Below are 72,089 nucleotides of genomic sequence, written 5' to 3'. Positions count from 1 at the left end.
GCCTATTTACCAAGTTATATTGATATTTTATAGTGTTTTAATGTAGCCACATTTTAAATTTTAAAGATTTAGGACACCATTTCATTTTTGCATTTTTTAAATAAAAGGTTTATTTAATATACACTTGTTAATAGAAGTACAATTTTTATTTTTAACTTTTCATCTTTGAAAAGTAAGATAAATATATGCCCTTCCAAATAATATTAAGACCAACCCTTCAAATTTGATCACTACTGGGAAACCCTTTCACTGGTTAAAACTTGCATAAATCGACTCATGAGTCTTATGGAAGGTCATAGAACCAATATTTGTGGGCAATGAAAGAATTTGAAACTGTTATCAAACTCCTCAAATAATTGAGGTGACTATTTTTGCGTTCTTAATACATATAATACATTGAATAACCTTGAGACATTTACTGAAGGCAAGAATCTAGCAGTATCCCATTTCTCACCTTTGAAAACAAAGCCAATAGAGGTACACTTTAATATGTGTTATGTAATTATATTGCTTTTGAAAACTATATAGCAGCATAACAAACTCTTACATTGTAGTTTATGATTTATCTCTTACAAATAAATAACGAGGTTATAAAATCTAAATTCCCTCTATAATTGCAACAACTACGTAATAAAAGTGGTTTTTAAACATTTGACAATAGATTTGTGTCTCAAAATTAATTTCTTTTGGGGAGTTTTGTATTTCTTTTTAAACTTATTCTTAAACTCTTTTGTTGCTAAGCGATTTTCTTCTAGTTATAGAATCCACGAGATAGAAAGTCTCATTTTTGTCCAAAGTTGTCATTTCTTCATCCATCTCCTTTCTCTAGAGTTTTTCATTTTTTGCATTCATCTCTTCCCTAACAATTATAGGGTCATCATTAGTAATAAACGAAACAAAATAAGAATGAAAATCAGGTGGATAATACCTTTCTCATTGAATTTTTGTCTCAACTAATCTCCTCAATACTAGAATGATTCATCATCTTTCAATTGAAACTCTATCTTTTTTGCTTCTTTCATTCTTGGTTGGACTTTCTCTTTGGAAACATTTTTCATTTCTTTAAAGACCACATCTCAACTATGCACAACCTTCTTAGATTTTGGGTTCCAAAGCTTATAACATTTAATATTATCATTATATGTAATAAAGACACACTATCAAGTTTATTATCTACCTTACTTCCTTTCAAACATGTACATAAGAACCAAGACTAAATATCCTTCCATGTTTAACGAAGTGTTTATTACCAATCTATGCCTCATGTGGACTCTCGTCATCTAATGTTGATGAGAGTGATCTATTTACCAAGTAATACATAGTTTCCACTACTTCTACTCGGAATTCCTATACTAACCTATTACCATTGAACATGCTCCATTCCTTTTCCATCAATTTCATGTTCATCCTTTCTATAATTACATTTTTTTAGGATGCATATGAAGTGATCTTCTTCTTTCCTATAGCACACATCTTATATACTTTTTTAGTTCATTCATGAATATTTTTCCACCATAATCTGTCCTTGCCACCTTAATTTCTTTTCTCTTCTTGATTTTCTATAACAGAGTTAAACTCTTCAAATTTGTTCAAGAATTTAGATTTCTACAAATGATACAAATGCCATACACTTTCTTGGTGATGAGGCTGACGCAATTCCAAATATATCATTATGCACTAGCTATAATATTCCCTCTACCAGCATAGCGTAAGAGGATAGTCTTACTTGAACATGTTTCCCATATAAGAAATGTTTATAGAAATCAAAATCCATAGAATAATTAAACATACCAGCTACCATAAAATTACCATCTAATTCTTGAATGCCTTTCTCCTTGATATCTTCCAATATTTGACACCACTGCATAGTATTTTATCCAGAGACAATAGGGGTTTGTTCTTCTAATTCCCTCTAAAGAAAAAAGGAATTGTTGCACCCATCACTAATATTTATTATAAAGAGGTTATATAGAGTTCCAGTTAGAATTATCCTCAATAATTCCATTTCTCCTTGAACCATCCCGTAGGTATCATTTTTAGACACGATTTCTACACCTGGATCAGTCACATTACTTATAAAAATCAAATTTACATCCAATCATGTGATGTTTAGATGACTATGGATTGCTTTAATCCTTCAATCCATGAACTTCAACATGAATTTTCCTAATTTCTTGATTCTTTATGTGAATTCATCTCCTAGGAAAACATCAACATCATTGTATCTTTGACACTTGTAAAACCACTTTGTATGAGGTGTCATATGAAAAGATGCACATGGGTCTATAAATATTGCCTCATGATCTATATGTGTGCTTGAAGAATCCAATGGTATGACCCTAAGGGGGGGATATATGGGGTTAGGTATATATGATATAACATCAAGAGGGTCATATGTACGGTTAAATGTAGTACATGTAAGATGTAAATTTATATGTAATACAATTAGCCTAATAATGAAGTGACCATAGGTGCAATGTGTGGGTGTGCATATATAAGGATCATGTAGTCATTATACAAAACATGTATTTCGTATATATGAATGTATTTGTGTATTTTTAGGGGTTTCTCCTATTGTGATCTATATTGGATTTTTATGGTGTGCGCCTCTGAATTTTATTTGCTTTGATCATCACATTTGATATCAGAGCATACAAAGATATGGTTTTGGTGCTTCAAACGGGTCATCATGACATTCTCAATGCAATATATTTTCTATGAAATTTCAGATAGTGAAGTTCTAGGCACAGGGAAATGCGATCTTAGGAAAATATCGTTAAAATTTGTGATTTATAAATAGATTTGGATATTTCACTAGACAGCTAATCAAGGTAAATATGATAAAATTATTGTTAAAATAAAAAATCTATACGAGAAGGGTATTTTTCTAGGACTTCACAATTTATTAAACTACCATTTTCATGCATGCAATATGTAAATTGTGGAAAACAAATGACAAGAAAAAATACAATCACTTACAACCATAATAAGAGAGGCTATGATCTAGGATAACCTTCTCGGAGAAAACCTATCTTTCTTTGAATGGAAATGAATCTAAATACAAAGGAGTGAGATATATGGCTTATGGGTTTCTATAGTGCATAATCACTATTTTTTCTCTCTCTCTCTTTATTATGCTCTTGGCTATTTTTCTCATCTATGGAGCAAAATACACTCGAATAAAATGGAACTACTTTTCCTCTGAGTAACCCTGTTATGACATATCATAATAGCCTACTAGTGGTTAAGTTTGAATCCTTCAACTCTTAACTAGAGTTACAATATTTTATTTTCTAGACTTTTCTTCATCACGATCAAATAGATATCCTATTTTTGATGAGTAATGGGGGTTGACATGACATCCTCACAAATCATGGTATAAAAAACATGGAGGTCAACTTTCAGGTGACATAAATTTTGCATATATAGACTGATTTAGATGATCCTTAAGTCATTGGAAAGATATATGTGTGTAGAATAGAGAGGGGGTGCAACACTTGAAAAAATTGGCCCACAAAAAATGTTATTTAATTCTCCGAATGACTTCTAGAGGGTTTCAAACCCAAATTTCACCAAACTAGGACCCACGAGTAAAAATTGTTATGTGAGATGATTCGTCCATTTTTTCCACTCTAATAGCATCAAGGTGGATGATAAAAAATATAATGATCAAATATAGATGATACATCCCCATTTGGGGAGGCTTTTTTCCCCAAAAAAATCTACTAAATGAGGTGAAAATATTTTTCCTCTACCTTCTCCTAGGTTTACCATTTAGCCCTCACCGTAAGCTATCCTTTCAACTTAATATACCAAAGGGCATGCTTCCCATGACTTATAATTTTGGACCTCTTCTCGAAAACTATATCCTCTATCAACTTTTCCTAAACATCTAATGACAAATTCCCCACACAAGAGAGGAATTGTTCCTCTTCCTTATCCAAAATGGAAGACTCAAAGTTTTGGATTCTCTACATTCACCATTGAGTAAATTTGCATGTAGAGGGGTATATTAAGTCTATATGCATTATCTCAAATCTTTCTGATTATTTCAAAGGGGCAATATCACATATCCTTGATTTCATTACCAGTACCTTGTATTTTCTCATTATTCAATTGTAACCATACTTTGTCTCCCACGCTAAATGACTTCTCTTCTCTATGTTGATCATGCTTAGATTTGTATCTTTCCTATTAGTTTTGTGACATATCCTTGATTTCAAAGGGGCAATATCACAGATCCTTGATTTCATTACCAGTACCTTGTATTTTCTCATTATTCAATTGTAACCATACTTTGTCTCCCACACTAAATGACTTCTCTTCTCTATGTTGATCATGCTTAGATTTGTATCTTTCCTATTAGTTTTGTAACATATCTTATACTTATAGATGGATCTGTCTACCCTTCTCAACATGTTTTTTCACCATTAAGGAATTTCCTATAGGATCCTCCCTCACTCCTCCTTGTTTTCATATTCAATATTTAAAAGTAAAGGTCAAAGATAATCCAAACAAAATAATGGAAATAGTGATCCAGCACAATACTCAAATTGAAAGGCTACCCATCACTCTCATATTCATCATACCAATGTTAGCTTACAACTAAAGGAATATAACACAGGTCAACAACTACTCATTTCTAAAATTTCACTATTATTCTGGTATATAACTAGACTATATATATTAAATTGGCTCTCTAGGTTAGATACCTGGAGAGTGTACAAACACTCATACACACACTCTATTGAATCAGGAGAAAAACCTAGTACATATAGGTTTTCACACTAACAAGGTGGTTTTAGCCACTCCCTAGATAGTAGGATCTGAGGTCTGGGATTAGAATCTCAATCTTATTCTTAAAACAACTAGTTGTATCTTTCTCCATTAATTCTAACACTCCCCCTTAATGGAGAAAGGGTAGTGAAAAAACAAAATACGCCTATTGGTCTAGTCTCAACTAGGCTTACAACTAAAACAAGAAAAATAATTGGTAACAAAGTTTTCATTTTGTCTTCTTGCAGCAGAGCCCATACTTTTGCATTTATGGATGAAGCTTCATCTTCACTTTTTTCCAATAAAAAAATGATGGGGCTTCACCTCCTTTTTATGTCCCCCCCCTCTGGAGGAACACATGAACTCTTTTCCTCCTCTTCGAGTATATACTAACATTCTTTGCATTTGATGTTGTAGGTTCTGGGATTCTTCAATTGCTTCTTCTTGTCTCCCATTATCTGCACAAAAAATAATGTTAGATTTATAAAGAGGACCACATTTGCTCTTATCTTCCTTCTCCTTCAGGAGAGCTTTCATTTCTCCATCTCTCCTTGCTTCATCCCTCTCTACTGACATAGTTATGCCTTCAACCTCTTCACTCAGTTCTGTTGCTGTAGGCATGTTCTGCATTTGATCTGTATGTGTGGATAGGCCTTCCTTCTCACCAAAAATTCATCAATAAGATGTTTTTAAATCATCAAATTGATCAACTCATCATGATGTATATAAGTCTCGTCAAACTTGATTTCTACATCTAGAAAAATTTCAGGTTCTACAATAATGGATGTGTTTTCATTAAAAAAAGTTTCAGTTACAGGCACACATTCATTACCCATCATTGCATCTTCAGTTTCACAATCAAATATGGGATCATTTTGAAGAGCAATATCTTCAACATCATTTCCCTCATTCAAACAATGTTTCACTTCTAAAACATCCCATAAGAATTTTGCACTAAGAACCTCTCTATATTCATATATTATGCTGAGTATGATGCTATCATCTAATGCAAATGTTACAAGACTTAATGCTGATGCATCTCCACTACCATTAATAACATCTTCAACATAATCCAGTAAATTTACCTTCCATAATAATGTTTTCATTTCATTTGCCCATATTTCATAATTCATACCTGAAAAAGACGGTAAATTTAACCATTTAATAATCTCACCAAATTCCAAATCTGCATCTTGATAGCTACTGGTCCATCAACGTCAACCTGAAACACATCACTCAATTCAACAAAACAATATTTTGCATTTCTCCTTTGATGCTTTCTCCTTAGTTTTCTACGAGACTCTTTCAGTTTACTTTGAAGACCCATTTTCTCCCCTATCAATTTCAGATCTGGAAATTGATCGAGTACAGTCAAATTCTCCACCAGCACTCGAATGTCTCCACCGGCTCTATGGCTCCACAGAGAGATCAAATGGTCTCCTCTTCAAGAAAATACGCCTCTCTAGTGGAAGTTTGAATGCAGACACCACTCCACACACACAAGGAGAGATTTCCTCACGCTGCTGGTAGCATCCCACAAATCTCACTAGACCCACGTAGATCACCTCACAAGCAGTTCCTCAATAGCGTCCATAGCTGCCTCCTCAACAACAGATCCTCACACAGATCTTCACGCAAATCTTTATGATCTGCTTCACGATCTGCTCAATTGTGCAGCAGATCTCGCTCTTCTCGTGTCTCCTCTTAACACAGCTGGCCACCAATTTGCATCATTCCACAGCATGCAAGGAAGATCTCAACACCAAGGGCTTCTCACCAATAATCCATGCAATGGCCTTTCCATGCCACGTTAAAAAACTAATCCACGCAACGGCCTCCACTATTCTACCCACTCCATAGGCCACCAACACTCACTCATCCCTTCTCAATCTGTGTGCACTTTCCACGCATCTTCGGGGTAGTTCTGCGGCCTCCAGCAAGAAAGCACGCTAATTACAATTCTCTATGGAAATTTTAATGCACAAATCTGTGTCGAATCATGTCAACATGAAATCTGTATCCAGGAATATCAACAAAAATCACACAAATTATAGATTTTCCACAAAATATGTTGCAAGCATGTCACTAAAAACAATTCAAAAAAATGCAGTTTTGCTTTTGCTGCGCCTCTCTCAACCCACTATGCACAAGTTTGTTCCACATTTGGACAACACTCAAAAGTCCACAACTCTCCTATTTGTGAGCCAAACAGATGTTCCTGACATGAAATCAAGCACCCTATTCAATGATACATGGCCTTGAAATAATGATGTTAAAAAAGGCAATGCTTCTCCAAGCTCATCGATTCAATCTTTCTGTCCCTGCTGTCAACGCCAAGGTCATGTGTATGCTACATTCAAATGGCATTCACCATGTGTACATAGCAGTAATCTCGCAACACCCAAAGAAATGTTTTGCATACAAAACACAATCCTTGTCCAATCAACGCGATCTATGCCCCTTTTTCCAAAAAAACACATCCACGTTCCATGCTACTTCTGATCTTCGTGCAGCCTCAATTAGTAGGACATTCACCATGGGCCTCGAGCCGGTTACTTGGCTGTCCTCAGTCTTCTATGCAGCAATCCACCAGGATAATACGCCACATACCTTGGGACTCCCTCTTCCGGCAGCACAACACTCTATGGTTTTTCCCTCCGATGCACGGCCTCAATCGATTCGTCTGAGGTTCGATGCTGCCACAACCACAAAACTCCTCGGTGATCCCAGTGCTGCACGCATCCATGACAGTCAATCCAGTGATCTACGTTTGGTTTCCTCCATGTTGGCTGACAGTTTTGGCTTCCTATACTATTCCAACCTTCTCGAGTTTCCTCAGCACCCAACACTGACGGCTTTCCAATCTTCTAGCTACGAATCTCCTCGCAGCCTGCATGCTTCACCTTATGTTAATGTGTAGAAACAGATCTCGTCAATCATGGAGATGGCACAATCTTCTCAATCATGCAACCCTTTTTTGTACTTGCAGTCTTTCAACAAGAAACATGCAGATCTTCTATCAGTAGCCACTGCCAAGGCGCAGCCTTCTCTCGGCCTCCACATAGCTTTCTATTGTTTTCACAGTCGTCACGATTAGCCACCTCGAATTCGCGAAGTTCTTCGCGGCTATACACCAGATATCCACGACGACCGATAAAACATAAAGACGTGGAAGTGCTACAGTGGGATTGATGCGATTAACTCTCCAATCCAAGCGATGATTTCACCTGAGTCGTGCCTTTCACTCAGCGTACAGGATCAACAATTCTAAATCTCTAATACCATGATAAAAATTGAATATAACTGAACTATATATATTAAATTGGCTCTCGAGGTGAGATACCTGGAGAGTGTACAAACACTCATACACACACTCTATTCAACCAGGAGAACAACCTAGTACATATAGGCTTTCACACTAACAAGGTGGCTTCAACCACTCCCTAGCTAGTAGGACATGAGGTCTAAGATTAGAATCTGAATCCTATCCTTAAAACAACTCACTGTATCTTTCTCCATTAATTCTAACATCATTGTTCAATTGTAACCATACTCTGTATCCCACCTAAATGACTTCTCTTCTCTATATTGATCATGCTTAGGTTTGTATCTTTCCTATGAATTTTGTAACATCTCTTATACTTATAGATGAATCTGTCTACTCTTCTCAACAAATTTTTCTACCATTAAGAAATTTCCTATAGGATCCTCCATCACTCCACCTTGTTTTCCATATTCAATATTAAAAGGTAAAGGTAAAAGATAATCCAAACGAAATAATGGAAATAGTGATCCAACACAATACCCAAATTGAAAAGCTATCCATCACTCTCAGGTTCATCATACCAACATTAGCTTACAATTAAAGGAATATAACACAGGTAAACAACTACTCATTTCTAAAATTTCTCTATTATTGTGGTAACCATACTTAATTTTAAATTTACATAAACAAAATAAATATGAACTTTAATATAACTTTTCACAATTATATATATGTGTATAAAATTATAATTTTAATACAAAATATTATGAAACATGGACGGATCTTGCATAGGATTTACGAAGGGAAATATAAGAAGCTTTCAGCATCTCCATGCCATACGAGAGCACTGCACATACCCAACTTTGTCTTTCTTGAAGTAGGCACTACACTCACACACGGAAAAGCAGATGTCGTTGGTAGGAGGACCTATGTTTCATAGGAGTGTGGCTCTCCATTTATAATGCTTCATGCTATGTGCCACCCGTGTATACCAACAAAGATGCAAACAAGTAACAAATTAAGATTATTATATTTTTTTTCTTTTGATTGGCTGGTTTCTATTTACCACTAAATAAGAGAGTAGTTGTTTTAACCAACAGGGATATTCAATACAGGTTGTATTGAATCCTTGAAGTAATTATTGAATTAATATAATCAATTAAATATTTAATCTAATCAGTTAGTTTCCGGAGAGGAGAAGGGTTATTAGTTCTACTCATGGCTATGTGTTCTATGGTGAAGGTGTGAGTCTATATTAGTGATTATGTGGCAGAAGGGAAAAGTGTTGATTTACTGTCCATTTCCTTGACGTGGGATACAATCCCTCGGCAACCTCAATAAAATTCATGGTGTTAGTATCACATTGTAGGTACTCAGCAGGGATATGGGGCATCTTGGAAACATAGGCATTGTCTGAAGTATTGAATTGTCTCATACAACTCCAATGGAGGAGGACGAATTATCATCCGAGGAAAAGATGAATCGACTACTGGAAAAATTGTTGGAGGTACTGAAGAGTATGCTGAATGCAATTAGACAGTGGAGTGAATTAGGCAACATGGAACGTCGGGCGCATGTGGGATTATTAGATACAAAACTTGAACTGACGCAGAGGAAATTGAAGAAGCTGTAGGTAGAAATGAGTCTAAATTCGATGTGCTTTAACACTAGATAGACCAAAGTAGAGGCAGACCTCCATAGGGTAACAAAGGGTAATCGAGAAGATTAAGACGTCAGTGAGGAGCCACGAATGAAAAATATTAGAAGATTTGCGGACCGCAAAATGCAGACCAAGGACGCCGAAAGTAAACAATTGAATGCAAATACTGAAGTTGGGCGTTCCATTCGCATAAAATTCACAATATTCTGACTTTGATTAATGTTCGACAAGATTAAACTGTTACAAGCAGTATTTTGTAGAGTATATACTATGCATTTGTGTGGAATAGTTAGTAAAAGTTGGTAGATACATAGAACTACTCTCTTTTGAGATAGACATAGTGTAGACAATGTTATATGAGAATATGCTGAATCTGATTATACATCAGAACATAATCCATTTCGCAAAATGACCAGAGTCCTCGTCCTCTTCCGCATTCTATGCCCCCCGTCACTGGTGGGTAGCATGATTGGCAAGGGCGGCAGTATCGTGAAGAACCTCTCGCAGGAAACCGACACCTGAATTACCATCAAAGACGCAATACCAGATTCGGAAGAAAGACTGGTTTGATCTCTTCGTACGATGGGGAAGACAAGGGAAGAAAAACTGGTTTGATCTTTTCAGATAATCGAACAGTTCAAACCACCTCAAATAGTCGTCAACCATATTCCATGCTTGGCGATTGCCATCCCCGAGGTCTAAGACGGTGGAATCTGGTTCGATTGCCATTCACATCCGACGGAACGAGTGAATTCAATGGTCAATTCAGAACATAAGATGCGCTGGAGCAAACGCTCACGAAATCTAAAACAATAACATAAAAAGTTGAAAATATAAGTGATTTATTTAATTTGTTAATTGCGTTATTGGTCACGTTCAATTTAATAAATTATTTTGATATTTATATTATATTATAGATCTTTTAAGAAAATTTTGTAAAGTCTATATTGGATTCTTATTTCTAATAAAATTTTATTATTTTTTAATGAGGATGATTATTATGATTAATATCTATTAAAATTTATATGGTTCGGTGGATTTTATTAGATTTGAAAATGTAAGAGATGAATGGGAAGTCATTAGTATTTTATTTTTATAATAATAATAAAAAGTGAGAGAAGTATTTTTATGTCATTTTAATTTCAGTGTGAAGTGCAAAAAGGCTTTAAATTAATATAAGATCCCATGGAATACAATACTTAAGAGTGCTTTACTGTAAATATTTCCAGAGTATTGGATGGAATAAATGTACATATTTTAATTTCAAGTAATATTAAATTATAATTTTTAAAGTGACAAGGCGCACATTTTTTACCATAGCATCAAATAGGCAGCATATCCAAATTCAATTAATAGGTAGCATATCCAAATTTGATTAATAGGTAGCATACTCACAAAGTGTGTTCATCCTCGAGACCCTATCATCATTTTCAATATCCACAGCATGCTCCAAGAAATACTAGAAATTAAAGAAGGAAATCTTTTGAAGCATTTCAAATTTCTACCCATCGATTTGGTCTGCAGAAAATGCTTCCAAAGATAGTTTATTTCCACCGGTAACCAAGCATGTCAAATACAAAATGAAGAAAAGAACACCAATCTCGGTAGTCGTTGCTTTGCTGCATATTCCAGTTTCAGAGTTGAGAAAGACACTGATAGCATCATCAAAAGTAATCCTTATGCAATAATTTATACAACATAATGGATCATCATCAAAGAGATTGCACAATGAGATAAAATACATACAAACTCTCAAGAATGTCTACATCTCTACCAAGAAATAAACTATTGAGACAACGACCGTTCAGTAACATTCACAGTAAGCATATGTTATGCAACCTCACAACTAAAATACAATCTATATCAAAATACTGCCATAAAGAAAAGGAAACAATGGACTCTGCATTTTCGACAACCCTCATATCTTCACTTCGTTGGTTCGATCCCCCTGCCAAATAAAATAGAACTTTCATAATTATCAATGGCTTGTCTGGTTCTAGCAGCCACCTTGTGCAAGCTGAGTATTTCTATGTGGGAATTGGGCGAGCTTGTAGGGGGAACGACGAACTAATTTGAAGGTAGCAGAATTTTAAACTGAGCCTCGAGCCCCTCCCGAATACAGATGAGCATTCTGTTGCAAAACTCGCACTGATGGTTTTGCCATTGAAGCCGTGAGAAGCCCTTAATACGACATTGCGAAGACTCAAATGGTTCTTGAAATTGGGCTGCTTATGGTACTTATTGGGAATATCAATTCCCTGTAATCATGTGTTGTAGATCATCATATGCTTTTCTCTTTTGGGAGCAGACAAAGTATCCTAAGCCTGATTTATCTCAGAAAAAGGTGAGTGGTTGTCTCAAGCTAGTGCAGACGCATGACATCAGTGTGGTATTTCAGTTCCGGTCTTCTATATGCAACCCTGATATCATTACAGGAGGCATGACAACGGACACCCAAACGAGCATACTGAACCTTTTTCCTCCTGAAAGAGATATCCCTCTTTTCTTTTGTTGCAAAACTGGCACTGATGGTTCTGGCATTGAAGCTGTGAGAAGCCGTTAATACCACATTGCCAACACTCAGCTGATTACATGAAATTGGACTAATTATTACCATGAATCTGGCACATTAAAAACACCCAAGAGAATGACCCAATGTGTCAGATCACGCCCAGCAAGGTCCAGTCTGAGTATGGCATGAGGCAAAGCGTATCCCTCATAAATTGTTATAGTGTGTGTGAGACCATCACTAGAATTAAGCACAATACCTAGGATGATAAGTGTAAAATAGTTAGTGACAGCCTAAAATAAGATCTTAACAAAATGCATGTGTTAGTGCAACCTATAACTCATAGAAGTATCAATTCAACACAATTATCTGTGGAAACGGACATAAAAGATCCAAAATTAATGGTTGAAAAGGGATGGAATAATAAAAAAGAGTACGAAACTAGCGTTCATTCCCATAGACCAATCTGATATGAATGAGACATAAATATTAGAAAAACAAAAACATAAATACCAACTTTAACCATTCTGGATCCATTGTCATATACAAGGGGCTGGATTTCTTCTGCATCACCCATTGTCAGAGGGGGAGAAATATAGCACTATTCAACACATATCTAATACCAAAGGACAAAAAAATGATGGATGAGTTTATATGGAAAGTCACTTCTTTTTATTTCAGGGAAAGGCGTTTTCAATATGGATTATGAAAGAATCACTTTTTTTTTCATTTCTTCATGGAAAGGTGTTTTCCCAGTATCACTTTGAATGGTTTTTGCCAGCTATCAATTCCTAAGCATTCAGTATGATGGATTACTATTACCTTAAAGGGAATATGGTTAAAGGAAAATATATATTTTAAGAATCGCAAAGAACTGATTATTTAAAAGATTTTATTCATTTTTTTAAATAAAAAAGAATCAAGTTAAAATAACGTTGATTTATATTATGTATAGGTACATATGTTCCAAATAAGAAACATGAGTACATCTGAACTCAACATAATCAGAAATATATATATCAAAATATACCGATGTAAAAGAATAACCAAATCAAATTCTTTGAGATGGTAACCACTGTAGATCCTGTGATACAGTGAACTCATTCAATGAATTGAATGATCATATCTATTCAATGGGTAACATATGTAACATAGATGTATTGTCAATAAATAAAAAGTTACAAAAAATTGATAGAATTTGTTTTCTAATTCCGTGTTGTCGAAGGCTAGAAGCTTTAGATTAAGCCTTTTCGCTTCAAAGAAATACAAAAACTTGCTAGAATTTCTGTGTTAATTTTCTGTTGTCCAAGGCCAGAAGTTTTAAATGAAGTGTTTTCATTTCAAATTTAGAAACTTGATTTTTTTTTAAGAGAATTTATATGGTAGTGAACCAACACTCGCCCCATTTGGAAGTAGAGGAGCTTAGTCTCATAAGGGTTTTTCACCCTCAGAAACTTTTGGGAGAGTGGTATCTGAGATGGCTGGAACAACACTTTTGGACATCTGAACCATTCAACACGAATAGTGATTACCTGGCCATCACAAAGTTCATAGCTCTTTTCCAATGAAGAGTTAGATTTTGAAGTCTCCATCTCCTGTTCAAAATCCAGAGATACATAGGCTAATTTCTCCTTCATATCTCAGACAATCTCATGCTCTGCGGTGGTGGTGAAGGTGTACCCACCGTTCTGTAAGAATGTAAGAATATTCATCAATGCATCCATCAGATCACGCCCAACAAGGTCTAGTCTGAGTATGACATGAGGCAAAGCATATCTCTCATAAATTTGGACAATGTGTGTGTGACACCATCACTAAAATAATGCACAAGACAATAGTTAAATATTTTTCGTCTGATACAATACGCTCCATAGGGCCAAGGCCTGCATAGTGGATAGCAGATTCAAGCAAGATACTGGACGATACAAGTCCACTCCCATGTGACATCTTAGAGAGGACATGGATCATAGAACAATGTTTCAGAAAACCAAGGGAAGAACATTGTTTCAGAAAACCTACTGAAGAGGTAAGATAGGTATAGTTTCAAGAAAGATATAGTTTGAGTTATAACGAGAATTTTAATCTAATGGTGGCAAACATTTTAAGTGGCTAACATCAAATCAAACAAATCATAACAAGACACATAATGTAAGAGAGGAGTTGATTTCAAAGGGGAACGCCTTACGGTGTAATTAATTAAATCTTGCCTTTATTTAATTACTATTTTTATTTTTTTAATTAATTATTTTTTTATTTTTTTTCTATTTAGGTATTGTTTTTTATTTTAATTAATTATTAATGCTTAGTAAATAAATGATAAAGATTTAACTTATAAAATATTTTATAATATTTTTAATAATATACATAATCAATGATTAAAATTTATTTTGAAAATGTTACTCTAATTAAATTTATTAATTAGAAAAAAATGTCATGTATAATATGAAATGAGTTAAGCGTTATTATAATTATATTTATTAATTAAAAAAATGTTATGTATGATACCGACTAATTTATGATTTTTTGGACATGTAGTATGGTCTACGATATTGTAACAACTTCTATTTAAAGATTAGGCATCTCCAGTGTAAAGTGGAGATGAACTTTAAAGTGAAAGATCATGTTTTTTCTTCTAAATTAGTTATTTTTATCATTAATAATAATCATTATTATTTTAAATAAAGCTATAATTTAGTAAATTTTATGATTTTTTTTTTTTAACAACTTGAGATGTATGATTAAGTGAGCGTTTTGAGGCTTATTATGGATTGATCATTTACCATCTATTTAATTTATATGGCTGAGTTAGTAATATCTTAGAGAACTTTATTGTATTCAAAAGATATGGGTTGATTCTAATAGATACCACTGTAATTCTTAATTGGTCTAGGGCATTTGAACATGAAACTTTATATTCACATTTACTTCACATTTTCACAGTTTTATCAAATAAACTCTATAACTAGCTTTTAATCATTGATCAGTCTAATAGAAAAAATATTTAAGATTGTTGAAAAGATTGAAAAAAACACTTTTATATACTCTATGAAATATATATATATATTTTATTTATTTTTATCCTGAATTTAAGTGAAAATAAAGAATAATTATTCCTCTCCCAATTATTGCAAATAAACTAATTTTATATTAAAAATATTTGTATTTTTGAAATCATTTAAATTTATTTTAAGTGTAAAATCGATCATTTCTTTAGATTTATCATTCATTTATAAACATCAAATTAATGTAAGTCAAACTTGCTTTTATATTTTTTCATTAATTTTTTTTTTATCCAAAAACATTTTAATCCTTCTCGTGGAAAAATTGAACAGATCTACATTGATTCTTACACACACACACACACACACACACACATATATATAATAATTCATGTAACTATTAAAATATTATACATATTTTTTATTAGTCATGACTCACCAAGGGACTATAGTAATCTTAGGCATGGTCAAAGTTTTTTTAAACTGTGCATTAGTTTCTCGATTGACTTTATTGTAGTTAAACCAAAGTTTAAGATCTTTATTTTTATTTTTGTTTTTTTATTAAATTATAAAAAAAAATTATAATTTTTGAAATATATATATATATATATATATATATATATATTAGTTTAGATCATTTTGATAGATATAATAATTTTAGCGGAGTGCAATTTTTTTGGTCAATATTTCTCGAATCGTTTTAAAAATAAAATAAATGTAACACTATTTTATTAATGATTATTGTGACACTGACATTTGACATTGTTATACTTAACATTGTTAGTGTTCTTCCTAACACTCACAGTGCTAGTGTTCTCGAGAAAGAGGGAGATATGGTTCTGTACTAGTGGTAAAAGAGAGTGTGGTTTTGTAGTGGTAGTGAGCTATCTAAATTAGATATAAAATTAATTGTGCAAAACCACAACCTTTCTCCTCCACTTCTTGCACACCCGTTCTCTATACACCAAAATAAATCATGACTTTTTTATAAAAAAGTATGAACTCTAAACTTAAGACATTACCTCATGCCCATTAACTATATCCACAATCCAAAATGGTTTTCTACAGTTTTGGAAGGTTTCAAAAGAAAATTTGAATAAGTACACAGGAAAACAAAACATTACTTCGACAGTGTAGTAGAGGAACTTATTGCGTGGAATAGACCTAGTGACATGCCATGTCTTTTTGACATTTTTCTTACAATCTATGCAGAAAGAGATATGGAGTTCTAAACTAAATGAAAACATATTGAAGGCATCATTGTTTTCACAAAGACCCTAATTTGTTAGAACGATATAATTTACCAATAGACATATCAGAGCAAGCTTTTGTGCCACCCCACGAGAATAAAAATCCATGCATATATTGTGTGTAACCCCACGATAATTAATAATTAGTAAGTGACACAAATGAGTGAATATCTCTAGCGTCATAGATGGAAATTTGAAGGTTTGTGGAATACACAAATCACGATAATATTTCTTGAAGTGTGGAGGTACATAAGGGCAGAGGTGCGGAATTTGTTGTTCCACACAATTATTTGTGTACTTGATTTAGATAAGTGGGAAAATGACTATTTTATTAAATTAATAAAGCAAAATGTGTATTCTAAATTGACTGGAAAAAAGTATATTCTATTTTTCATAAACTTATATTATATTCTATTTTCAATTCATCAGTAGTTGTACACAAATAATTTCTAATGGGTAGAAAAATGTCTTGAACCTCCAACTTTGTGATTAATAGCTAGATGTTTTAAGCTACACAAACTACCCAGAGAGATGTCTAGCATGGCCCATATTCCTTCTAAATCTTGTTTATAATATCTCACGAAGTAAAATTCTCTAGTAGGCACTAGTGGAAACTATACTTGTAATTTTGCATACATCCATTCAATTCCTAGACATATTGTAATCATTAATCACCACTATAGGAGGAAAATGAACTAAATGGACTAGTAGGTACTGTCCAGAACAACATGGTCTCCAACAATATTTTGATAAACCACTGTGTTTTGAAATAGTTATTTATGGATAGTTATTGACCATATGATATATATGTACAAAAATAGAAGAAATAAGGTCGTATTACCAATGAATTCTGTATAAAAGATATGGAACTCAAATCTTAAGACAATACCTTGAGCCTGTTAACTATATTAGAATGGTTTGCCATAGTTTTGCAAATATTCCAATGGAAATTCGAATAAATACACTAGACAATAGAGCATTACTTCGACAATGTAATAGACACAAAATTTCAAATAAAAAAATATAATATAATTGAAGTAGGTATGTGAATAATTAAGTATAGACTTTTACATGACATTGTTTCTATAATTACTTCTGAAATCTAGGAACTCTGTTAGTTTTATTCATGAAATGGTTTGCATTCAACTTCAAGATCACTAGTTATGTGCCTTCGTTCACTTATGAGGATGGTGAGTAGAAATAGAGAGAAACTCGTATTTTAACGACATTCAAATCAACTATATTTTTAAAGGTAATTAGGCATGGAATACACTAGGTTGAGTGCGTTAGGCCAGAAGGTAACTCCTCAAATGTAATTGTATTATTCATTTAGGTTGTTCGCTATTACATACAAGAGGGACTGATTGTTCAGTTCATCTCCCGATGACTCTCCATTTACACTAAATACAGTTGTTCACCTAATCCCTATGATTAAGTGTCAACATTCCCCCCTTAATCTGAAGCGATGTTGGTGAGTCCAAGCATCGTTCTGAATCTTTCAATTTTTTCTCTTCCAAGCACTTTGGTCAAGATGTCTACAATATGTTCATTAGTGGAACAATGGCGAAGATGGATTGTTTTGGCCTCAACATGATGTCAAATCAGATGATATTCTGTATAGATGTGCTTTGTTCGATCATGGAACTTTGGGTTCTTGGCCAACTTTATTATCGAGGTATTGTCAATCATGAGTGGAGTTGATTGTACTTGTTTTACCTGCAAATCTTCAAGAATTTTCCTGAGCCACACAATTTCTTTTGTCGCCTCAGCTGCTGCCACATATTCTGCTTCTGTTGTGGAATCTTCTGGAACTGATTGTTTGTGTGATCTCCAGGAGACAACTCTTGATCCAAGACTCATAGCATAACCCGAAGTAGATACCCCAGTTTCTTTGTCTCCATCGAAGTCTGAATCAGAGTATCAAATCAAGTTAAAGTCACCCACCAGTGTATACTTGATTCCAAAGTCTTGAATTCCCTTCAATTACTTTAGAACTCTTTTTGCAGCAGACCAATGTCCCTCACAAGGTTTTTGCATAAACCGGTAGAGGATTCCAACAACAAATGAAATGTCTGGTATGATATTAGTTAGGTAGTTGAGACTTCCTAAAAGCTGTCTATACTTTGTTTCATCCTCAAATTATTTTCCTTTAATGGATGTGAGCTTTAAGTTTTGTTCCATTGGAGTAGCCAGAGGATTGCATTTAGTCATGCCTAGTCTGTTCAACATATCTCTAATGTACTTCTTTTGATAAAGGAATATGGACTTTCGATGTTGAGTTACTTTAATACGAAGATTGTAATGAACATAGCCCAAATCAGTCATTTCAAAAAATTTCCTTAATTCCTTCTTTATGGATGCAATGTAGCTCTCATTGTTCCCTGTCATCAAAATATCATCTACATATACCACAAGATATACAACTATTTTTCCAACCTTCTTGAAAAACAAAGTTGCATCATCAAGATCATAATGTTTGAAATTGACGTTCAAAAGATGCTTATTTATTTTTTCATACCAAGCTCACGGTGCGGATTTCACAAGTTTTCATACTTTATGTTCATGTCCTCCTACAAAAAATCCTTCAGGCTGGGACATGAAATCATTCTCTTTTAGATCTCCATTCAAGAAAGCATTTTTTACATCCATTTGATGGTCTTTCCAACTGTTCTGAGTTGCTTCGGATGGTATCCCATTTTGCTGTGGGGAAAAAGTCTCCTCATAATCAACCCCTTCCTTCTGTGCAAATCCTTTTGCTACAATCCTGGCTTTCTGCTTGTCAAGTGAACGATCCACTTTATACTTGTTCTTATAGACCCACTTGCAGCCAATTGGTTTGGTTCCCAATGGAGGATCAACTAGCTTCCAAGTACCATTTTTTATCAAGGTATCATACTCCTTTTGCATTACTTCTTTCCATTCATCATGGGAAGCAACTTCTTTGAAGGAAGTTGGTTCAAAATGTGTAGACAAATTCAATTCACAATTGTAAGAAAAATCCATATCAATAGGTGAATGAGAATCATCTACGTCACCTGCATTTTGTCAAGTTGAATTTCTACTTCCTGTGTTCACAACCTCATCGAGATGAACACTTTCAAATGTCTTTGTCAGCCACTGTGGGGGACCTTTTTGAGATGGTCCAGGCTACTCCATTGATTGAGTTGGGACTGAATCAAGATTGAGTCTCCCAATTCTATCAATCACATCATTCAAAGTATCGTCTGTTGTTAGAGTTTGATGCAGGGGAGAGAGTGCTTCAGAAGAAGATTCCACAGGTTGATCTAGTATAGGAATCCCCCCTTCAAGATGTGGAATATGATTATCGAATTCTTGAAATGATTTTGCAATTGCGATTCTATTCAAGAGGTCAAGTTGTAGCTCAACAACATTGTCTATTTTGGATGATTCAAGAAGGATTACAACTCTAGATACAACAAAATTTTTATTGACTTGATCATAAAGATGGTATGCTTTGGAGGTGTTTGAATACCCCAGGAAGATACACTTACGACTTCTTGCACCAAGTTTGTTCCTATGAACCTTTGGTATCAAGGCATAACTTGTGGAACTAAAGACCCTGAGATGCTTTACGGAAGGAATGTGACCATACCACATTTCATAAAGAGTCTTGTTTCTAATAGCATTAGATGGACATCTATTCTTTACATATACAGCACATAGAACTGCATCAGCCCAAAACATCAATTTTACATTTTTGAAAAACATCATCGAGTGCACCATATTTAAGATTGTCGTATTCATTCTTTCAACTACTCTATTTTTTGGGGATTATAAGGCACAATTGTTTGATGTTTGATCCCATGTTGGCGAAGATAGTTTTCAAATTCATTTGAAGTGTATTCTTTTCCATTATCAGTGCGAATAGAGCTAGTATGACATTGTGCATCATTTTCAATCCATGTATGAAAGTTCTTGAATGTTTGACAAACATCAGATTTGTTCCTCAATAAATAATCCGAACACATTCTCGTGTAGTCATCAATAAATGTCATCATATATTTATTTCCATTTACAGAAGGAACAAGCATTGGACCACATAAATCTAAATGAATGAGTTCATGTTTTCTATGTGGTTTGGAATGTGAATCATGAAAAGGATGTTTGTTATGCCTTCCTAGAATGTAAGCATCACATTGCTTAAGTTTCCTAGGAATTGTCAGCAAACAAGTAGAGGCTGTCATAGTTCAAGTGTCCAAATCTAGCATGTCGTAATAAACTTGATGGAAATGTACCTTCTTCATAATGAGAATTGTTTGAGAGATTTTTTTCACGAACAAAGGTACCCTGCAACTTGAGAAGAATTTCTTCTTCTATCCTCGTCATGACAAGTGATTGGTTTGATGATTTTCTCACCTCAAGATTGCCATCAAACATATGAATGGAGTGTCCTTGTTGGTGGATGTGGACCAAGGACAACAAATTTCTCCTCAGCTGTGGGAGATATAGAACATGATGCAGAAGAAAGTCTGGAAGACTAGGGAATTTAAGCCTGATTGTGCCAAGCCCAGATGGCTTGAGTTTTTATTTGTCTGCAAAGTATACTGCTCCATCAACATTGTGAGTATTTATTTAGAAAAATCTCTTATAAAAGTCATGTGGCAAGTTTCTCCTGAATCAAGAAACCAATCATTTTTCCAAGAAGAAAGTGAAGCATTAAATAAGTCTTCATTGACTCCAATATTACAGTGTGCCACAACATAGTGAGCAGATTCAGGTGCTTCACCTTTCTCTTTGTCATTAGTTTTACCTTCTGGTTGGTTTCTTTCCTACTCAATTCTGTCCCAAGGAAACTTGCATGTTGATGCATCATGTGATCCATCTCTTTTGCCGCGTATGCAGTTCAAAACTGACTTTTCTCCTTGAGAGTGTCTGCCCCCCCTGCCTCTGAAATTTCTTCCTCTTCCTCTGGAATAATCTTGGGCAAGATTCTTCTCTCTATGTGCAAGGCACATAGCCTCTTTAGAACACTCAGGAGCTGTCTTCTTCCCAAAAGCTTTCTCTCTTTCAACAAATTTTTTCACAAGGGAGTGAAAGGTAATATCTTTGAGGTTTCCATTTGCTTGCAATCGCTGAAGATAATTTGAGTAAGTGGGAAAAAGTTCCTTGAGAAAACCTATAAGAGGAATGTCGAGTTCAACATTACTGAATTTGATAACATGCATAATAGATTTTACTTCTAATGCAAGAGTAAGAGGATCATCATTTTGTAATTCAAGGGTGAACAATTTTATCATGAGTTGAACAACTTGAAGTCCAGGGTGTGAGTCATAGAGTTCCTTCAGTTTTTGTAAGGTTTCAAAAGCATTTGAAAATCGACAAATACGGCGAATCACCTCTTCATTTACTGATGCTGCAATCAATGCACAAGCCTTCTTGTTCTTATTTTCCCAAATGACGAATTCCTTCTCTGAGGTAGGCTGTCCTGGCTCTTTGTCTCAGTCTCCAACACACACTCTTTTCCACAGCTCATTAAAAATGAGAATGTGTTTGATTTTCACGACCATTTTGGATAGTTCTCCTTGCCAATGAGAACCACTCCCACAATAGATATCAATGATTTTTTTCTTCTTTTTTTAAATTTACCTGCAACTAATATATAAAAGATGCACTTTTGGTGGTTAAAAATTGCACTTCTGATATATTTAGAAGAGAGAGGTAGTATGGTTATACCGGAAAATGTTATATATTATATATTAATATAAATATAATATATACCAGGTAGTATGGAGGAGCATTGTATATATATATATATCGGAGTAGTATGGAGGAGCTTTTGGGACAGTGTCCAACCAAATAGCGTTATATACCAAATAGCCACGCAACGTTATATACCATGGGATATTAAAAAAACATATATATGGGATATGAGAGCCAAATAGCATGGATACAACATGCCAAAAATGTACCTAGAAGCAATGCACAACAATTATATATATGAAAATAGTGCATAGAGGTCAGCGTCATATATGAAAACGACGTGGGAGACAAAAGAAGAAGCAGATGGCATCGTGAAGAACGAGCCCCTCAAGTTCATGTCATCTAACACAAACAATCTTTTACTGCGACTCAAGAAGAATCGAACCGAGATCGCCGATTTCATTCAGCGTCTTGACCCTGACGTTATTTCGATTCAGAAGTGCGGATGCCTACTAGAAATTTGCTGAGCTCCTCGTCGTTTCTGATAGTTAGCTGAATGTGTTATAGTTAAATTGGTGGAAGGTGTAAAAATAGTTGCTCCACTGAGTTACTGATTGATTCGCTTGATTTAGACAACTTGCCACTACACACGCCAATTACGTAATCGACTAGAAAAATGTATTATTTGTATTTTATTAAATTAATTGAAATTTATGTGTATATAAAATAAATTATTTAACCAAAATATACACTGTATTTTGATTAAATCTATTAAAAATATATATATTCTATTTTTCATAAACATATATTATATTCAATTTTTGGTTCATCTGTTTCCCTAAACAAATAATAGCTAATTACTGCAAGGAAAGCTTCAACCTCCAACTTTGTGGTTAACAACCACATCCTTTAAAGCACGCAATTTGTCCAGAGAGATGTCCACCATGCCCCATATTCGATCTGAATGTTGTTAAGAATATCTCACAAACTAATTTTCTCCAGTAAGCACTCGCAGAGACTATATTTATAATTCTCTGTACATCAGTTCCCAAACATATCGGAATAATTAGTTGCCACTAATGGAGGAAAATGAATTGGATGGTGGTGTCTGGGAGAACATGGTCTTCCGTAATGTTTCAATAAATAATTGTCTTTTGAAAAAATGATGGATGCATAATTGTTAACCATATGATATAATTGTATAAATAATTGTTTTTGAAATAGTGATAGATGAATAATTGTTAACCACACGATATAATTGTATAAAAGTGATATTAATATAGAAGAAAATACCATATAAGGTTTGATTAGCTATAACTCATATATAAAAAGATATGAACCCTAAACTAAAGACAATATCTTGACCTTGCTCATTATATACATAATGGTTTGCTATAGTTTTGTATAGTTTTAAATGGAAATTTGAATAAATACACAAGACAATAGATTACTTCTACAATGTAATAGAGGAGCACATTGCGTGGAATGAAACTAACCACACACCGTGTCTTATTGATATTTTGCTTAAAATCTATGCAAATAAAAATATAGAGTACAGTTTTCAACTAAATAAAAACGTATTAAAGGTCTCATTGTTTTCAGAAAAGCCCTATTTTGAGGGAAAGGTACAATTTACCAATAAACATAGTGGTACAATTTACCAATAGAAATAGTGGAGTAGGCTTTTGTGCCATTCCATGACAATAAAAGTCCATGCATAGATTATGCGTCACCTCAAAAGATATAAAATATAATAAATTGGAAACCAAACCAAATGTATATTAATTGATATAAAAGAATTATGTACATGATGTATATATAAGTGTATATAGGAAAAAATTGAATTAGTTCCCGGGTCTTGTTGGACTCCAATAACTACCCAAAATAACCATATCATTAACCTTAAGGATTAGTTATCTCACATTCCTCCTTTCATCCGAAGGGATGTACCAAAATCCAAGAATTAGAGCTCAAAATGCAAAAATGCATTTCAGCCAAGAGCTGAATGTCTCTCAAGAAATGGTATTTAAGAATGACCACAAACCAACATGGGAGAAATCAAGCTCTGAATGAACACCAACTCTTGAACCTTCATAGTAGTTCTTAGAGCAACGAAAAATGTGGTCTTGTGACCACAAACTCTGGAACTATCACAATAGTTCCTCGAACAATTCCATATATGGAATTGCTCAATCAACTCAACCAACTCAACTTAGGCTTAGGCTCGCTAGATATTTCAAACTCGAACTTGTAACAAACCATCAACAATTCCCCTTTAGTCAGATTAGTATGAGAAATAACTATGTTCACACGATAGTGCAACAACTACACTCTCACAATGCAGTGTATTTACACACTCGCACAATGAAACACATAATCACATAGTTAATCACTTCTATATAGCTTCGTAAACTCCACTTGGATATAGAACTTGACATCAACAAGTAAATAGATAAGCATGAGCTCACACAAACACTATTTCTCCTTTGATCACCAGTTAAGGGATTCGGAGGTGTAGATCTTCGTCTAATGAGGAAAACACCTTGTACAATATTCAAAATGTTGAGGGTAGTGTTGGGTTGTGTTATATTCTTTCCATGACTAACCCACGTAGTTAATCGAGGGGTTAGAGGGGGGCTGGAGCCCCCCTTCATTGCGTCGATTGTGTAGTGGGGGGGCAGGTCAGAGGAGGTTTGAGGCATACCCGTAACCCCACTTTATGGGGTCGAAGGCATCGCCCTAGAAAATTTTGGTTTTGGACACTATGTTAGGATGGGGAGACCCACCTATGGTTTTGTGCATGATTTTCGCACATGTTTTTGGATGTGATGGTTTTCGGTCCATGGTATTGGACGTAATGGTTTTCGGTTCATGGTATTGGATGCTTCGGCTTGTATAAATATGTATTATAACATTGAAAGGAACATAATGAAAAATCATGCTAGTAGTCCCAGTTTTGGGATCTAGGAAAAAATCTCTATGTATATGTGTTCTATGTGTTATGCTCTCACATTGTTTATTTTCTGTGTTTTAGAATTCGTATGCAGGTAATTTTTGTATAGGGTTAAAACCTACAGGTAGGAAAGTGAGAATAAAAACCCTTATAAAAAGTAGAAAAAAAAAATATTTTCCAATGCTATCTCTCTCTTCAACCAATTGGCCCAATAAAATATGCCACCAAAAAATATTTACTTCTCAAAAATAAATATTTACTTCTCAAAAATAACTCTCGGGCCAAAATCTCACATACACTCAATGTTTTGGCACACTTATTTCATTGAATAATTGAATTATCTATACAATTAATTGAATTATCTATGCAATTTCACCTTTAACCATGAATGCGAATAAACTTCTCCATAATTACTCCATTCTTTCAATCAACTACCATTCGGAAGTTCTATACAAAAAATTTGTTCATAAAATTCAAATTAACTCTTGAACTTTTAACTGTGATGGTTAAATTTTCCAATGAAACCAACCTCTTTTATATATCTTTTTAGAATCTAAGCTCCATAATTTTCCAACGAAACCAACCTCTTTTATATATCTTTTTAGTATCCAAGCTCAAAAATGAACCTTAATTTCCGCCCCCTCAAAACTTGTCCCTCCAAAACAAATGCTTGGCAATATTCAATAAGAATTATTTTTAGTTGAAACTTAATAAAAGCCATATATATATATATATATCATCATTCATGACTTCACTTAAACCCATAAAACAAAATTTGCTTTTAAGTGATATTATCCATACCTCTTTTGACTGTACCTGGCTTTGAACATGTGGATAGCTCGTACTTCTTTTATCTTGCTGTTGGACTGAACTGAAAATCTCTTCACCTTCAAACATTCCAACATCACATCTCAGCGACGGCTCTAATTATTCCTATGTTGAATGCTGAATTATTATTATTTTAGACTGGGTCACAAATTTAGGCTCTGAGGGTTATGAGGAATTGAGAAAACTGTTTCATAGTGTAATAGTTCCAAATATCCTCTACGACCTGGAAGAGGAGCTTTTAGAAAAAAAGAATTAGGCATATAAATAAAAATGACAAGAAGAATAACAACCATCCATTCCTGGATCATTTTACAAATTCCTTTTTCAAGAAATCATTTACTTTGTCCACGCTTCCTGTGCTCGCTTCCTGTGCTTTACATTAGTTATCCAAGGTACTATAATTTTTATTTTTTTAATTATTCTATGTTGACTTGAATTCATTAAGGAACATCATTGATTCAAGTCCTATCAAAAAACAGTTCCACTCCTCCTACAATATCAATGTTCGGGATTGATTTGCATATTCTATTTAATTGAATTACACCCTGTGATTTGCAAGCTCTAACTCAGGTCAGTCGGTGATGCTACGCCCGAAAAATTTGAAGCGAAGCAATGGTTTCGGCTAAGCACTTAAATAAGATGTTCTATGCCCCATAGTAAAATTAAATTAATGCCTCCGAGAAAACCCACATGCCTCAGTAAGACGGCACTCTGATCACGCGTCCTGCTCTTTGCGACAAGGAAAACCCTCAAACTTTTTCACGCTGATCAATGCTGCCACTCAATTGCTTCTCCGCTCGATGGACTGGTTGGCCGATTCAGCTAGTCAAACTGCAAAATCCTTGATGGTTGTTAAAATGTATATGCGCCTTCGAATGCCTAACTGTTCTGTCTAGATTTCTCTTGAGAAAAAGGTTTTATGCCTTCACCGGTCGAGGGAAGAATATGCTGGCTTTGAATCATATGAAGGAACAAATTTTTGACTCACATAGCCGCTACCAATTATTAATCGAATCACTGCAACAAAACAGTCGTTCATTGTTCCTATGATTTCTAACATACAAAACGACTAACAGAACTCGAACTCCAGCAGCAATAACAACAATGTCTTCCTCTTTCACACAGCGTCAGTGGCCATGTAATCCAAAAAAAACTAGTGACTCATTCTCGTAGATAAACCTATGCTCTGATACCAGAGTAAAACTTAATAAATTGGGAAATACATATAGGAAACAATTGATTAGTTGTAGGGCTTCTTCGACTCCCATAGCTACTCAACCTAACCCTATCAGTAACCCTGAGAATTAATTATCTAACAAAAGAATTAACAAGCCACATATATATATATTCCATTTCACTATGGAAAATTAAGACATTCATTTTTATCATCTATTTATATGTCAAAATAATCAAATTTAAATAGTGTAAAAAATGATAAAGTAAATACAAGTGAAATCAATGGTGACTAATAACACAAAGTTGCATGCTTCCTTACTCATTTCAAGGATCCAATGGAAGAATAGGGATTTTAACATTAATTGGTTTGATTTGGATGCAGATGGGATTCTTCTCAACCACGAAAAACCACATGTTAAGTCTTAAATAGAGCACATAACTAGAAAGGATGAAATAAGATTTCCTTATTATGAATAAAGGATTATTTAGCTTATCGTTGAACGTCCTCCGCACATCTCTCCACAAAAGCTTGGAGGAAATAATAAGCATATTTCCACAGAATCCTGAAGGTAATTATAAATACACGACGTTGATACATCTTGATATATTTATATAAATGTTTATTGATATATTTATATAAATGTTTAGAGGGAAAACTCATAAATCTTGGCCCATATTTACTTGACTATACATTAGTCCTACACAATTCTAACCATCTATTTAATTAAAAAATTTCATTTTAGACGCTGAATAATTATAATAATTATACTAGATTTATCTGTGAATTTCAATCGTTAATTCTCCTAGTGGCATACTCGCGCAATGTGTTCAATCATTAACATTTGACAAAGTTATTTTCAAGGAATTTGATTGTTTTTGGCCTGTCAATTACAAATCCAACTAGTGCATGAGAGAGAGATTCAAAACTCCATATTGCAATTTTCTACCTTGCATTGTACATTTTTTCTCTACCTGTTGGCCGTAATTTTCACTTCTACCCTATCATCTCCATAACTAGTTTCCTAGTTTAATTAGTTTAATAAGAAATAATTGATATCATAATAGCTACATTAAAACATCAAAGGACTCTGGTTTTGCAGAAAACCTAAGTGTGGTCAAAGGAAACACAAAAACGAACATTTCTAGCCAAATGTGTGGGGCTTGGATGAGGCTTAGGCCCAAAAACAATTGTACAACGCCCAAATGAGGCGCAGGTCAAACTATATTGGTGGAGGGGTCAGATGAGGCTAGGCATGCATAAGAGGGAATTCATTTCCAGATCCTAATATGGTTGGGCCTGAATAAGGGTGGCTCAGGGGCCCCAAGGTGGGCCAATTTTGATATGTGAATGGGTCGCATAGGAAGCACATGTGTCACTCACATGGAAACTAATAGCAGATTGTAGATTGAGCAGATAAAATGTGAACAGAATTGAAAAAGAAAGAGATGTAGCTCTCAGGTGTGGCTTGCACCTGGAGACTACACTCACAAACTTGAGAGATCACTCTCGTCCACTCTATTCATTAATCAATCAAAGATTACATCAATAAATACAATACTAGGAAATAGGAAGTTGCACCCAAACCCCATAACTATAGGAACTAATCCTAAACTAGGGAGAAAGTTACAACAACATAACTATTTTCTCCATTAATAACAAAATAATATTAATTATTCTCAACTCCCCCCCTTAATGGAGAAAGGGTTCTCCTGGACTCCTAGCATCTTTCTAAACAATTCAAATTTCACTCGCGCAAGAGGCTTTGTAAAAATATCAGCCACATTGTCACAAGTTTTACAATATTCGACAGCAATTTCTTTTGACTGTATTTTTTCTATAACAAAGTGAAACTGGGTGTCTATGTGTTTGGTGTTTTTATGAAACACTGGATTGTATGCTAATTTGATAGTGCTCTGGTTGTCGCTTTTGATAGAAGTGGGCTGCTTCTGTTCTTTTCCTGCATCGTTAAGAAGTCTCCTCAACCAGATTGCTTCACATGTTGCTGCACACAATGCTTGATATTCAGCTTCACATGACGACAAAGCTACAGTACTTTGTTTCTTGCTGCTCCATGCAATTACCCCGGAACCTATGTTAAATGCATAACCTGTGATGGACCTCCGATCATCCAGGTTACTTGCCCAGTCTGAGTCTGAAAAACCTGCTAGAGTAACATTAGATACATCAGTGTATAAAATACCAAAATGAACAGTACCACAAAGATACCTCAACACACTTTTTGCTACTATCCAGTGACTTTCACGCGGTTTTGACATGAATTGGCTTAATACACTAACTGAGTATGCGAAGTCGGGTCTGGTTGTTGTAAGATATATAAGGCTGCCAACCAGTTGTCTGTACATTGTGGCATCTACCTCCTTAGTGCCATCGTCACTGCTCAATTTCAGATTTTGCTGCAAAGGTGTCGCTGTTGATCTACACCGATCCATCCCAAACTTTTCCAACAGATTTCTAGCATACTTCCCTTGGGTAAGAAAAGTTTGCCCAGTATCTCTGAATACTTCTAATCCCAGACAATAGTTAAGGCTTCTGAGATTTTTCATTTCAAAGACTTGTGCCATGAGCCTTTTGATTCCTCTGATTAAGTCATCTGCATTTCCTGTTAGAATCATATCATCCACATATAGAGAAATCAAAATAATCTGCCCCTGATCATTGTACTTGGTATACAAATTTGGGTCAGTTAAGCTTCTATGGAAACCATACTCTATAAAGAAAGAATCAACCTTTTCGTACCAAGACCTGGGTGCTTGCTTTAAACCATATAAAGCCTTTTTCAATCTGCAAACAAGATGTTCCTGCCCCTGTTTTACATATCCTTCTGGCTGTACTAAGTAAATTTCTTCTTTTAAATCACCATTTAAAAATGCAGATTTAACATCAAGCTGGTGTAATTCCCAATTACATTTAGTAGCTAAAGCAATACGCATTCTAATTGTATTTAGCTTTGCTACAGGTGCAAAAGTATCATCAAAATCTATACCTTCCTGTTGTGAATATCCTTTTGCAACCAGCCTAGCTTTTAACTTATCTATACTTCCGTCTGCATTCATTTTTGGTTTAAACAGCCACTTGCTTCCTATAGGTGTTTTATTTTTAGGCAGCTCTACTAATTCTCAAGTATTATTTCTAAGAATTGATTCCATCTCCTCATTCATTGCAGCTCTCCATTCCTCAAATTGACTAGCTTCTTTGTAATTAGAGGGTTCTACAATGTTCAAAACTTTTGACATCAAAGCATAGTTTCTCAGCTTCAATGGTAATTGAGTCTTCCTACCTGACCTTCTTGGTAGGGGACTTACCTCAAATTTGTTTTCTTCTGCAATAACTGGGCCTGTTCTTTCACCTTCTTGATGTTCTTCTTCAATCTCTTCTTTCTGCTCCTGTTCCTGCTCCCTTTCATCCTCGCTGCTTTCCTCCAACAACAATGGAATGTGCCAATCATCTCCAACATCAGCTTTCCTTTCCTGTATCTGTTCATGAAAGACTACATCTCTACTTGCAAATGTCTTACGAGACTCAGGATTGAACAGTTTGTATGCTTTAAACTCCGTGCCATAACCAACAAAGATGCATTTGACTGCATTAGGGTCTAGTTTCTTTCTATCAGCTTTGGGTACATGTGAAAATGCCTTTGACCCAAAGACTCTTAAGTGATTTACTGCTGGTTTAAATCCATACAAGGCTTCAAAAGGAGTTTTGAAGCCAAGAAACCTAGTAGGACTTCTATTTTTCAAATATACAGCAGTATTTATCGCTTCTGCCCAAAAATTATTAGATATACCCTTACCTTGCATCATGCTCCTTGCGCACTCTACCAGGGTTCTGTTTTTACGCTCTGCAACTCCGTTTTGCTGTGGTGTGTGCGACACTGTATACTGCTGAACAATCCCGTGAGATTTGCAGTATTTCATGAATTCCTTTGATTTGTATTCTCCTCCTTGATCGGATCGGAGAATTTTAATACATTTTCCAAACTGTATTTCCACAAGGGTTTTGAAATCTATAAAACATTGGAAAGTCTGACTTTCCTTGTTTAAGAAATAAACCCATGAATACCTAGTGCAGTCATCAGTAAACAACAAAAAATAGTATGCTCCCCCTAGCGACCTTGTCTGCATGGGACCACATACATCAGTGTGCACTAGTTCTAAGATTTATGTTTGCCTCCTCCTATCATGCACAGGGAACTATTCTCTGTGCATCTTTCCTAAGGCACAACCTTCACAGTTTAACTGAATGTTACGAAAGATGGGGAGACCTTCGACCATACCTTTCTTTTGTAACAACATGAGATCCTGCAGATTCAGATGACCAAACCTCTGATGCCAGAGTTGTTCAGCTGTCAACTCTCCTGCAACCATGGCTTGCTTAGATATACTTTTTGCATCCAATCTGTATAGGCTTCCAACTCGCATGCCTATTGCAACAATTTCATTCCTGCAATCCTTTATCACACAGTGAGTCTTGAAGAATTCGACATGGATATCTTGATCAGCCATCATGGATACAGATATCAGGTTTTTCTTTATTCCAGGTACATATAAAACATTTGAAAGGTGACTAATTTTTCCATTTGGTAACTTAACTGAAATCACCCCATGACCTTTAATTTGATATCCATTATCATCCCCTAGATATATTTTTGATCCATTTATAATTTCTTCAAGACTGTCGAAAAATTCTTTATTACCTGTCATGTGAGAGGATGCTCCGGAATCGACATACCAGATGTCATCTTCATTTGATGCAGAAAAGGCACAGTCGACTATGAACAGTCGAAATTCATGACTGAAGTCTTCTTCTTCAACAAAATATCCTCTGTGTTTTGGATTTACTTGTCTCCTCTTTCTCTCATCAGCCTGCTTCTTATAATAACAATATCTCTGTATATGACCCTTCTTTCCACAATAAAAGCATTTCTTTTCAGAATGTTTTGCAAGCATACCTTTATGAGAATGCAGATTCTTCTGTAATGTTCCTCCTTTCTGGACTGATTGTTGCTGTGACTGCTTCCCTTTGGATAGTCGTCGTTTTCCCACCAGCGCAAGATCGTCACTTTGGGGGTTCAGATTCAGATTCTGTCGTCGCTCTTCCTCTTGCTGCAAGATCGCAGTGAGATCATCAAAAGTGGGCGTTTTCTCCCTTGTTGAGACTCCAGTGATGAAGGTCTGGAAATCATCACGCATCCCATTCATTGTAATTGCAACAAGATCTTCATCAGCCACCACCACTCCAATGGCCACCAATCCGTCTTTAACATCCTTAATTCGCGCAACAAATGCAGTAGCAAACTCCCTTTCATCCATCCTCATTGAAAACAGCTTGCTTTTCAGAGCCAAAACTCTGTTTGTATTCTGGGTTTCATACAGATTCTTGATTTTCGTCCAAATCTCTGCGGACGTTTTACAGTCTCTGATGTGTGCAATGACATTGTCTTTCACAGACATCTTCAACAGGACTTTGGCCTTGTTTTCTCGTTTTTCCCAGTCTTCCTTCTGCATGCTCGCAGTCGGCTTCTGCTCATCGCCTGTCACTATAGTCCAAGCATTCGCACCTTCGAGCAGGGTCTGGATCTTAAACTTCCAATTCGTGAAGTTAGACCCGTTGAGTTTACCAGACTTGTTAAGGTAAGATTCCATCGTATTACTCATTGTGAATCTACTTAACAACAAAAACAATACCTGTCAGATCGATCTGTCACCTCTGCCACCGATCTGCAGTGTCTGGCACTCCCGCTCCAATGAGCAAATTCGGCGTTTCCAACACAGCCGAAACAATGATCTGATCACAATTGATCCGATCCACCTCTCCCAGATTGATCTGCCACTTCGCCGATCCTGCTCTCCCTGCAGATCGCCAAACGAAGTCGAGGTTTCCCGCAGATCTCCTCTGGCGCTTTCCCGATCTGTCTCTCCCGGATGGATCTGCAACTCCGCTGATCTGCACCGCTTGCAAACCGCCAAACGAAGTTCCCTCTATTCGCAGATCCCTTGGCGCTACCCCGAGCGAAAAATCCGCGCTAACTGAAAATCGCTTAGAGTATTTCAATTGGCGCGACTTTCCCGGTAAAATCCCGCGCTAATCGGGCTTTTTGGCGCTCTGGCACAGTTTATTCCTCAATAACCGCGCTAATTCCTCTATTGGCGCGACTGTCAGCGCAAAATCCGCGCCAATCCGTGAAAAATCCGCGCCAAAACTTTCGAGTTCGAGCCAGGTGTTCTACAGTCCACCTGCTCAATTTTCGAGCACAGAGCTCTCGTGTACACACAGCCACAAAGGCACGTCAAGCCACACAGGCTATTCCAGCCACACAGGCAAGCTAGCTACTACAGGCACTTCAGCCTCACAGGTGACAAAAGATCAGGCTCACTCACTTTGAGCTCTGATACCAAGATAAAATGTGAACAGAATTGAAAAAGAAAGAGATGTAGCTCTCAGGTGTGGCCTGCACCTAGAGACTACACTCAAAAAATTGAGAGATCACTCTCTTCCACTCTATTCATTAATCAATCAAAGATTACATCAATAAATAAAATACTAGGAAATAGGAAGTTGCACCCAAACCCCATAACTATAGGAACTAATCCTAAACTAGGGAGAAAGTTACAACAACATAACTATTTTCTCCATTAATAACAAAATAATATTAATTATTCTCAACTTGAGCTAGGTTGGAAATATATTACATATAAAAGGTTTAAAAGTGCAAATGTATTTTTTGCATTCTTCCTCCTTCCACACACATTTCCGGTTTTCCCCTCTGCACATATCCCCTACTTGGCACTCTTCTCTTGCACACCTCCAACCTGCACAACACTTCTTCTACATTAAAAATTTGGTTTATGTTTACAATAAATGCACTATTTAATATTGTAATCGTTGATTGAAATGAACAATTGATGGCATAACTCCATGAATTATTTATAATGAAAACATGTGCTGTAGAAATAGTTGATAGAATCGAGTATGAAAGCATGCAAAGAAAAAACAATGGAAATAAAGCAATTGTGTGGGAGAAGTCATGAAGGTGGGAATAACAAAAGATTACGGAAATGATGGTGGAAATGGAGTGCTCTTGAATAATAATAAAATGTGGACTTTGCACTATCCTAATTGTAACAGCATATCGATAATTATAAAAATAGGGAAGGACTACATTGTTATATAGCTATCAATCTTGCTCCTTTACATTTTTTATTTATATGAAATTGATAATCAAACATTTTATTCAATATGAATATAAAAATATTAATTAATTATATATATATATATATATATATATATATATATATATATATATATATATATATATATATATATATATAATATTTGAGATGAACTTGAAACATTTGATTTTAGTTAATATTGTAATAGTTTTTTGAAATATAAAATGTAGAGAAGAAATTGCACGCCTTTATATTGAATGCCAATTTTTTTTATAATGGATGTTAGATTATGCATGTCATGTCATGTATATAATCTATATCAATTTTATTTTTGACAATTAGTGTTTATATATGCTTTGCATTATTTTAGATCTACACATGAATAATCTATGCAAAATGGATGATTTTTCTCAAAATAAACTACTGTAAACATTTGATTAAGAGCAATGAACAATTTGTTCTTTAAGGATGTGATGTTCTTTATTAAGAGTTACATCCTCTATTGTTATTATGATCAAACATTGAACACCTTTTGTAGGTATAGGTGTGTGAACTAAATTTTATTTTCTACGACTTGGTTGTCAGTAGTTTCATTCTTGTTAGCACTAGTGTCATCTGTTCTATGCTAATCAGTTAGTTGAGAAGTAGATTTATATAGAATCTTCATTTAGTATCAAAATTTATTTTTCTTGCAAAGGTGGATAATCATGTGAATTTGTAAACCCCTCAAAATTATGGAAGTGATTATGATTATTGGTGGATCCAGATGAAGATTCTTTCGAGAGGAAAGGATTAATGGGAGATTGTGAAAACATATTATGAAGAGTTAGTGGATTGGAACAATCTTATAACGAATGATAGAGAATGTGGGATAGATGCTAAATTGAGGAATTCTCAATAGTTATTTCACATTCAGATAGCTCTAAGTAAAATCATGTTTACAAGAAGCTTAGAAAGATAGTACTCAAGCCAAAGTTGTTAAATTATAGACATTGAAAATAGAATTTGAGAATTTGAAGATGCAAGGAGTTCAAAATATGAATGAATTTCATCTACAAGGAAATTATGTAGTCCATAACATGGCTATGGTTAAATAAAATGTTGAAAAAATCCTTATGATTAAAAAGATGTTTAGGTCTTGTTATAGAGGCTACAACCACCTCCAAAATTTTGCCTTCGCTTCGTTTCAGAGCCTCCCTCCTCGAAATAATCGTAGCTATCCTACACTAATTAGGTACTTGTGCTTATTTGAGCCCATGTATCATTTCACGACTTGTGTATAACTCACTTGTCCCGTCGGTCAACCACAAGTACACCTAGCACTTGGTTCAAAACCGGTCAACTGAATATCGGGAAAACCTGTGTAAATCTGGAGGGAAACTTGTCTTCCTATCTAGAAATGCGCAGAACAACCCAACAACTTCCCTGCACTCAGAAATTGCACAGAGAAATCAAGATATTCTTGATCTGGAAATTTTGTGAGAAGGCTACCCAACACTACTCTGGAAATTTGCACAGTTTCAACCAGTTGTATTGCCTCCAGGAATTGCGCAGAAGCTAACCCAGCTGCACTGTCATCCATAAATGTGTAGAGAAGCCAGGCCAGTTGCACTGTTCTCCAAAATCGAGTAGAATTGAGTAGCTGCATTGCCCTTTCGAAATGAGTACTGGAGGCCAACATCACTACTTTAGAAAATTGCACAGAACTAGCGAGTCAGCCAAGACCCTCTTTCGAGAAACAGTGCAGAAGCTCTCCCTCACTGACTATCTATTACATGTGTCGAAAGGTTGTCCAATTCCCTCTAGAACTACACAATCCTTCCTTGCATTTCGGGTATGTTTTACTGGAAAATAAAAAGAAACAATCGAAAAATCATCCCTAGATTTTAGGGATTCATTTTTAGTAGCAAGAGTTACATGCAAAACCATTTTTAGAATCTTCCCGCAAAGTGTCACTTTTTCCTAGATTTGTGGCATGCACGTCATAAACCCTAATTTCACCAAATCTATTTAAGATATGCCTAAGAGCTCATTCTTCACATTTGATATTAGAGCTTTGGAATTCCTGAGGCGTCTAGGAATCTTCGACATGGTCGGTGAAATTTTTAAGGGTAAGTTTCGCTTTTGATGTCTTTTTCCGCCTTTTCTATTTCTTTTTAGTTTTCAGCTTGTATGAGTGTTGTTTCCTTTTTTTTATTGAACAACTGCTAGTGTTTCAATGAATTTTAAATTTTAGAAGTGTTTTTTCAATCTTTGCATTACCTTTCCTTAGTGTCACATGCATAACATTGTTTTTGCACTCACAATCATCATTTTGATGACTCGCTTCTTGAGCTTCTTAGTTTTGTCGATTGATTGATTTCTACACTCACTTGAATCACATGAATTTTTATTTCAGTTAGATCCACAACATATTTGCACATACATTTAGTTGTTAGTGATTTTCAGTCACTCGTCGGCAGGTCTAAGCTACCTTGGCCAAGACATTTCCTTGCCCAGCTTGCACTATGCATTTCTAGGAAGGAAGGCTCTTCCTTGCTTCCAGGAATTGCACAGATCTTGCATCCCAATAACATCGAAGGTTGTGCTCTTGTAGAATTTCTTGTAGATTCACAAGCTCGTGCAATTTACTAAAGCAGAGAATAAGAATATACTTCTACTTTCAACCAGCAAAAGCCAATAGATTGATGAAAATAATAATATTAAGAGGAAGATAAATCAATGGCACATGACACAATAAGTATCCGGGGAAATCCGTAGCACAAAACCCCACTATATATATTTGCATTAAATTAGAAGCCCAAGATGATAATATAATGCTTGTTCTTAGAAGAACAATCCTAGCACTCAGCATAATCAATCTCCCAACTCATAGGCAAGCTCAAGCCAAACCTTAGCCTCTTTTGTAGCTCTCGAAGCCCCTATTTCCTTGTGTAATTCATATGACTGAAAATCCCATATTAATGGGAATCCAGTGCATCCAAAACTGCAAAATCCAAACTAGGTTCAGTTCCTGATTGCATGTATTGATCAGCTGCTCAAAATTATGCTACAAAATCAAAGTTGTTAGATTGATGTGGAAGCTTGACTACCATGTAGGGCTCGTCATCCTAAATCCGGTGCAACTTATTTTGTCCAAAACCAGCTCTGTATGTGAAAGTTATGTTGTGCTGGCCTTTTTCCGAAACAAGAAAATTTGGTGTAGGAGTTGGCAAGGATGCCAAAAGATTGGTTGGTAGCCTCATGTATCTCACAGCTACAAGACCAGATATCATGCAAGGAGTGAGTTTGATTTCTAGATTTATGGAGACTCCAAAAGACAAACATTGGAGTGCAGGAAACAGAATTGTGAGATACATAGAGATTGTGGCATAATGTATGCAGAAACAAAACATAAGGATTTGATTGGATACACAGATATTGATTTTGTAGGAATTTTGGATGATAAGAAGAGCACTTCTAGTTTTTTGTTCCATCTTGGTTTAGGTGTGATTTCATGGGCATCTAAGAAGCAGTCCATTGTGACACATTCATCAGCAGAAGAAAAATATGTAGCAGCAACATCAAGAGCATGTCAAGCAGTCTAGTTAAGAAGAGTATTTGATGGACTCAAGTATAAACAAAAAGGATCAACAACAATATACTGTTAAAACACCTCAACGATTGCACTATCTAAGAATAGTGTGTTTCATCAAAAGAGAAAGCATATTGATACTAGATATCACTTTATTAGAGAACTTGTGAGAAATGAAGAAGTTCACTTGAAGCCTTGTAAATATACTGATGAATTGGTTGATATATTTACTAAGTCATTAGAAAAATATGTGTTTGAATTTCATAGAAGAAACTTGGGTGTTCTAAGCATAGCTGGGACATAGACCATTAGGCATGTTTGAGTTGTTATGAGTTAGTCTTAGTTTAGCGATCATAAGTAAGGGGGGGTTTTAAAATAAGCTAATTAATCTTGCATAAGGAGTTTTCTAAAGTTAGAGAGTCAGTTAACTGAGTGTTGAGTCATGTTGAGTTAATTCATAGTCGAACTTATAGTGTGATTCATGTCAAGTTTTGTGGTTGCATGTCAAGTTATTTTAGGCAATTTCCTAGTTGGAAATGGTTAAATACCCTTCACGAGATTCATTGTTATTATCAAGTTTTGTGTGATCAATAGAAGAGCCGCAGCATGTGTGATTTGCATGTGAGTTTATGTTTTTTCTCCTTTGCCTTTCTAACAGAACAAACTACCGACAAGGACTACCAACTTCATGCAACACTCGTTTGTTATATTACAATCTAATTGCTTCCGGCTAAAGCATGCTGTTTCAAGTTGACAAACAAAGACACTTGTTAGTTTATTGACATTATGGAACTACGCTACCCTAAGCATCTCACTACGTCGAGATGGTTTCATGGGTAACATTAAGAGCTTAAGTTACGCTGGGTAAGGAACTGCTTTTCTAATTTTGAAAAAAGATTAAAGGAGAGATTTTTATCTTGGTTCAAAAGAGCTTAAGAGATTTTGACCTTGGTTCAAGATATTATTGTCTTGATTTTGCACAGTAAAGGAATACTTTTCTCATTTTCACAAAATGTATAAAATGATTTTTTTTTTTTCTTTTTTGCAGCAAAACGAAACATCCAATAACATTTCCAGAATCAAAGTCTAACCTTACAAGTGGATTGACATAAATTTTAAAATTTTTAAGTGTTTATTAACATTTTAACTTTTACAATACGTATTATATAAATATACTATAATGAATTATTGTAGCGAAAGAGATGTAAAAATAAAATGTATTACTAAATGCGAATGGATATTACTTAGATGTAAAGATATATTTTCTCAAGAGATGGTGGTTAATGAGGGGTTCAATGAAATAATCTACATGCCCATTTAGAATAATTGATAAAATAAATAATTTTTAAAATATTTTATTATTTATTATATTAATGTGATAGTATTAACTTGTGTACTTGTAGAATAGGTGGTGATAAGGCGTATTTTTAAGGTAATTTTTTATATAAAGGTCACAGGTCCCAACTCAATTGGTAAAAATATAGTAATGTTAAGGATTATTCTTAGTGGGCAAAAATCTAGCCATGTTAAAAGTTGGTATGGGAGGCTCAGTTATTTTGATGGCTTAGATACAATCTAGTGATTTTTGTAACAAAAATTAAATATACAAACATCTCATGATTCACACAACTTAACAAACAAAAAAATGTGACATTATAAACTTATTGTAAAATATAAATAGACTACAATCAAGTTTGAAAATATTAATTCAAGAAAAGAAAAATTCATTGCAAACCATAAATTGACTACCATCATTGGGAAATCCAAAGATTAATTTGAGAAAAGAAAAAAACTAATGGAGACAAAAAGAGTGTAATCATGCTGTGTACAAGGAATTTCATGGAGATTTTGGTTTTTTAACTTATAAATGAGTTTTCTTTTGTGGAAATTTTGAAGGACCAAATGAATAAACTCTGGTAAGTATTTGGAAATTGAATTGTTATATAAGAAATTAATAATTTATAAGTTAGAATTGTCTAAGAATTATTATTAAATAGTTAATGAATAATAACTTTCTATAAAAACTATTTTTTTTTTTAGCAAATTTGTAATTCAAGCTTAAAAATGTATATTATTAAATAATTAATGAATAATAACCCTTCATAAAAATGGAGTTGTCTTTAGTGTGACTTTTTGAAGTTTTTCGATCTAATTTCTCTAAAATCTGGCCAGAATTTATTGAAATCACAATCTTGATGGGTAATCCTATGAAATCGAAGTGCCTTAGGGGTTTTCGAGGGTGCTGAATCCATATTTACACTCAGAAAACTAGTTTGAACAACACAAATCAAGATTTCACCTCAAATTTTTTCACAAGATTTAACCACCTAAATGTCCAAAAAAATCGTACTAAAAATAACTCTCATAAAAACTATATTTTTAAGAGATTATTCTAATTTAAAAAAAATTACCACATCAATTTGATACCATAACATACCCATATTTGAAACTAATTACCCAATTTAATACTAAAATAAACACAATTCTCATTATTATCATTTATAATATTTAAATGATATAATTTATTTTCATACAATGCTCCATTTTATTTTTAATTTAAATGATCACGATTCTCTTGTGAAGCTTCTAACGAATAAAATAAAAATTCCTTGGATTTAATAATGGGTAGCATATATGTTATAGCGTTCAAAATGGTTATGGTAATTATGGAGTTAGTAAACATTTTTAATCACTTATTTATTATTAACTTTAATTTTATGTTAAGAGATTTTTAATATTTAAATTCTTATTGAATTTTATAATTCTAATGAAATATGCGTTACTTACGATAATATATTTATATAAATTAAATAATTAATAGATTTATATAAATTAAATAATTAGTAAAATTGGATAGACATGAATTTATAAAAAGTATTAAAGTATTTAATTAGAATATATTTAGGACTGTGAAAATTGAAAATATCATAATATTAATTATTAAATAATTATTATTGTTAATTAAAAATATGTATATAATTTAAATGCATATATATTTAAAAAAAATTGTAATAACATGTAATAAAATTTTTAATTATGAAGATTAATTCTCATTATAATATAGATATTTTTAATTTTAAATAGGTTTTGTTACAATATTATGGGCCAATATCATAGTTTATCATTACCAGATGCGTAAAAAACTCTCTCTCATTTCATATCACACTTGTTTATACTCTATTTCTTTTAATTGACTAATTTAATTAAAAAGACAAAAATGACAACCACTTTAAACTTAACTCTCAACTTTTGATTTATTTATACTACTAAGAATATCCTAGAATATTTGTTGGAGTTTAAATCCCTATCATCTACCTATGAATTCATAAAACCCTGTTCAAAAATAAACAAACCTATCTACATAATATAATTAGAAAAAATATATTATGATATTTTCAATTTTATAAATTTATATTTTAATTATAATATAATTTATTACAATTAAAGATAAAAATAATAATTGTTAATTAACTTTTTTTTGGTAGATAGAAATGTCACATTCTTTTCGGATAGATGTAATTTTTACTTCCAAATCAATAATCACCCATTGAATTTACCTAAATGATCAATTCAGAAAATATTCTAAAATCCAATTAAAAAAAAATGAATACCACTTTATATAAACGCTAAAATATTCCAAAATAAAGACTCCCATCCAGCTAATTCCAAAACATTCCCCAATCTAAATGGGTACTACCCACTCTAAAATATTCCAATTCCAATTGAACACGGCACTGCATCCTATAGATGAAGAGATGTGCAACCCTCCGTGCATCCTATAGATGAAGAGATGTGCAACCCTCCGGATATGTTTTCAGCATGAACAATGAAACGAGGGAATGACATTACACGGCTATTATCCCTAGATCCTAGAAGAGAGTTGTCTAGCGCCAAAAAACTAAGCTAACCTGTTTGGTTACTTAACATACAATTGCTTTCATTCCAACTCTATCAATGCCACAAATTCAAGGAAAAATCCTACGCCAAATGCTGTCCATCTTCTGGTTAATCTCTCAAAGATGGATAAACTTTGTTACAATGATTTAACTGGTCAATTGGGTTCGTTGTATAATGGATGGAAATAATTGCATTCAGATTTTCATTTGACGGACAGAAGTCACCCGATTCATACAGGGGAGAGAAGATACGACAGGATAATGGTGATATAACTTTAATATTACCGAATCATCGAGGTGACCGATAGCTGTAAATAAACAGAGACCGTTAACTGCTGAGTCTCACATGAATATTCGGTGAGCTTCATCGATTTCGCCAATGCAGTTGCAACTTGAAAGTCATTCGCCCGTCCCTTTCACGAGGATTTCGTGAATCGCTTCACGGGAAGCATGGCGAGGTCAGCCAATGGGTCGCTAATCACGATTTATTATCGACTGAATTTCTCCAGCAGGTTAATTAGGTGTATGGCGTTTGAATGTGAAATTTAAATTTTGAATTTTGACCTAACCTCCGGGAATACCCCAAACCGTTATTTTCGTTGAGTGTTTCTTCAATTTTCATATACTGTAACTACTACCTGAAAACACACACGAAACGAAAACATGTCTTTTCATGACCTAGGCACTCTAACAAGGTCACCACGCCCCTTTCAGTAATGCAAAAAGCAAATAGTACTTTTTTAATATTTTGAACAATATATTTTATATTTCTGTTGTAACTGTTTTATTTATTTTTGTGTAATTATTGGCCATGGCTAATTATCAGCGTTTTATTTTCTTTTACCATAATTAATTTTGAGCTATTTTTAGTTTTAAGGGTATTCGAATAAATATGAATAGTAGCAGAGGTTCAATTTTAAGTGTAGATTTGCCAAAAATCTTTTTGATTCGCAGATTTATGTATTAATGTTTATTTGTATGTTAATTTGTTAGCCACAAATAGTAAATTAGATTATATAACTTTTCTTTTTTTGATACAGGAGGATCCATTGATTCAAATTGCACAGGTGTTCAAGTGTTGTCATCAATGTTTAGTGTCATCGTCGCTTCAGTTCAACGTCGATAATTCGACAGTGTTGGTTGTTTAGGTAATATGATTTTCATGGTGTTCAGTTGATATGGGTTTGCACCTTGTTGTCGACTTGAGTTCATCGACAGTTACGCCAGGAATGGTCGACAACATGTGCTTTTGTCGTTTGACAAACAGAATTAGTATTGACATGGGTGTCGTCGTGGCAGAGGAACAATCTCGTTGTTTGTCGACGATAGGCATGGGTTTATTGTCATCATGTGATGAATAATGCGAACGTCACATTGTGACAATAGTTTGCATATGGGTTTCTAAAACTATATGTAAACCCTAATTTATGTATCTAATCCTAAACCCTAATCCTAAGTCCTAACCATGAAACTATTTCAAATCCCAAATCTATGTGAAATACATTGTTATTCATCATATAAAACACCCATCAATGCATTCAAAGCATTGTTAAAAACCTAACCCTAAATGTCCTAAACCCAATCTATAAAGCTCTTGGCCTAATGTTTAAAAATTAAAAAACATTATAAATACAATACACAGTCCTAAACCACTGCAGCCTAACCGCGCGGGCAGCCTTACTGCAGTGGGCACATGTGAACGGTGGCATTGGTCGGAGTTAGCCAACAGTTACGCCCTAACCACAGCCTTGACCATGCCGGAGTTTCCACCACAGCGCTGACATGTGAACATGTGGAGTCAACCGACAGTGGTTAACAGTAACTGCGGCACTTACCGTGGTAGTGTAACATGTGAGCGGGGGTTAGAGTTCACTGTAAACTTATCGAAACTGTGTAGTGGGTTGGAAGTTACCGTCAAGGATAACTGTGAAATGTGAACGGGCCAGGCTAACGGCCAACCGTCACTGTTTGCGCAAACTGTCAACAGAACCGCCAGGACCCAAAACCGTCGGGGTCAACAACAATCACATGTGTCATCACCAATCCTCCACCCGCTTTGCTATCGGATAATGGCTTTCATGCTAATATAAGGTTTCAGGTGGGTGTTGTTGTGATTTTTGGTATTAAATTAATTCGAGGACCAAGCAACTTACCCTACGTGGAAAAGAACTACTAGACTGAGCTCAAATCATATCCCAAACCTAACCAAATTCACCTCAAATACAATCAGAGGTGGTTTTATGCATCTTCAGGCCTATAAAGGCAAAATTTCTCTTCATTGATCAAGGAGAGTGGTTTTTCACTTTTGTATGCAAATTCTGGAGGACATAGGCGATTTTGTTTTCAGTGTTTTAGGAGCATCCGAGGTCGGATTTAGAAACCGTAAGCGGCATTGGAAAGCTGGTTCAGAGGAATATCTGATGGCAGAGGTCAAAATTGCCTTTGTGTAAGTTCATTCTAACTAAATCACTGTGTAATCAACTCCTTTCTTCTAATTACTAACAAAAATGGTCGCCCATCTTGAAAGCGGACCCAGAGACGTAGTCATTCAAGGAAGAACTCCATCATCAATTTGTTATCTAGTATAACTGTGTTTTTACTATTTTCACTTCTGTTATGCATCGATTTCATGTTTAATCAGTTGTCGTAAAGTGTTCTGCTCAAGCAGCTTACCTCGATTTTTGTGATTTCAGTTATCATTCAAATCACTAATGGTTAATCAATTCTACATCAGTATTTAGTTTATGATCATTTCAGATCATATAATTTGGTATTAGAGTACGTTGCATTTGTTGAATGTGCCATTGAATGTTAACTAGGTCAAAGTCGCAACAAGAAGAAGGAATCCTTGAGCAGATCAATCCAAAGATTGGAAAGCGACGAGTCGTTCAGAAATCGACCATGCCAGGACCTGATGTAGGTGAAAACACTGAAACTAAGATGAGTGAAGAATAGTTTCAGCAGGCATTCTTAACCATAGAAAAGATGGTTGAAGAATTGTATGAAGACAAGAACGCGAGAGATGCTTCTTCTTCAAAGACATCGAAGAAGGACAAAGGTAAAGGCGCAGTTGATAAACCACCTTCACCTCCATCATCTCCATCATCATCTTTTTCTTCTTCTTCTTCCACTGTAAAATATGAAAGAGAAAAGAAACCTAAGAAAACATCTCTTTTGAAACTTGATGTTAAATTTGAGTTACCTGTTTATGAAGGCGAAATGAATCCTGAAAATCTAGATAACTGGATAAAGCAGTTAGAAGTGTATTATCACATTCAGAACATTTCTAGCAATAAAACTAAAATTCAGTTAGGTACACTTAGAATGGGGGGAACAACTTTAATCTGGTGGGAAAGTAAAGCTCAGATAGACGTAAAGCGTAAAGGAAGTTTCTAAAATCTCTTAGGAAACAATTATATCCTTTAGGATACATGTAGCAAGCTTTTGTTAATTGGAAGCATCTGAGGCAAGGTAAAGGGCAAACTGTTCAGGAGTTTACTTAGGAGTTCAAAAAGAAATCATTGGCACTTGGTATTTGATTGGATACACATGAAACTTTGTTAAAATACATCGGCAGCCTACGTTCATATTTGCGGCATACTTTATTGATGTTTAATCTTAATGATTTTGATGAGGTGTGTGTTCAAGCCATACATATTGAATCAGGTGGTAGACCATTCAAGTTTTCATATTAGTCGTCCAAAGCGTTGGAAACCAAATATTCCAGTGATAATAAGGGGAAGAACATTTCGAAGAGAAAGAAATCAATGATTGTTGAGAAGGAAAGGCCTACTTGTTCTCATTACCATAGAATCGGTCATGATGAATCGAAGTGCTGGAAACCTCATCCAGAACTTAAGCTCAAAAAGTTCCTTAAGGTGAAGGAAGAAAAGAAGGCCATTGCAGTAGTCCAGCAGGATCTAGGTTTATATTCAGGTGATGTAAGTAGGATAATCGCCATGGTTACGACAGGTAAAAATTCTGACATTGGTTCAATTTCGAAAACTAATGTATCTTCTTCAAACATAGATCCTTCAAATGAGGATAAAAGATTTGAACTCTTCCACATAAGGATAACTTCTGAGCATACAATGATTGACACAATGTTTGACAGTGGATCACAAGAAAATTTAATATCCGAACATATTGTTAATCAATTGGGATTGGAGACACAGAATCATCCAACACCATACCCATTAGGTTGGATTAATAAATCAACTCAGATAAATGTCACAAAGTAGTGTCGGTTAAAATTTTCAATTACATCTAAGTACATTGATGAAGTGGAGTTAGATGTGGTCCCATTAGACATATGTGGAGTTGTCTTAGGAAATACTTATCTTTATGACAAAGATGCAGTGTTTTACAGAAGAGAAAATAAATACCACCTAAAGAAAGAAGGGTTGAATTTATTGTTAGGGCACATAAAGCCAAATCAAACTTGAATTTAATGGTTACAAATGAAGTTAAGTAGTTAATAATTTTAAGTAAATATGTACTCATGTTTATTAAGGAACAACATAAGGATGATTGTTCGGAATGCAAGATTCAGTTTATAGATCAATTGGTCAAGGTGGTTAATTCTTTTCCAAGAAATTTTATTCAAAAATAGGCTAAGCAACATGAGATACATTTAATGTCCTATGAACATATTCTTAAAGACAAAATGAATCACAATTCATTCAATTAACTGAATTCTAGAAACTATTATCATTAGCAGTGTATTGTAGGAAATGGTACATGTGAGTCTAATTAGAGACTTGTTTCAAATGGTATGTTTATTTTCAGTTTCAGGGGTGCAGATCAGTATTGGGGAAAATAAATGTTACATTTCTTTGGTATTGAATTGTTATTTCGTGCTTTAAAAAGTGATGAAGTCAATTTTCAAGTGGAGAGGAAGTCTATAAGTTTTCATGACAAAGCATTTTCGAAATCAGATCTAAAGTTTCCTTATCATGATTTGAAAACTAATGCATTAAGTGAAAGTGTTAGTCAACGGAGATATCAGTTAAGAGACGAAGAAATAGTGATTCAAGTAAATCAACAATTACTTAGATACGTTCAAAGTCCAACTAGGTTGCAGTAGTCTTTACATCACAACTGGATGAGTTATGTGCAACAAGTTCACTTAGTAATCAGTCAACAAGAAAGTAAATCAAGTCAAGTAATTGATATGAAGTCAAAGTAAAAGGAGTCTTTGAATATTTTAGTTAAATACCAGAAAGTAGATTGTTAATACCCATCAGATGTATTAACAAAGTTCTACAAATACTAATTTCAAAAATGTCTTCAAATCACTAACTCATGATTCTTTGTGGAAAGAATTCAATTGCCATGTTGATAACAGGTTGTTTTCCCCTTGTCACAAGTTGTTCATACTGCAAATTTAAGAAACAGGTCACTAAATCAAAAAGTGCCATGGTCAGCATCATCAGGGTCATCACTTGCAGGTGATTGATCGAATGTATTGGTACATCGTAAGGTCAAGGTGGAAAGAGAGGGAGTTATACCCTCATCGACTAATTGTTTAGTCAAACTTTTCTGGTCCAAAAGCTTTCAAGTGGAGAGGAATGATCCAGGAGGACCCGTTCATTCAAATTGCATAGGTGTTCAAGTGTCATCATCAACATTCAGTGTTGTCGTCGCTTCAGTTCATCGTCGACAGTTCGACAGTGTTGGTTGTTCAAGTAATATATTTTTCATGGTGTTCAGTTAGTATGGGTTCTCACCTAGCTTTCGACTTGAGTTCAGTGACAATTCTGCCAAGGATAGTCGATGATATGTGTTTTTATCATTCAACAAGTAGAATTAGTGTTGACATGGGTGTTGTCATGGCAGAGGATCAATATCGTCGTTTGTCGATGATAGGCATGGGTTTATTGTCATCATGTGATGAATATCACGAACATCACATTGTGACAATAGTTTGCATATGGGTTTCTAAAACTACATGTAAACCCTAATCTATGTATCTAACTTAAACCCTAATCCTAAGTCCTAACCATGAAACTATTTCAATTCCCAAATGTATGTCAAGTACATTAATATTCATCATATAAGACACTAATCAATGCATTCAAAGCATTGTTAAAAACCTAACCCTAAATGTCCTAAACTTAAGCTATAAAGCTCTCGGTCTAAAGTTTAAACATTAAAAAAACATTATAAATACAATACATAGTCCTAAAATGTTGCAGCCTAACCACACGGGCATCTTGATTGCAGTGGGGAAATGTGAACGGTGGCATTGGTTAGAGTTAGCCAATAGTTAGGCTCTAACTGTAGCCTTGACCGCGTCGGAGTTTCCACCACAACACTGACATGTGAACGTGTGGAGTTAACTAGCAAAGGTTAGCAGTAATCGCAGCAGTTACCATGGCAGTGTAACATGTGATGAAGGTTAGAGTTCACCGTAAACTTTTCAGAACCATGTAGTGGGTGGGCAGTTACCGTCGGGGATAACTGTGAAATGTTAATGGGCCAAGGTAACCGCCAACCGTCATCGTTTCGACAAACTGTAAGAGAAACTGCTGGGACCCAAAATCGTCGGGGTCAACAATAATCACATGTGTTGTGACCAATCCTCCACCCCGTTAGCTAATGGATAACGGCTTTTGGGCTAATATAAGGTTTTAGGTGGGTTTTGTTGCGATTTTTGGTATTAAATTAATTAGAGGACCAAACAACTTAACCTACGTGGCAAACAACTACTAGACCAAGCTCAAATCATATCCAAAACCTAACCAAATTGACCTCAAATATAGTCAGAGGTGGTTTTATGCATTTCAGGCCTATAAAGGTAGAATTTTTCTTCATTGATCAAGGAGAGTGGTTTTTTATTTCTGTATGCAGATTCTGGAGGACATAGGCGATTTTGTTTTCAGTGTTTCGGGAGCATCCAAGGTCGGATTTAGAAATCATAAGCGGAGTTGGAAAGCTGGTTCAAAGGGCTATCTAATGATAAAGGTCAGAATTTCCTATGTGCAAGTTGAGTCTAACTAAATCACTATGTAATTGACTCATTTCCTCTCATTCCTAATAAAAAGGGTTGCCCATCTTGAAAGTGGACTCGGAGACGTAGTCAATCAGGGACAAACTCCGTCATCAATTTTCTAACTGTTATAACTGTGTTTTTACTATTTTCACTTATGTTATACATCCATTTCATGTTTAATCAATTGTCATAAAGTGTTCTACTCAAGTAGTTTACGTCGATTTCCATGCTTTTATATATGATTCAAATCACTAATGGTTAATCAACTCTACATCAATATTTAGTTTATGATCATTTTAGATCATATAATTTGGTATCAGAGTAGGTCACGTTTGTAGAAAATGCCATTGAATGTTAACCAGGTCAAAGTCACAACAAGGATAAGGAATCCTTCAGCAGATCAATCCAGAGATTGGAAAGCGATGAGTCATTCAGAAATCGACCATATCGAGACCTGATGCAGGTGAAAACACTAAAACTAAGATGAGTGGAGAATGGTTTTAGTAGGCATTCTTAAGCATGCAACAGATGTTGGGATAATTGTACGAAGACAAGAACATGAGAGATGCTCCTTCTTCAAAGACATCGAAGAAGGACAAAGGTAAAGGAAAGGTTGATAAACCACCTTCACCTCCATCATCTCCATCATCCTCTTCTTCTTCTTCTTCGTCCAGTGCAGAATCTGAAATAGAAAAGAAACCTAAGAAAACGTCTCTTTTGAAACTTGATGTTAAATTTGAGTTACCTATGTATGATGATTAAATGAATCCTGAAAATCTAGATAACTGGATAAAGCAGTTAGAAGTGTGTTATCGCATTCAGAACATTTCTAGCGATAAAACTAAAATTTAGTTAGCTACACTTAGAATGGAGGGAACAAATTTAATCTGGTGGGAAAGTAAAACTCAGATAGATGTAAAGCGTAAAGGAAAAGTCATCTCGTCATGGTCTAAGTTTTTAAAAGCTCTGAGGAAACAGTTCTATCCATTAGGATACATGTAGCAAGTTGTTATTGATTGACAACATCTGAGGCAAGGTAAGGGAAAAATTGTTCAGGAGATTACTCAGGAGTTCAGAAAGTAAGCATTGGCACTTGGTATTTGATTGGATACACGTGAAACTTTGTTAAAATACATCAGCAGTTTACACTAATATTTGCAACATACTTTATTAATTTTTAATCCTGATGACTTTGATGAGGTGTGTGTTCATGCCATACATATTGAATCAGGTGGTAGACCATTGAAGTTTTCATCTCAGTCATCCAAAGAGTTGGAAACCAAAGATTTCAGTGGCAATAAGGGGAAGAACATTTCGAAGAGAAAGAAATCAATGATCATTCAAAAGGAGAGGCCTACTTGTTATCATTACTAGAGAATCAGTCATGATGAATCGAAGTTCTGGAAACCTCATCCAGAACTTAAGCCCAGAAAGTTACTTAAGTAAAAGGATGAAATGAAGGCCATTGCAGCAATCCAGTAGGATCTAGGTTCAGATTTAGGTGATGAAAGGGGGATAACCACCATGGTTACGATAGGTAAAACTTCTAACACTAGTTAAAGTTCGAAAACTCATGTATCTTCTTCAAACATAAGTCCTTCACATGAGGATAAAAGATTTGAACTCTTCCACATAAGGATAACCTCTAAGAATACAAAGATTGACACAATGTTTGATAGTGGATCACAAGAAAATTTAATATCTAAACATATAGTTAATCAATCAGGATTGGAGACACAGAATCATCCAAGACCATACCCATTAGGTTGGATTGATAAATCAACTCAGATACATGTCACAAAGTAGTGACGGTTAAAATTTGCAATTACATCTAGGTACATTGATGAAGTGGACTTAGATGTGGTCCCAATAGACATATGTGGAGTTGTCTTAGGAAATCCTTATCTTTATGATAGAGATGCATTGTTTTACAGAAGAGAAAATAAATATAAAATAAAGAAGGAAGGGTTGAATTTATTGTTAGCGCACATAAAGTCAAATCAAAATTGGATTTAATGGTTACAAATCAAGTTAAGCAGTTAATAAGTTCAAGGAAATATGTACTCATGTTTATTAATGAACAACATAAGGATAATTGTTCGGAATGCAAGATTCAGTTTATAGATCAATTGGTCAAGGTGGTTAATTCCTTTCCATGAAATCTTATTCATCAACGGGATAAGCAACATGAGATGCCTTTAATTTCCTATGAACATCTTCTTAAAGATATAATGAATCACAATTCATTCATTTAACTGAATTCTAGAAACTATCATCATCAGCAGTGTATTGCAGGAAATGGTACATGTGAGTCTAATCAAAGACTTGTTTCAGATGGTATGTTTATTTTCAGTTTCAGGGGTGCAGGTCAGTATTGGGGAAAATCAGTGTTACATTTCTTTGGTATTGCATCGTCATTTCACGCTTTAAAAAGTAATGAAGCCTCTTTTCAAGTGGAGAGGAAGTCTATAAGGTTTCATGAAAAAGCATTTTCGAAAGAAGATCTAAAGTTTCCTTATCATGATTTGAAAAGTAATGCATTAAGTGAAAGTGTTATTCAATGGGGATATCAGTTAAGAGACATAGAAATAGTGATTCAAGTAAATCAACAATTACTTAGATACTTTCAAATTCAAACTAGGTTGCAACAGTCTTTACATCATAGATGGATGAGTTCTATGCAGCAAGTTCCCTTAGTAATGAGTCAACAGGAAAGTAAATCAAGTCAAGTAATTGATATGAAGTCAAAATCAAAGGAGACTTTGAATATTTTAGTTATTCCAGAAAGTAGATTGTTAATACCCATTAGATGTATTGAACAAAGTTATACAAATACTGATTTCAAAGATGTTTTCAAATCACTAACTCATGATTCTTCATGGAAAGAATTCAATTTCCATGTTGATAACAGGTTGTTTTCCCATTGTCGCAAGTTTTCCATACTGCAGATTGAAGAAACAGGTTACCGAATCAAAAAGTGCCATGGTCAGCATCATCAGGGTCATCACTTGTAGGTGATTGATTGAATGTATTGGTACATCATTAGCTCAAGGTGGAAAGTGAGGGAGTTCTACCCTCATCGACTAATTGTTTAGTCAAACTTTTCTGGTTCAAAAGCTTCCAGGTGGAGAGGAATGATCCAAGAGGATCTGCTGATTCAAATTGCATAGGTGTTCAAGTGTCGTCATCAGTGTTCAGTGTCGTCATCTCTTCAGTTCAGCATCGGCAGTTCGATAATGTTGGTTCTTCAGGTAATATGATTTTCATCGTGTTCAGTTGATATGGGTTTGCACCTAGCTGTCAACTTGAGTTCATCGATAGTTCCACCAGGGATGGTCGACGACATGTGTTTTTATCGCTCAATAAGCAAAATTAGTGTCAACATTGGTGTCGTCGTGGCAGAGGATCAATATCGTCATTTGTCGATGATAGGCATGGGTTTATTGTCATCATTTGATGAATATCGCGAACATCACATTGTGACAATAGTTTGCATATGGGTTTCTAAAACTACATGTAAACCCTAATCTATGTATGTAAACCTAAACCCTAATCCTAAGTCCTAACCATGAAACTATTTCAAATCCCAAATCTATGTCAAATACATGATTATTCATTGTATACAACAGCAATTAATGCATTCAAAGCATTTTTAAAAACCTAACCCTAAAAGTCCTAAACCTAAGCTATAATGCTCTCAGCCTAATGTTTAAACATTAAAAAAACATTATAATTATAATACATAGTCCTAAACCGCAGTAGCCTAACCGCGCAGGTAGCCTGACCCCAGCGTGGACATGTGAATGGTGGCATTGGTTGGAGTTAGCCAACAGTTAGGCCCTAACCGCATCCTTGACCGTATCGGAGTTTCCACCACATTGGTGACATGTGAATGTGTGGAGTCAACCAACGGAGGTTAGCAGTAACTATAGCACTTACCGTGGCAGTGTAACATGTGAGCAGGGGCTAGAGTTCACCGTAAACTTATCGGAACTGTGTAGTGGATTGGAAGTTATCGTTAAGGATAACTGTGAAATGTGAACGGCCGAGGGTAACCACCAACTATCACTGTTTCGGCAAATTGTCAGCGGAACTGCCCAGACACAAAAACGTTAGGGTCAACAACAATCACATGTGCTATCACCAATCCTCCACCTAGTTAGCTAACAGCTAATGGCTTTCATGCTAATATAAGGTTTCAAGTGGGTTTTGTTGTGATTTTTGGTATTAAATTAATTCAAGGACCAAGCAACTTACCCTACGTAGCAAACAACAACTAGACTAAGCTCAAATCATATCCCAAGCCTAACTAAATTCACCTCAAATACAATCAGAGGTGGTTTTATGCATCTTCAGGCCTATAAAGGAAAAATTTATTTTCATTGATCAAGGAGAGTGGTTTTTCACTTTTGTATGCAAATTCTAGAGGACATAGGCGATTTTGTTTTCAGTGTTTCAGGAGCATCCAAGGTCGGATTTCGAAACCATAAGTGGCATTGGAAAGTTGGTTCAGAGGGCTATCTAATGGTAGAGGTAAAAATTGCCTTTGTGCAAGTTCAGTCTAGCTAAATCACGGTGTAATCAACTCCTTTCTTCTCATTCCTAATAAAAATGGTCACCCATATTGAAAGCGGACCTGGAGACATAGTCATTTAGGGACAAAATCCATCATCAATTTTTTGTCTGGTATAACTATGTTTTTACTATTTTCACTTCTGTTATGCATCGATTTCATGTTTAATCAGCTGTCGTAAAGTGTTCTGCTCAAGCAGTTTACCTCGATTTCCGTGGTTTTAGTTATCATTCAAATCACTAATGGTTAATCGATTCTACATCAGTATTTAGTTTATGATCATTTCAGATCATGTAATTTGGTATTAGAGCAGGCTGCGTTTGTAGAATGTGCCATTGAATGTTAACCAGGTCAAAGTCGCATCAAGAAGAAGGAATCCTTAAGCAGATCAATCCAGAGATTGGAAAGCGATGAGTCGTTCAGAAATCAACCATGTCAGCACCTGATGCAGGTGAAAACACTGAAACTAAGATGAGTGAGGAACAACTTCAACAGGCATTCTTAACCATACAACAGATGTTTGGAGAATTGTATGAAGACAAGAACGCGAGAGATGATTCTTCTTCAAAGACATCGAAGAAGGACAAAGGTAAAGGCACGGTTGATAAACCACATTCACCTCCATCATCTCCATCATCCTCTTTTTCTTCTTCTTCTTCCAGTGCAGAATCTGAAATAGAAAAGAAACCTAAGAAAACATATATTTTGAAACTTGATGTTAAATTTTAGTTCCCTGTTTATGAAGGCGAAATGAATCTTGAAAATTTAGATAGTTGGATAAAGCAGTTAGATGTGTATTAACGCATTCGGAACATTTCTAGCAATAAAAATAAAACTCAGTTAGCTACACTTATAATGGGGGGAACAACTTTAATCTGGTGGGAAAGTAAAACTCAGATAGACATAAATCGTAAAGGAAGTTTTTAAAAGCTCTTAGGAAACAATTATATCCTTTAGGATACATGTAGCAAGCTGTTATTGATTGGAAGCATCTGAGGCAAGGTAAAGGGCAAAGTATTCAAGAGTTTACTCAGGAGTTCAGAAAGAAAGCATTGACACTTGGTATTTGATTGGATACATGTGAAACTTTGTTAAAATACATTGACAGTTTACATTCATTTTTGCAGCATACTTTATTTATGTTTAATCTTAAAGATTTTGATGAGGTGTGTGTTTAGGGCATACATATTGAATCAGGTGGTAAACCATTCAAATTTTCATCTCAGTCATCCAAAGAGTTGGAAACCAAATATTCCAGTCACAATAAGGAGAAGAACATTTCAAAGAGAAAGAAATCAATGATTGTTCAGAAGGAAAGGCCTACTTGTTCTCACTGCCATATATTCGATCATGATGAATCGAAGTGCTAGAAACCTCAACTAGAACTTAACCTCAAAAATTTCCTTAAGGCGAAGGATGAAAACAAGGCTTTGCAGCAGTCCAGCAAGATCTATGTTCAGATTCAGGTGATGTAAGGAGGATAATCGTCATGGTTATGGCAGGTAAAACTTATGACACTGGTTCAATTTCGAAAACTAATATATCTTCTTCAAACATAGATCCTTCACATGAGGACAAAAGATTTGAACTCTTCCACATAAGGATAACTTCTGAGCATACAACAATTGACACAATGTTTTATAGCAGATCACAAGAAAATTTAATATATGAACATATTGTTAATCAATTGGGATTGGAGACACAGAATCATCCAAGACCATACCCATTAGGTTGGATTAATAAATCAACTCAGATACATGTCACAAAGTAGTGTTAGTTAAAATTTGCAATTACATCTAAGTACATTGATGAAGTGGAGTTAGATGTGGTCTAATTAGACATATGTGGAGTTGTCTTAGGAAATACTTATCTTTATGATAGAGATGCAATGTTTTATAGAAGAGAAAATAAATATCACCTAAAGAAAGAAGGGGTTGAATTTATTGTTAGGGAACATAAATTCAAATCAAACTTGGATTTAATGGTTACAAATCAAGTTAAGCAGTTAATAAGTTTAAGTAAATATGTACTCAAGTTTATTAAGGAACAACATAAGGATGATTGTTCGGAATGCAAGATTCAATTTATAGATGAATTGGTCAAGGTGGTTAATTCTTTTCCAAGAAATATTATTCATAAATAGGCTAAGCAACATGAGATACATTTAATGTCCTATGAACATATTCTTAAAGACAGAATGAATCACAATTCATTCATTTAACTGAATTCTAGAAACTATCATCATCAGCAGTGTATTGCAGGAAATGGTACATGTGAGTCTAATCAGAGACTTGTTTTAGATGGTATATTTATTTTCAGTTTCAGGGGTGCAGGTTAGTATTGGGGAAAATCAATGTTACATTTCTTTGGTATTGCATTGTCATTTCATGCTTTAAAAATTAATGAAGCCACTTTTCAAGTGGAGAGGAAGTCTATAAGTTTTCACGACAAAGCATTTTCGAAAGTAGATCTAAAGTTTCCTTATCATGATTTGAAAACTAATGCATTAAGTGAAAGTGTTAGTAAATGGAGATATCAGTTAAGAGACGAAGAAATAGTGATTCAAGTAAATCAACAATTACTTAGATACTTTCAAAGTCCAACTAGGTTGCAACAATCTTTACATCACAGCTGGATGAGTTCTATGCAGCAAGTTCACTTATAATCAGTCAACAAGAAGGTAAATCAAGTCAAGTAATTGATATGAAGTTAAAATAAAAGGAGTCTTTGAATATTTCAGTTATTCTGGAAAGTAGATTGTTAATACCCATCAGATGTATTAACAAAGTTCTACAATACTGATTTCAAAGATGTTTTCAAATCACTAACTCATGACTCTTTGTGGAAAGAATTCAATTGCCATGTTGGTAACAGGTCGTTTTCCTATCATTGCAAGTTGTTCATAATGCGAATTTAAAAAACAGGTCACCGAATCAAAAAGTGCCATGGTCAACATCATCAGGGTCATCACTTGTAGGTGATTGATCGAATGTATTCGTACATTGTTAGGCCAAGGTGGAAAGAGAGGGAGTTATATCCTCATCGATTAACTGTTTAGCCAAAATTTTCTGGTCCAAAAGCTTTCAAGTGGAGAGGAATGATCCAGGAGGTTCCGTTCATTCAAATTGCATAGGTGTTCAAGTGTTGTCATCAGTGTTTCGTGTTGTCGTCGCTTCAGTTCATCGTCAACAGTTCGACAGTGTTGGTTGTTCAAGTAATATGTTTTTCATGGTGTTCAGTTGATATGGGTTTTCACCTAACTCTCAAGTTGAGTTCATTGACAATTTCGCCAGGGATGGTTGACGACATGTGTTTTTATCATTCGACAAGTAGAATTAGTGTTGACATGGGTGTTGTCACGGCAAAGGATCAATATCATTGTTTGTTGATGATAGGCATGGGTTTATTGTCATCATGTGTTGAATATCACGAACATCACATTGTGACAATGGTTTGCATATGTGTTTCTAAAACTACATGTAAACCCTAATCTATGTATCTAACCTAAACCCTAATCCTAAGTCCTAACCATGAATCCATTTCAATTACCAAATCTATGTCAAATACATTATTCTTCATCGTATAAAACACCAATCAATGCATTCAAAGCATTTCAAAAACCTAACCCTAAATGTCCTAAGGTTAACCTATAAAGCTCTTGATCTAATGTTTAAAGATTAAAAAAGCATTATAAATACAATACACAGTCCTAAACTACTACAGCCTCACCGCGAGGGAATCTTGACTCCAGCGAGGAAATGTGAATGGTGGGATTGGTCGGAGTTAGCCAATAGTTAGGCCCTAACTGCAGCCTTGAGCGCGTCGGAGTTTCCACCACAACGCTGACATGTGAACGTGTGGAGTCAACCGGCAAAGGTTAGCAGTAACAGCAGCAGATACCATGGCAGTGTAACATGTGATGGGGGTTAGAGTTCACCGTAAACTTATCGGAGCCATGTATTGGGTGGGCAATTACCGTCAGGGATAACTGTGAAATGTTAATGGGCCAAGGTAACCACCAACCGTCATCGTTTCGACAAACTGTCAGTGGAACTGTTGGGACCCAAAATCGTTGGGGTCAATAGCAATCACATGTGTTGTCACCAATCCTCCACCCCGTTAGCTAATGGCTAACGACTTTCGGCCTAATATAAGGTTTCAGGTGGGTCTTTTTGCGATTTTTGGTATTAAATTAATTAGAGGACCAAACAACTTACTCTATGTGGCAAACAACTAATAGACCGAGCTCAAATCATATCCCAAACCTAGCCAAATTGACCTCCAATACATTCAAAGATGGTTTTATGCATCTTCAGGCCTATAAAGGTAGAATTTCTCTTCATTGATCAAGGAGAGTGGTTTTTGACTTCTGTATGCAGATTTTGGAGGACATAGGCGATTTTGTTTTCAGTGTTTCGGGAGCATCCAGGGTCGGATTTAGAAATTGTAAGCAGCATTGGAAAGCTGGTTTAGAGGATTATCTAATGATGGAGGTCATAATTTCCTATGTGTAAGTTCAGTCTAACTAAATCACTATGTAATTGATTCCTTTATTCTCATTCCTAATAAAAACGATCGCCCACCTTGAAAGCAAACCGGGAGACGTAGTCAATTAGGGACGAACTCCGTCATCAATTTTCTGACTGGTATAACTGTGTTTTTACTATTTTCACTTCTGTTATGCATTGATTTCATGTTTAATCAATTGTCGTAAATTTTCTACTCAAGCAGTTTAACTCGATTTTGATGCTTTCAATTATCATTCAAATAACTAATGGTTACTCAATTCTACATCAATATTTAGTTTATGATCATTTAAGATCATATAATTTGGTATCAGAGCAGGTTGCATTTGTAGAATGTTCCATTGAATGTTAACTAGGTCAAAGTCGCAACAAGGAGAAGGAATCCTTGAGTAGATCAATCCAGAGATTGGAAAGCGACGAGTCGTTTAGAATTCAACCACGTCAAGACCTGAGGCAGGTGAAAACACTAAAACTAAGATGAGTGAAGAACGGTTTCAGTAGGCATTCTTAACCATGCAACAGATGTTGGGATAATTGTATGAAGACAAGACATCGAATACATAGAAGAAGGACAAAGGTAAAGGAAAAGTTGATAAACCACCTTCACCTCCATCATCTCCATCATCCACTTCTTCTTCTTATTCTTCCAGTGTAGAATATGAAACAGAAAAGAAAGCTAAGAAAACATCTCTTTTGAAACTTGATGTTAAATTTGAGTTACCTGTTTATCATGATGAAATGAATCTTGAAAGGCTAGATAACTGGATAAAGCAGTTAGAAGTGTATTATCTCATTCAGAAAATTTCTAGCGATAAAACTAAAATTCAGTTAGCTACACTTAGAATGTAGGGAAAAACTTTAATCTGTTGGGAAATTAAAACTCAGATAGATTTAAAGCGTAAAGGAGAAATCATCTCGTTGTGGTCTAAGTTTTTAAAAGCTCCTAGGAAATAGTTCTATCCTTTAGGATACATGCAACAAGATGTTATTGATTAACAACATCTGAGGCAAGGTAAAGGGAAAATTGTTTAGGAGATTACTAAGGAGTTCAGAAAGAAAGCATTGGCACTTAGTATTTGATTGGATACACGTGAAACTTTGTTAAAATACATCGGCAGTTTACATTCATATTTACAACATACTTTATTAATGTTTAATCCTAATGATTTTGATGAGGTGTGCATTCACGCCATACATATTGAATCAGGTGGTAGACCATTGAATTTTTCATCTCAGTCGTCCAAAGAGTTGGAAACCAAAGATTCTAGTGACAATAAGGGGAAGAACATTTCGAAGAGAAAGAAATCAGCGATCACTCAAAACGAAAGGCCTACTTTTTATCATTGCTAGAGAATCCGTCACAATGAATCGAAGTGCCGAAAAACTCATCTAGAACTTAAGCCCAAAAAGTTCCTTAAGGTGAAGGATGAAATGAAGGCCATTGCATGAGTCCAGCAGGATCTAGGTTCAGATTCAGGTGATGAAAGGGGGATAACCACCATGGTTACGATAGGTAAAACTTCTAACACTGGTTCAAGTTCGAAAACTCATGTATCTTCTTCAAACATAAGTCCTCCACATGAGGATAAAAGAGTTGAACTCTTCCACATAACGATAACCTCTAAGCATACAAAGATTGACACAATGTTTGACAGTGGATCACAAGAAAAATTAATATCTGATCATATTGTTAATCAATTGGGATTGGAGAAACAGAATCATCCAAGACCATACCCATTAGGTTGGATTAATAAATCAAGTCAGATACATGTCACAAAGTAGTGTCAATTAAAATTTGCAATAACATCTAGGTACATTGATGAAGTGGACTTAGATGTGGTCCCAGTAGACATATGTGGAGTTGTCTTAGGAAATCCTTATCTTTATGATAGAGATGCATTGTTTTACAAAAGAGAAAAATATAACCTAAAGAAAGAAGGGTTGAATGTATTGTTAGGGCACATAAAGTCAAATCAAACTTGGATTTAATGGTTACAAATCAAGTTAAGCAGTTAATAAGTTCAAGGAAATATGTACTCATGTTTCTTAAGGAACAACATAAGGATGATTGTTCAGAATGCAAGATTCAGTTTATAGATCAATTGATCAAGGTGGTTAATTATTTTCCAAGAAATCTTATTCATAAACAGGATAAGAAACATGAGATACCTTTAATTTCCTATGAACATCTTCTTAAAGATAGAATGAATCACAATTCATTCATTCAATTGAATTCCGGAAACTATCATCATCAGTTGTGTATTGCAAGAAATGGTACATGTGAGTCTAATTAGAGACTTGTTTCAGATGGTATGTTTATTTTCAGTTTCAGGGGTGTAAGTCAGTATTGGGGAAAATTAGTGTTACATTTCTTTGGTATTGCATCGTCATTTCATGCTTTAAAAAGTAATGAAGCCTCTTTTCAAGTGGATAGGAAGCCTATAAGTTTTCATGAAAAAGCATTTTTGAAAGCAGATCTAAAGTTTCCTTATCATGATTTGAAAAGTAATGCATTAAGTGAAAGTGTTAGTCAATGGGGATATCAGTTAAGAGACGAAGAAATAGCGATTCAAGTAAATCAACAATTACTTAGATACTTTCAAAGTCAAACTAGGTTGCAGTAGTCTTTACATCACAGAAGGATGAGTTCTATGCAGCAAGTTCACTTAGTAATGAGTCAACAGGAAAATAAATCAAGTCAAGTAATTGATATGAAGTCAAAATCAAAGGAGACTTTGAATATTTCAGTTATTCCAGAAAGTAGATTGTTAATACCCATCAAATGTATTGAACAAGGTTCTACAAATACTGATTTCAAAGGTGTTTTCAAATCACTAACTCATGATTCTTCATGGAAAGAATTCAATTACCATGTTGATAATAGGTTGTTTTCCCATCGTCGCAAGTTGTCTATACTACGGATGGAAGAAACATGTCACTAAATCAAAAGGTGCCATGGTCAGCATCATGAGGCTCATCACTTGTAGGAGATTGATTAAATGTATTGGTACATCGTCAGCTCAAGGTGGAAATAGAGGAAGTTCTACCCTCATCGACTAATTATTTAGTCAAACTTTTCTAGTCCAAAAGCTTCCAATTGGAGAGGAATGATCCAAGAGGATCCGTTGATTCAAAGTGCATAGGTGTTTAAGTGTCGTCATCGGTGTTCAGTGTCATCGTCGCTTCAGTTCAGCATCGACAATTCGATAATGTTGGTTGTTTAGGTAATATGATTTTCATTGTGTTCAGTTGATATTGGTTTGCACCTAGTTGTCGACATGAGTTCATCGATAGTTCCGCCAAGGATGGTTGACGACATGTATTTTTATCGCTCGACAAGTAGAATTAGTGTCGACATGGGTGTCGTCGTGGCAGAGGATCAATATCGTCATTTGTCGATGATAGGCATGGGTTTATTGTCATCATGTGATGAATATCGCGAACATCACATTGTGATAATAGTTTGCATATGGGTTTGTAAAACTAAACCCTAATCTATGTATATAAACCTAAACCCTAATCCTAAGTCCTAACCATGAAACTATTTCAAATCCCAAATCTATGTCAAATACATTATTATTCATTGTATAAAACACCAATTAATGCATTCAAAGCATTGTTAAAAACCTAACCCTAAAAGTCCTAAACCTATGCTATAAAGCTCTTGGCCTAATGTTTAAACATTATAATTATAATACATAGTCCTAAACCACAACAGCTTAACTGTGCGGGCAGCCTAACCGTAGCGGGGACATGTGAACGGTGGAATTGGTCAGAGTTAGCCAAAAGTTAGGCCCTAACCACAACCTTGACTGCGTCAGAGTTTCCACCACAGTGCTGATATGTGAATGTGTGGAGTCAACCGACGGAGGTTAATAGTAACCGCAGCAGTTACCGTGGCAGTGTAACATGTGAGTGGGGGTTAGAATTTAGCGTAAGCTTATCGGAACCGTGCATTGGGTTGGCAGTTACAGTCAGGGATAACTGTGAAATGTGAATGGGCCAGGTAACTGCCAACTGTGACCGTTTCGACAAATGGTCAGCAGAACCACCGGGACCCAAAACCGTCGAGGTCGACAACAATCACATGTGCTGTCACCAATCCTCCACCCAGTTAGCTAACGACTAACGGTGATTAGGCTAATATAAGTTTCAGGTGGGTTTTGTTGTAATTTTTGGTACTAAATTAATTTGAGGACCAGGCAACTTACCCTACTTCGCAAACAACTACTAGACCGAGCTCAAATCATATCCCAAACATAACCAAATTCACCTCAAATATAGTCAAGGATGGTTTTATGCATCTTCAGGCCTATAAAGGTAGAATTTCTCTTCATTGATCAATGAGAGTGGTTTTTGACTTTTGTATGCAGATTCTGGAGGACATAGGTGATTTTGTTTTCAATGTTGCGGGAGTATCTAGGTCGGATTTAGAAACCATAAGTGTTGTTGGAGAGCTAGTTCAAAGGGCTATCTAATGACAAAGGTCAGAATTTCCTGTGTGCATGTTCACTCTGACTAAATCACTATGTAATCGAATCCTTTCTTCTCATTCCTAATAAAAATGGTCACCCATCTTGAAAGCGAACTTGGAGACATAATCCATCAGGGACAAGCTTCGCCATCTTTTTGTTGTCTGGTATAACTGTGTTTTTACTATTTTCACTTCTGTTATGCATCGATTTCATGTTTAATTAGCTATCATAAAGTGTTCTGATCAAGCAATATACCTCGATTTTCGTGCTTCCATTTATCATTTAAATAACTAATGGTTAATCAATTCTACATCAGTATTCAATTTATGATCATTTTAGATCACTTTTGAATTTGAAAAAGCATACATTTATAAAATAAATATTTGTTCTATGTTATTTAAATCATACATCCATGATAACTTTAATCCCTACGAGAAAGTGACTCGGAGCTAAGTGAGATAATGACCAAATGATTATTAGAAAAGTCATTTTTCTGGTTTAGATCAATATATTTGAAGCCACAAAATTTGGGATGAGATTCACAGATATAACTCAAGCTATTTTGCCCATATGTGATCCACTATTCAATGAGCCTTGGAAATACCTTGGTGAATGATTTTCTTAATTAAATTAATTAATTAGAAAAAATCATTTTTCTAGTTTACATCAATATATTTGAAGTTTCAGTATTTGGCACGAAATTGGCACATATAACTCAACCTACTTTGCCTTTGTCTAATACATCTTTCAACTAGCCATAGAAATATCTTGATAGATGATTTATTAATTAAATTAAAGTTTTTTTAATTAAAAAAATATTGCATCATCCTTCATGGTCTGGAAGGTTTTCGTAAAAAAATATAATTTTGTAGAATTATTAATCAATATATTTAAAATCAATAGTTTATTAATATTATTATTAATTTTACATATCTTACACATTAACATATTATTTTCAAAAAACAATACTATTAATAATAATGATAAATTAAAAATTTATAATGTGCAATGCCTTAATTTTATTTTAAAGTATATATATTCATAGAATTTAATTTTAAATATTTTTAACCAATTTTAATTGCAATAAACGATTATAAAATAATATTAAATCTTTTTATATTTTAATTAAATTAAAAAAATATATGATATAGCCCTCAAGGCATTTCAATAGGAAATGGTTGTGTAAAAATGTATTATGTGTGAGGAGGTGTAGTGTTCAAATCCTTGGACTTACTTGTGGATTCCTTTAGCATAAATTGATATACAAATTTTATGATAATTTTCTTCATTTTCATTTTAATAAAATATAAAATCTTATTATATTTTATCATTCTATAAACATAAAATCTACAATTTATACATGTCAATCATAATTCACATATATCTTAAAGGTTAAGCTTTGATTGAAAAAGATATATATTAAATATTTACTATTTTACTATTTTAAATTTGTTTTTCCCAAATATTTAATTGTCCATTTATAAAATATTTATTATAATTTAGTAAATTTTAAAAAAATTCAAAATTTGGTTGTATAAATATTTGATAAATGTAGAATAAATATGATGTGTAATATTTCTACCGAAAAGAGATTCATCTGGGGTATTTTTTTTTCTTTTTTCAGGGTCTATTTTTCTATTGTCATAATCTAGCATGTTCTTTTTGATTTCGATGTCATTGAGACGGCGACATTTTGAGATATACCAATGCCCTACAGTATCACTCAACCTAGCTATTAGAATTACCTTTCTTAAATTAGTTCTACAAATAATCCCAATATACATATTCTCAACCCTCGCAACCCCTAAAGCCATAATTCTAGAAAAAAACATAGAGAGATATCCCTTTTGCGGGGAGCTAAACAACAACAAAAATAGGCCCTTATCATCTAGGAATAATTATAATATCCTAACCACCTAGGGGGCTTGGGACTGAGAGACCCTAAAATCCTTAGTTAATCACTAGGAGCCAAAACTTGGTGTGGTGGCTTAAAAACCCAAAAGCTTTATGGAGTAATGTATGGAAGGAAAAATGCATGCCAGGAAGAGATGATAGTCTATTAATTTGGATTGGGGGTTAGTGGTGGAGATAATGTATTTCCTCTCTGGAATTCAACGTAGAAATTAGAACATAAATTTAGCCCTTTTTTGGGAGTGTTCCTAGCAGAAATGGGCCCAAATTAGAAAAAAGAGAGTTGAATGAGCCAAAAATTTGTTTGATATCATAAGGTATAATATTGGTCCAATAGTATTGGGTGTAACCTCAATCTCAACAACAATAGAAGTAGTGGAAGAAGTGCACGCATTGGCCAGTGAACATAAGCTTAGAAACACTGAGAGTTATCATAAATGAAATGAAAAGAGGAAGAATTAAAATACAATGTAGGAAAGATATCCTTCAATAGAGGTAGTGGGCTAAAGGATATTTTAGCTTAAAGGAGGCTTACAGATTAATAGTTGGCATAAAAGGACACTCAAACAAAAGTAAATGGAAAATGCTATGGGACTCCAAACTCTGGCCAAAGGTGACCCTCTTCCTCTAGCTTCTCATGCAAAACAAAATCTTAACTCAGGACAATCTCCAAAAAGGGGTTTTCAAGGTCTAGTTAGATGTAGCATCTAATGGAAAACTATAGAAATGACCAAGTTTCTACTTAACAATTATAGATTTGCATTAGAAATATGGGATCACTTAGCCATAATTTTTAGACAATCAAATTAGAATGGGTCCAATATTCATTCAGCACTTGATGTATAGAATTTTGGAACTTTTACAAGTGCTATAGTGAAAAAAACATGGAAAAAAATCCTGAGATTGATAATATGGGAAATATGGAAGAAAGGAAGAGAATAATCTTCAAATATTAGTCATTAAATTTGGACATTATTACAACTCCATAATGGGAAGGGTAAGGAAAACAATCCTCATAATGTCTTGGTCTACATAAGATTGGGAATGTAATTCCAAGGAATCACATGTTCTCACACTTTTGGGGCTCAACCAATCCTTTACAAATTTTCAAGCTCCACAACCCTAGCCCAATCAGTGAAGTCCTAATAATAATAACCACCTTTTGATGGCTTCTTAAAGTTAGACTTTGATAGGGCCTCTATGGGTAATCCTGCCCTTGCTATTTTTGTAGGGGTATTTATAGATTGTCATGGAAAAATCGCTCGCATTTAAATGTGAAATCTAGGGAATGAAATTAGTAATGCGGTGGAGATCTCATCCCTAGAGCAAGGCCTAATAATATCCAAACATCTTAATTATCAGAAATTGATAACCTAAAGGGATTCCAGAACTATTGTCCTAAATATTAAAAAAAAACCACAAAATGGATACAACCTCACGAGGTCTCTAATAGGTGGAGACTAATAGTAACATTAACAAGAATCAAAGTCTTAAAAGTAATAGTTTCCTTTGTACTATCACATATACGAAGAACTAGAAATAGGTTATAAACTAGCTAACAAAGGTCTACAATACAAAGCAAATACACTAGAAAAAAATTGGCTCCATCCTCTTCTTACTACATTAAGAACCATATGCAAAGAAATTACAAAAATGGACAAATATCCCCAAGGTGGGTGCAAATATGGAGAGGCGACCTCCTCAAATTAATGTAATGGTAGGTTTCCCATCAAATGGTGCTTTGCATGTCCTCGCATATAAATATGCTTGTCTAGTAATTTTGTTAGTTCCTGGGAGGGTGTTGCGATGATAGCCTTCATTGTGTGGGAGTCCAGTGAAGGGAAATTTTCTTTGAATTCTAAATGCAAGAGCACTCGAGTAGTAATTATGGTGATTAACAATACAAAAAATAACATATCATAACACATGATGGAGTAATGGAGATAGAGGGAGGGTTGAAGCTCATGTTATATATGATTGAAGTTTCATGCAACTGTTTCTCATGGGAACTCCTAGCCTTTATAGCCCTACTATTTTCAAATATTATAGGTTTGGAAAGAAAGAAATTCAAAAACAATCCTATAATAGAACTGTCATGTCATGCAGGATTGATGATAGTTTGCAACTAGAAACTACTCAGTCTAGAGTGTACTACCTCTAGTTTGTTGCAAAATTATCAAAGTCTCAAGTTTCTTGCAATTTAATTTTTTGTTCTGCACAACCATTTTGTTGTAGACATTTTTCTATTAATGTTCTACGAGAGTTGCAGATTAACCATATTTTGGATATTTATCCCTTTTTTGGATATTCAGAGAAGAAACCCTATGGATAATGGAGGTAGTGAGATGCTTAAGCTAGAGTAGGTCCATATGTCAATACACTAGCAATTCTCTGTCTGTCGAGGTGAAATGACAGGTTTTACCCGCAAAACAATTGGATTGTGATACGTAATTAGATTGTGATATGATCTGACAAATAAAAGTGAAATATAAGTAACTAAAGCATTTATATGGCTACTAAATTTGTAACTAACACATTTATATGGCCACTAAATTTAAGTAGCTAATGCATTTATATGGCTGCTAAATTTTTAGCTGTTTGTTTGTTTGTTTTTTAAAAAGTCAACTTCAGAAAAAATTAATTAATTTATTATTAATAATAAATAAGATATATAAAATTTTAATTTCCTTATTAACAATTATAAATTAAAATCCAAGAAACTTTATTTCAAAAGAAAATTCCTATCAAAGTAATTATATTGTATAAAATTTTGATGAGTACCAAAAGATCATTATCATGTAGATTTGAAATAAGGTGATTCGTGAATGCTTCTCAGAAAAAGTGGTTAATAAAAATATTTTTAAACCATTCCAAAAATATAATTACTCGTTTTAAATTTATATTAAAATATATGAAATGATAAATTGTTTTTTATATTAAATAAATGTTATCGGGCAATAAAGTCTTTGTTATTCAAATTAAAAAGTATGTTGTAAGAAAAATGGCATAAAAAAATTAACGTAAATTGATTAATGTTAGCTAAATTAGTAATGATGGATAGATAAATGTAATTTTATAGTTTTATTCTAAAATGAACTAATAAATTGAAATAATGGTTAGTTTAATTGCTTGCTAAGCACCTGGATTTTCATAAATTTTGGTGGTTAGTAACCACTAATAAATCCACACATTTACAATTTTATTCCTCCATAAACATAAGTAATAGTGACAAATAATGTTGGGTAAATATATTTATTAACATTTTATTTTATCTATTTTTTAATCAAATACTTAATTAAATTATGGTGGGAAGTAATTAATAGTAAATATGTTTTATTTACATCTTATTCATATCATTTTTAATTCAAAAACTTGATTAAATTATGGTGGGAAGTGATTGATAGTAAATATGTTATTTATTTCGAATATTGAGACTAAAAAATCATTACAGAATTATCTAAAAATAATGCATTAATATTACAACCATATCCATAAGTTATGGCATAAAATATGCAAAGTTATTATCTACAAAACCATTATCTTGTATAAAAATTACAATAAAAATTTCAAGATATAATTCAACAAAATATTTGATTTTTTTAATATTAAAAAATAAATATTTATTTTTAAAAATTAAATACAAAATAAACAATAAATTGTTGTTTTAACCCAGATTCATCCCATATTTTATATGTCTAAACATTATATATAAAAATATATATAACAAAAAAAAATATAAAATTTAATATGAAATTATGGAAGGTTTTTGTCACAACTCCATTGCTATGTAAAAAAAGGTATTTTTTTTTTCTTAAGATACTATCATAACCGTTGGGTTATAGTCCCGCACACCTATGGTTATTCACCTGGTGACACCAACTGGTTACCATGTTAGCATGTGTTATTGCTTTTCATTTATATGCTGATGTACACGTTTTCAAATTTTTATTGAAATCTCTGCTGGGTATCACGCATGTTGTCCATGCGACATCTAGTCAGGAGGTAACTTCCCTTTCACCCCTTGCCATCAAATGGCTTCCTTGTCTGCTTCCGCGTGTAATTAATTTCTACCTAGCTTCGTTCAGTATGAGGCCGGCAGGCTGTCCAATCCCTCATTTTGTGGGGTTTACCTTGCCTCATCTATGGTGGAGATCTTCCCTTGCCCTCCAATGGTAGCAGCCTTTCACGGGCTTTCAACCTAATCTATCGGTTTCTTTGGGTGGCGAAGTTCATTTGGTTAGGAAACTTTCTATGTGGGCTTGCTCTAGTTTTGCCCATGCATCCAACTCCAGAGAGCCAGACATACAGACCTTGCTCGAATGGCAGCGAATTTGTCACCAAACCCTCAGGTAATCACATGAAACAGAGACAGGCTTGTTCTATTTTCTTTTGACTATGCGCTCCTTCGTTTTATTGAAGGAATTCATGTTTTTGCATCTGGTTCATACAAACTACAGGTTGGTTGATATTGGGGGGCATTCCTCATCACCCAGACAAGAGCTGTCTTATGTTGGTTGGAATTTCCTTTAGCGGTAAGTTTCTTTTGACAAGAGTGAGGGCAATTTCCTTTGAAATTTTACAGCAGCCCGCATTCCTTCCACAGTTATCTAAATTTGTTTTGGGTGGGTTTCCCTCATGCAGGTTGGGCGCCTATCCCTCATACGGTGGCCTAGACTCGACTAAGGGAAACCCTCCTGCAGCATGTCCAGGGGTCCAGGTATGGAAAAGCCTTCCAGCCGTGGCCTTATCTGATTGTCTAAGAGGGTGGTCCTTCCAGTTTCTTCCATATTTTGATAAATAATCGAGCGGAGGGTGTTTGCATCCCCCTCAAGGCTCCTGGTTTTCCATTGAAATGACTTATGTAATTTTAATTTCTAGAGTTGGGCATTCGACTACAGTTTCCACTGCTCGGACATTATGGTTGTATAATCTTTAATGCAAATTGTGCACATTTTGCTTCGGCATGCCTTTACTCTTATCTGCTGGACTGTAATTATTATGAAGAACTATTGATTTAATAAACATATGGTCTCCTTGTTATATTTTTGTTTAAAGGAATTGCCACACTGCGGCTGGTCTGTACAGGAGATGTAGTTTCTTCTCTATAAATTCATGGTCTTGCCAGTGTTTAAAGATGTCAAGCATTTTGGTTTAGATTGCAAAGAAATGTACAGTTCTATGGTTTTTTATGCATTTGAATTTGATTTGGTTTGTTCCACAAGCATGCATCTTTTCGTTTTGAGAGGGTTCGAGCCCTGCTTCCCAACTACAGTAAATTTCTTCCCACTAGCTTTTGCATGCTACTAGGTCCTTGTCTTTGTTTAATTGTGGAAGTGTTTAATGCTGAAGGGTAGCGACCCCACCCAACTTATTTACTCGTCCATGCTTAGTACCAAATTTTTATTTTGGGTTCTTTCTCCGTTAGAGAGATTACTTGTGGAGCGGACCTCCTGCTGCGCCGATGCTGTGACTGGCCCTACCCTAATATAGGGGAAGCATTCTTGTGGCACCCTACAGACTTGCATTAATCTCTGCAATTGATTAGTGATATTTCATGGTTGCTGCATGCTCGCAGTAAGTCAAATGACTACATTTCCTACTTATATTTATTTTAGGAAAATCTGAGTCCAAACATTACAAGCCAACTAAGAATATCTTTGGAATTTAACTAGTTCTGTTCACTTTATATACTCGGGGTTGTCTATGCTTTGCACAGTACTCCCAATGTAAATTTCACATCACGGTCTGAAATTATTGTCTTTGGTAACCCATGCAGCTTCAATATATTTTGCATGAAAACATGGGCGATCTGCATAACTCTATAGCTAGATTGTACTGGTATAAAATCTGTTGACTTACTTAGCTTGTCCACCACAACCATGATGGAATCATTATTTTTCTTTAACTTAGGCAAACCTGTTATAAAATCCACAGAGATGGTTTCCCACTTCCATTCTGGGATGGGTAATGGTTGTAATAATCCCGCAGGATGTTGGTGTTATGCTTTAATTCACTGACATTCTAGACATCGTGCCAAATAACCAAACACATCCTTCTTCATACCCAGCCAATAATATTCTTTCCGAAGTGCAGTGATCATCTTTTGATATCCTGGGTGTCCAGCGTAATGACTCCTATAATATTCATCCAATATCAGATTTTTAATATTGTTCTGATTGGGCACATACAATCTTCCTTTGTAATACAACATTCCAACAACATCAAAGCATAATCCAACTATTTTTCTTTGCTAGTCGGTTGCTAAATTTGTTGTTTTATTTGTCGATAAACAACATCTTGTTCGGTTGCTTTTTTAATCATTTCCTCGAACGGGCTTTTCCCTTCATTGTAAGAAATTTCGTATAGGCATTGTAATTTCCGACTCAAAGCGTCTGCCACCCGATTCTCCTTTCCTCTTAAATGCCTGATCTCAAAATCAAAACCCCTTAGGAAATCCACCCTTCATGCTTGCCTTGCATTTAGAGTGGGCTGGCTAAAATAGTTGGTCAGACTGTTGTGATCTGTCAATAAAAGAAATTTTCTTCCCATAAGGTAATGTCGCCACATTTTCAGGGCGTGAATCAGAGCTGCCAATTCTACATCGTAAGAAGAATATTTCTACTCATGCTCTTTTAACTTTCTTGATTCGTATGCTATCACTTTCCCTTCCTGCATTAACACACCTCCTACCCCTTCCTTACTTGCGTCAGTACACACCACATAATCTTTACTAGGATCGACTATGCTTAGAACGGGTGCCGTGGTGACCAAGTATTTGAGTTGTTCGAAACTCTTTTGACATTCAGGGGTCCACCTGAAGGTTCTTCCCCTTTTCTGTAAGGATGTGATTGGCTAAGCTACTTTTGAAAATCGTTCGACAAACCGTCTGTAATAGCCTGCTAGTCAACCCGAAGGGTAACACCATAAACTCACAGTGGCCTCACTGAGTTCTAAAAGTTGTCTTAGCTATGTCTTCCTCTTTAATCCGGATTTGGTGATACCCTGATCGCAAATCAATCTTTGAGAAAACTGTTTCTCCCTTCACCTAGTCGAATAGTTCATTATTATGGGGTAGAGGGTACTTGTTTTTTATTGTCAACCTGTTTAATTGGCAGTAATCCATACACATGCAGAGGGTCCCGTCCTTTTTCTTAACGAACAATAGCGGGGCTCCCCAAGGGGACACACTGGGGTGAATGTACTTTTTGTCCAACAGCTCCTCTAATTGCATTTTCAGCTCCGTCAATTCTGGTACACTCATTCTGTAGGGTGCTCGGGAGACTGGGGTTGCTCCTGGCACCAACTCAATGGTAAAGTCTATGTCTCTTTTGGGTGGCAGCTCGAGAATCTCTTCCGAAAACACATCGGCAAATTATTGTATCATAGGAATATTCTCCATTGTGGTTGTTTTATCTTTCGAGTTGGCATAGCCCACTTGGATGGCATAAATCTGACATCCTTTCCTAATGCATTTGGCTAACTGTGAGGCAGTTATGGGCCGAATTTGCACTGGTCACTTGATTCCCTGCATCTCTTGTTTTATTCCAAGCTCATCCTTATAACTGATAGTCTTGGTTTTACAATTGATTATGGACTAGTGTTTTTCTAGCCAGTCCATACCAATCAATATATCATACGAGGCAAGTGGAAGCACATTTAAATATGTTGTAATTGACTGTCCTGCTATTTTTAAAGGGCAGTTTTTGACCTTAGCAATTACCCATCTTTTTGCTCCTATTGCCAGCTGAACTAGCCAAGGGTCCTTAAACTTAACAGCTTGCAGCTTAGAATGCTCCACAATTTGAGGACTAATATAACTTAATGTTGCAACAGGGTCAATTAAAACAGTTACAACAAGGTCTATGAGTTTAC

This window comes from Pinus tabuliformis, chromosome 8, assembly GCF_031772625.1.
Source record: "Pinus tabuliformis cultivar Carrire ecotype Pingquan chromosome 8, CPIR1, whole genome shotgun sequence".
Taxonomy (NCBI): Eukaryota; Viridiplantae; Streptophyta; class Pinopsida; order Pinales; family Pinaceae; genus Pinus; species Pinus tabuliformis.
Note: the sequence above shows the minus strand (reverse complement) of the source record.